The 55,755-nt window shown below is 29.9% G+C and overlaps 3 protein-coding genes across 4 annotated transcripts; 2 read left to right on the top strand and 1 right to left on the bottom strand.

Moving 5' to 3' along the window:
* Window positions 1-36,062: 36,062 nt before the first annotated feature.
* LOC135951359 (glyoxylate reductase/hydroxypyruvate reductase-like) lies at window positions 36,063-43,041 on the top strand. Of its 2 annotated transcripts, XM_065500999.1 has the most exons (5): window positions 36,063-36,202; window positions 38,543-38,993; window positions 39,057-39,394; window positions 39,461-39,586; window positions 42,780-43,041. In XM_065500999.1, the coding sequence occupies exons 2-5, from the start codon at window positions 38,548-38,550 to the stop codon at window positions 42,896-42,898; spliced, it is 1,029 nt and encodes a 342-aa protein (XP_065357071.1). In that variant the 5' UTR covers window positions 36,063-36,202; window positions 38,543-38,547; the 3' UTR covers window positions 42,899-43,041. The 2 variants fall into 2 exon arrangements, with proteins under 2 accessions (XP_065357071.1, XP_065357070.1); XM_065500998.1 differs by lacking the exon at window positions 36,063-36,202 and having other exon boundaries at window positions 38,427-38,993.
* Window positions 43,042-45,001: 1,960 nt separating this feature from the next.
* LOC135951996 (glyoxylate reductase/hydroxypyruvate reductase) lies at window positions 45,002-49,342 on the top strand. The gene is made up of 4 exons (XM_065501768.1): window positions 45,002-45,439; window positions 47,276-47,607; window positions 47,687-47,812; window positions 47,908-49,342. Exons 1-4 carry the CDS (start codon window positions 45,036-45,038, stop codon window positions 48,024-48,026), a joined length of 981 nt encoding a protein of 326 aa, XP_065357840.1. The 5' UTR covers window positions 45,002-45,035; the 3' UTR covers window positions 48,027-49,342.
* A 2,771-nt stretch (window positions 49,343-52,113) lies between these two features.
* On the bottom strand, window positions 52,114-55,131 carry Oseg5 (intraflagellar transport protein Oseg5). The gene is made up of 8 exons (XM_065502677.1): window positions 54,840-55,131; window positions 54,481-54,758; window positions 54,245-54,423; window positions 53,961-54,188; window positions 53,520-53,899; window positions 53,291-53,460; window positions 52,764-53,142; window positions 52,114-52,696 (listed from the first exon to the last, which is right to left on the bottom strand). The coding sequence occupies exons 1-8, from the start codon at window positions 55,025-55,027 to the stop codon at window positions 52,114-52,116; spliced, it is 2,385 nt and encodes a 794-aa protein (XP_065358749.1). The 5' UTR covers window positions 55,028-55,131.
* Between the last annotated feature and the right edge of the window lie 624 nt (window positions 55,132-55,755).

Genomic DNA, 55,755 nt, shown 5'->3' with positions numbered 1-55,755 from the left:
TCCGGAAGAAAAAAAGGTGTAACAGATTTTGGTAAGGCAAAAGATGAAAAGCAGCTCGTAAAGGTAAATGCTCTGATTCCTTTGTGTGCAGAGCCAAAGCTAATACTGGGTTGAAGTCGTTTAAAGATCCTGATCGCAATGCGTTAAAGAACATAGAGCAAACGAACGAGCGAAATAATTGAGGACAAATTTTATAAAAAAGTACACCTGTTGTTGTATGATGGATGATGACACTTATGTACTGGCAGACATATTACAACTCAAGGGTCAAGATATTAATGTAGCTGATGGACGAGGTAATGTTCAAGAATAATACCGGTCAAAAAAAAACAAACAAAATCCCCCATATAATTAAATGTTATAAAGTTTTTTTAAAAATTAATTAAATAAGCTGTTTAATTTTAGTTACTTACAATTATCTTTATATATATAATTCTTCTGTACGTGTGTTAGTAACTGAACTCCTCCTTAACTGCTGGGCCGATTTCGGTAAATTTGTTGTGTGTGTTTGAGTGGGTAACTCGATGGTTTAGATTCACAATTGACCTATATAGGAACAATGGGCATGGCACCTCCCATTTACTATTATATTAGGAGTCTTCAAACTTTGTATAAATAAATATATTTAGCAATAATATAATTAAAATATCTATTTCTATAAAAAAAATATGGTGACAAAGTGGGAATATTGTCGCGTATACTGTCGTCAATGACAATATGGAAGATACAGTCGATAACTGTCATCAACGATGACATGAGAGAAAAGTCGTGTATATAGTCGTCGATGACAACTTTAACCACATTGTCACTCATATGATCGTCATGATAATGTCGCTCACATTGTCGTGTACGATTTGTTCGAAAAAGTCGTCAACGATTTGTATGGGCTGTCGCCTACGTGTCGTCTAGGATTTAACATTGTCTCATCGTCGACGTTGTCTTGAAGACATGGCCAACTGGGTAGGTGCGTTGAACCACCACAAGGAGCGAAAATTTTCCAAAAAAAGGACGTCATTATTTTTATTTGCGCAAATACCTTCAGAAAAATTTCGAAAATCAAATGACGTGACCTGGTCACAAACGAACTCTAATGTACATATGTATGTAAATGTTTTAAAACTGTTACAAAATTTTAAATGTTTAAATTTGAAATTGCTGCTGGTTAAAATGCAGAAAATCTCCAATAAATCAGCTAGTCAAAAATCATTAAAATTTTTTGGTTTTATTGTTTGTGCAAAAATAAGTTAATTATTTTTTTTGTTTTTCGTTCGCTCTCTTTGCTTTTTGAAATATGAAACGTTTCTTTTGAAGTGAGATGTTACAACGACAACAAACAGCAGCACAGGTGTTGTTTTGTTTGAATTACGTATGAATACATTTGTAAGCACTCGAATGATTGATGTCCATCAGAGGTGAAAAATTAGCCACAGATGCACATTTTATTGTACCAATGAATCATTTATAGCAATAATTTAATTTTTTTATATTTTAGTACCTTCATATACAATTATTTTTGGGGGTTTTTGTTACTTGTTCTTAATATCATGTATCATAATATTCTGTTACAGTTGTTATCTGACCAGCTATTGACTGTGATTTTTTTTCTTATTTGATTATTTGTAAGAACTTAGTTATCATATGGCTATTTGTGCCGATCACAGATTTTTAAGGGTACTCATTTAAACGCTTATGTTTGCCATTTGTTCAATTGTGCAAATTTGCGCGACGTGTTTCATGAACCCGCCTTATCAATTTTGTGCAAGTTTATACATTAAATTTCTCTCTATTTGATATAAATGTCATATAAAAATAAATTCAACAAAAGCCTTAACAAATTTTTCAAATTGTATAAATTTTAATTTTAAAAATGTTGAATGAAAGTTAAATCTTTGAAACAAACGGTGATATACAGAGTTTGCAAGATTTTGTTTATATTCTAGCTGTTGGTTAATGTTTTCATACACAATGCCATTTAATACAATCATTCTGTTCCAAAGTTACACAATTTTCACATGCACAACATTTTTATATTTTATTTGATTTTTATTTCTTATTAATAAAAGTAAACAAAAGCAGCTGATTCATCAAATGCACAATAAATTCAAGTTTGCGAGTCTAAATTGTCGTGCAAACTTATCGGGGTTGTGCAAACGAATTTCCATACATTTTATGACAGTTCATTTGCGAGAGTGTAAAAATGCACAGATTGCACAGTTTGCGAGGCATTTAAGCGTTTACATGAGGACCCTTATTATTTATTTCTCCATTTTAATTTTTCAACAAACCTTAAATAAAATTGTAAGGTTCAATAAACTAAATTATGAGTATAACAGTAAATAAGAATTTACACAAAATAGTTGGTACAATTTTCAGCTAAAAGGTACCATTTGTATTGCGATGGTAGCATGTGTTTGAGTCCGTCCGCCTGTCTGTGTGGCTTAGTAATTTGCTAATTTAAACACACATTTATTTTCTATTTATTTTTGGTATTTATTTCATTAATACTCTCTCTACTACTATTCATTTAGTATGCAGTTTTGTTTTTGCTTTGCTGCTATTTAATTGTGTAATTTTGATGTTTTTTTTGTTTTTTTTTTTTGCCTCTTTATTGTACATATGTATGTATATTTTTATTTATAAATATTTATTTCGTTGTAGTAACTATTTTTGTTTATTATCATTTACATGGCATTCAATTCAGTTAATTTGCATTAAAAGAAAATTTTTATTTGTAGTAGTTTATGTATGGAATATACTATGTACATATGTATGTATGTATGTTTTAGCATATCAACAATTTAATATTATTTTTTGCTTATAATAAAGTAACTTAAGTGTGCTGTTGCTTTGTAAATGTTAGTAAAAAGCTCTTAAAACTACAGAATTTTATTTTAAATTATTATCAAAAATTTAGTTGGTATATGATGAAGGAACAAGTCTAAATGATATGGCATTAAAGGTAAGGTGTACTACACAATTTATAACATACTTTGTACCAGAGTATTAGCTAGCATGCGCCCTAAAATATGCTATGCTAGGTTTTCTTACATTTTTAAACAGTGTAAATAGAGCAAAATTTAAAGAACAAACTAGCCAAATTCAACTTGTAGTTGAATTTGGCATACATATCGCACGCACACCCAGTTCAAAAGTGAGACAACTCGAAATTTTAATTTTTCACAAATCGCTAAAAATAATATAGGTACCAATTGAAACATAATGAATGATAAAATTGTTATACACTGATATTTTTTTTTTTAAAGATAAACACGTGTACTGTCCGTAGCTTAAGCATATAAACTCGAAAAATGAATTTTGAGTTGTGTCACTTTTGAACTGGGTGTGCGAAATGTATTTATTGTCACCTAAAATGCAAATAAGCCTATCTTAAATTTAAATATTTTTACAGGAGAAGCAAAAATTTAACAATATTTTGGATTGGGCATTGTGAACGAGAAAAACTATAAGTGTTTCCAAACTATATGGACTCCAATAAAAAAGAATTGTTGTATGAGAATCCCTGTATATTTTTTGGTGTAGCATAGTGTTATCTATGGAAAACTCGTCGAACATTTTCCATTAAATAACTAATCTTATCAATTCTAAGCTCTAAATTTTGTATTTTTAAATACAGCAATTTGTTGAATTTATCGTCGTCTTGACGGCATAATAATCTATGTGTTTTTAAAAGGAGAGCCAAATTAACTTTTCATATGTATGTAAGCCACAGAATTTTGCAAATGATTCATGGACTCAGTAGATTGGAGAATATATTCTCAGATTACACATACGCCTTTTTGCAGGTTAGACAACGTTATGAGATTTATTTATAGCTTTATGTAAATAATGTAAATTAATTAAATATGAATAAATGTAATTTAATGATTTAAATAGTTTTCGGATTAATTAAATTTTAATTTAAACACATTTTCGTTAAATTTTCCATTTAAAAAAAGTTATAATCAATTTTAAGCTCACAACTTAAAACTAAAAACAAGTCGAAAAAAACGTTTAGTTCATATACATACATATGTACATACATCTTATACAAATAAGTATATCTTGCTACTTATGTGTGATTAAAGTATTGATGTAATAAAAATGTATGTACATAATTACATATTTTTTACAATTTCCTGTACTACCAATTATGGTAGCAACTGTTTTTTTTATATACATATTTTGCCTGATTAGTAGTAAGTAAAACGTATGAAAGCCTCTGTAATACTGTTAAAAACGTGGTAAATATTAATGTGTTTACATAAGCCACGAAATGATGTACAACAAACATGAATGAATAACAATATCTTATGGGTACTTCTACACGTTCAATATACATACATACATAAATACATATATTGTGATATTTGGTTCGAGATCAATAATGCATGCTACACGTTCAATAAATATCGCGATACTGGATCGCGGTCAATATATGTATATTGAACGTGTAACAGTGCCCTATGAGTTTATAATTTGCCTAGTTGGTAGAATTTATTAGAAGTCAATAAAAGTGCAGTTTTTACATTATTTTCTATTGTTTTGACAAATTTGTAATCGAAGCTAGTTTAAACAATTTATTGTGCTAACCAGCGTTGCCACTCATAAAATATTTTTCCTACCAAATTTCTAATTAAAAACTACCAAAGCCTACCAAAACCTACCAAATTTAAAATATTTGAGAAATGCTATATGAATTCGTTTCAAAATTAATTGTTAACTTAAAATTATATTATTGCTGCTATAAAATTATCCAGAGGAAGAATGATATTGAAGCAGAGTTTAACTCATATTATTAGAAAATAAAAGTTTTGAGAGCCCTTTGGCATTAAATATTTTAGAAAATGCTATCTTCATATTTTGCAAATATGTAGTTTTATTATTTTGGCTTAACATAAGTAGTTTTTTCGTTATTATTTTAATTATTTTGTTCTTAAAAATACTTCTGTATTCAGAAATATCGTAGCCTACCAAAATACGACAAATATCGGGACAAACCAACCAAACTACCAAAAGTCAATTTGTTAACTTCAAACTACCAATTTTGGTCCAATTGGACCAAAGCGACAACGCTGGTGCTAACAACGGACCTTACACAAGCACGCGCCTTGCAGAGAGCACAAATTAAATAAAAACAACAAAACCTAAGAGACAAAAAATATAGAAAAATAATGAGTGAAAGAAAACAAAACAGTATTTCTCATCTTTTTTAGTTGAAATAACAACAGTAAAACTGCAATGCAATATCAAGCAAAACAAACTCAAAAAATAATGAAACTCATACACAAATGCACTTTTATTTTCATAAATGATACTGCTCCACAAAAATTGGCTCTTTAAAGCTCTTAATGGCTAAATTAGGGCGTTCCAAAAATATTTCTCAAAATTTTATTTCTAGCATTATTTATATTTCTTGGTTTTTCTGATATTTGATCTAAAGGAATGTTTTCGTACGTGGATTCAGCCCAAACATTTAAGAAAAGTTTGGGTATGATTGGACATTCTCTCTTCCAAATTAACGGGACCGCCCTAATATACAATACAGACATACAGACATATACATATGTATCCACGTATGTTTGTTTATATTATCTCCATGTGATTTTATGCAAGTGAGTGCATGTTTTGTTATTGTTTGTTTTTCTTTCTTTCTTGTACTTCTTCTTTTGTATAGATTGTAGGGGACTTGTTGTCCCCAACCAACATTTCATTGAACAACTTTCAGTTGTTGGCTGAGCGCCTGTTTCTAAAAATCACGTAGAGGGACCTGCTCAAATAAGCTTTGTTGTTTTTGTCGTATTTTTTGCTCATTTTGTTTTTTTGATTATATAGGGGAACCTACGATTGCCGGGGCTAAGAAATATAAAAAGCAAGAAAATAAGAAACCTAAAAGTGGAGTATAATTATTTTCACTGTTGTTGTCGCTATTACATTCGTAGTTTTGTGTTGTAATTTTCAACTGCATATTTTTCTAGGGGAACGAATGATTTTTGTTTTCCTTTAACTTTCTAACAAAAAGAGAAAAATAATAATGCAATTTAAAAAAGCAAAATTATAACACAGATGCTGTAATATTTCATGAGTTTATTTTTTTTTTTTTTCAAAATTTATGTTTCAACATGATATTTGCTCTTAAATAGGAGAATTTTTTTGTTAATTTTTGTTAATTAATATTGTTAGGGGAAATACTTCATATATGCATGTATATACAGTCAAGGAAAAAAGTCTAAATACACCTTTTGATTTAGGGTTTTTAGAGAGTGTGTGAAGAAAATTAAAAAAATATTTATGTCATCATTTAAGGCATTAATAAATAAGTTTATTTATAAAATAAAACAGTAATTCATTTACATAACAAATACAATATTAACAAAAACATTAAAAATTCATAGGAAAAAAGTCTACATACAGCTACAAAAAAATAAATATTATTTCAAAATTTAATATAAAAATAAAAAAAATAAACTCTTAATATTTGGTTGGTCCATCTTGGGCATCAATAACTGCTTGAAGAAGACTGGACATTAATTTCACCAAATTCTATGTAATAGAGGGTGTTATTTTGGCCCATGCTCGAATAAAAACGATTTTTAATGTCTCACGGCTTCTAATATCATATTTTCGCACAAATGTTTCCAAAATGTCCCATATGAGCTCTATAGGGTTTAAGTCTGGTGACTGTGGTGGTGAATATTGCTGTCTTGGGGCATAAGAAAGAAGCAAGTCTCGAACAACGTGCACAGTATGCTTAGGATCGTTATCTTTCTGGAAAATTCATTGATTTCTTAGGCCCAACCTATCAACAGATGCCTTCCGATTTTGTTCCAATATGTTTTTATATCGATAGCGGTCCATATTAACCTCGACAAAAACCAAACGACCCACTCCAGATGACGCCATGGCACCCTAAACCATAACGTTGCCTCCAGCATGTTTGGCTGTAGGTATAATATTCTTTGGATCAAGTGAAGTGTTTGGTTTTCTCCAAACTTTGACTCGGTCATCACTTCCGAAAATATTATACTTGCTTTCGTCGATAAATATAACAGGATTCCAAAAATTCATATCCTTGTCTATATGAGTTTTAGCAAACTCAAGGCAAAGTTTACGATTCTTCGCTGAAATGAGTGGCTTTTTGCGTGCTGTTCTGATATTAAATCCATTGTCATGCAAAACGTTTATTATTGTTCGTAGAGTAACAATTTTATTGGAACATTTTTCGATGTGTTCCGCCACTTTTGGGGCGCTTATTTTCGGATCCGGTTTCACTAGTTTCAAAATACTGGCAACATCACGTCTCGAAAGCTTCTTCTAATATTCTATTTGATGTTAGAAGATACCACATTGTATGTAGTCTTTTTTCCCGCTAATTATTATGTTTTTGATCAATAATTTCTATGTTATATTTTTTTCCTATTCTTTTTTACTTCAAACAGTCATAATTATAAATACCTTAAACATAGCTATAACATGTTTTTCAATTTTCGCCACTAATTCTCTAAAACTTCAAAATCGTAGGGTGTACGTAGACTTTTTTTCTTGACTGTATATACATTAGAGTGCTCCAAGATTGTATGGCCGAAAGTAAAGGTACAGGACCTCCCCCCCCTAGAATTGTTCTATGTATTGTAGAACCACGTTCTGTAAAATATTAGGACAATAGGATAACGTTAACTGGTGGCGCAACGGCCCTAAAGTTTGGAAATGCATTTACAAGGGGAAAAACGGCAAATATGGACATATTTTAAATAAAAATAAGCTTATACTTTAATATTTCTAAAAATATGTTAATTTTGTTTCTACATTTCTTGTTCTATTGGCTTAAGACACATTAATGGCCTGGCGAATTTTTAATAACTTTAACATTTATAACCTATTTTTATATTTTATATCTCATTAGAACGAAAATTACGTTCACATTTCGATAGCAAAACTTTTGCAAAAACTGGATAAAATCCCCTTGTAAATGTATTTCCAAACTTACGTTGAAAATTCACATTTTCGTTTTTTTTGGAGCACTCTAATGTACATCTGTTTATACCGTTCATTGTTTAGATAGGAAAAGTTTATAACTAAATGCAGTCCATGGGACATAAAAAAGTTGGTCTTATTGTTTAACTTTATTTTGCTTTAAGGGGCAATAAATATAGAGACCCTCAAATGACATTTATAGTAATAATAACCAGCATTGTCAATTAAGTGCTATTAGCACTGTTTTTAGTGCTTTTTAAAATTTTGGGTCAGTGCTCGGTGCCTCTTTTAGTTTTACATATTTTAAAAGCTACGGTGACACAAAATTTAAAATTTGTTAAACATTCATGAATTATATTTTTACTAATCAAAAATTTGAAATCGAATTTGTAAGCTGTTTACACCAAAAACATCACTTAGCGATTTTTTCCCAAATGCACTTTTTTTTAAAAAAAATATAGGAAGAAAAATTAATTTCACTTTTTTTATAATAACTTCCAGGGACTCTTAATTTGTCAGTAACAATATTTAGCAAAGTTTTAGCTACTTGTGAATATATCAATGCAATCTGAACATGTCTAGGCACTCTAAATAGCTCACAAAAATCACTTTGTAGCTTATTTGACGCTAAAACAATGATTTTTTGTTAAAAAAAAGTATGTTCGGGCGTATACTTCTCTATTGTGCTGCAATAACGAAGAATGGGCAATGATCCGGGCTCATCACGTTATCCTATCTTGATCACGCAATACCGGATTGATGCAAGATATGAAAAAACGTTAAAATTGTTTAAAGTGGACAATGTTTGTGGAGCTTCTGAAGAGTAAATATAAGTTTTTTATATAAGTTTTTAATATCGGTGGTAACTTGAATGAAGATTGACATTTTAGTGAAATGAAATAAGTTTGTGTTTTTTTGGACGTCTTTTACCTTTAAAACTAAATAGATTTTAATATGGTGATTTTCCATCAAGAAAAATATAAACTTTGAATTACTGTAAAATTTTAACGGTTACAGACATCACAATAAAATTTGGAAGTAATATAGATCTAAATGTTCTTAAGTCAATGACATCTATATTGTCGCCATTCTTTGATTTTAAACACCGAAATTCCTAAAACGGGGAAAAATGTGTTCCAAAAACTGAGTTATTTTAAGAAAAGTGCCCACTTTGACGTTATTTACAGCGTGATAGTAAAAACGTTTTGTATGTTAATAAACAACATGAAAAGTTTTTGAGGGTCGGTGCTTTGCGTTTTTAGAATTTTTTACTCAAACCTAAATTTTTGTTTCAAAATTGGCCAAGTTTGGATAGGTCTGGGGGAGACAATGTCCGCTTAAGTGAGTCAAATTATTCTTTACACATTTTTGAATTAAGTTCACTTTCCAGATCATAAAAAAATGTATATAGTCCCGAAGAAGATTTGATTTCTATGAAAGAAAAAATATGGGGACTTTTTTGGGAAAAAACTTAAAAAACACACGCATTCAAATTTGAAATATATGTATAAAAAGATGCTTCAACTTTGGATGCGTGTAACTTTTTATAGGGACGAGATAATTGTTATTAGGTTTGTTTTATTTTCTTTGTAATTTTATCGCAAATATACGTCATATATAAAAAACATATTTCGACCTTCGAGCAAAATTTAAAAAAAAAATTAAACCTAAATATCTCTTGAACTAAAAGATATAACCTACAGATATTCGGATATTTTTTGTAGACCTTCTCAAGGACTATCTACATTTCAAATTTCAGCTCGTTCGGATCATAAATGGCTTTTTTGCGATTTTTTTTTTAAATGTGAGAGTTTGAGGATCCACCCAGTGCACAACAAAAAAATCTTCGTTTTAGCGTCAAAAAATAGTAAAATCGAAAATTGTTAATATACAAAGTGATCTTTATGAGCTATTTAGAGTGACTAGACACGTTCAGAATGCATTTACATGTTGCACACATATTATTATGTTCACAAGAGTTATTCAGCTTTACCGTAGCTACAACTTTGCTAAATATTGCTATTGAAAAATTAGGAGACCCTGGAAGTTATTCTAAAAAAAGTAAAAAAAAAAAAATTTTCTTCCTGTATTTTTTTCAAAAAAAAAAAATGCACGAAAAAGCTTTTTTTTTGAAAAAATTTTAACAAAATTTGTTTGGCGGACTCTTAGCTATTTTATTGCCATATAAAGTTAAGTGGTATCACCAAGTCTGAATTAGGTGTTGGCCAAAAACTGATGACAAAATATGATTGAGGGCCCACAGATTATCAAAAATTGGTCACCAAAATGGACAAACTGAGTATGTATAGGGTTTTACTACCCTTTGCTAGTAGAGTGGAACGTATACTGTCATGATCGTGATATTAACCGAATAATTCATATTTTGACGTTGTACATACTAGGGTATTCAATTAATCGGGTTTCTGGTTTAATTGGTTAACCGAGCAAATAATTAATCGGGGTTTAGATTTATTCGGTTAATTTAAAATTATTCGATTTACCGAATAATGTCTATTTTAATTTTATATTGAAAATACAACCACGAATTTTGTGTACAAAAATATAAAAAAAAACAAACAAAACAATTCAACCAATAAATAATAGAAAATATGGTATTTGAGATCCTTTTTGTCTTTTTAATTTTTTATTTTTTTAACGATTTTTTTCTTTAGATTTAATAAAACTTGACTTGGAAAAAACTCTCTCTCTGATTGTAGATGTTGGAGAAATCGAAGCATCATAAAGAATATCCAATATCTCAGTTTTATTAAGTTTTTTCTAAGCATATCAAATATTTCGTTATACCATTGGTGTCATTTTTGGATTGTTTTAGATATTGAATACTAATCGTTTAGTTGTGTACATGTAAATGCGAACAAAGTTTCAAATACATGTAAATTAAATATGTCAGTCGAAATAATTTTAATTTGAAATTTATATTTGAATTGAAATGGAAAAATAAATAAAAAAAAAATATGTTAAAGTGCAAAAAAAGAAATTTCGGTTAATCGCTTAATCGACACAAATTAATCGGTTTGTTTGTTATTTGAAAATCTGCAATTTTAAATTATTCGAACAAAATTTATGAAATTCAACTATTCAAATATCGAAAAAAGTGAAAAGTTGACATTTTGTATCATAGAGGTTATGATTTCAAATTGTTGAAATAAAAAATAGATGTGGATTTACTTTAAAATTACGATATGGATACAAAATATGGAGTGATTGTATATAAATTATGAATATTGGAATTACAATACATTTTTCTCATCGATGCCATCCATCGTCTCTAGCCAACAAAAAAAGTCCATTGCATTCACTATACATGTACAACATATACAGGCCGGCATAATTCAATAGAAGGTACAATATTAAAAAGTTATGCCTTAATAAGGCATTTTACATATTATTTTTTACTCTTATTCTCATACATTAATGTATAAACCATATGATACCCATAAAAAATGACTTCTAACCCTCAATGGTCAGTGAGAACAGTGAACCAACAATTTAACCTGTCAGGGGTCACCATTTTTTAAATCTGCAGAATTTAATGAAGATTTCAGAAATGCGAAAGCACAAATAGGTATCCCAGCGAATTACCTTCTCTGCTTTTACCGAAAATCTATGTATGTATGTATATTGAGGTAACTTACATATTGGAAAACGTTCAACATAAAATCTCATACTAAATACAAAACAAAAAATCTATTGTATACGACAGGTTAAAAATATTGAAATTTAGCTCTCGCATTGCTGGGGAACCGATGCGAGTGCGAACAAAAAAAAATATGCAGAAAATATACATTTTTATGAGAGTCTATGGTTTCCGTATTCAAAGCAGAATCGCATACTTGAGACAAGTGCATGTACCTACCTCATTTCATGAAATGAAAATGTACAAAAACATACAAAGTATCTATAGAAAATATTTATTACAAAACTTTCTCCTGCTGATGATTGTGAGTGATAAAAGTAAAGATAAAATATAAACAAATAGTGAATATTTGGGAAAAGGCAATAATGGCTTAGAGAATACTCTATATTGGTAGGTCAGATCAGCACAAATGCATTATACCCTTCCCACTATGGTGGTGTAGGGTATAAATATGTATCCTATTAATAAACCAGCTTTACAATTTTGGAAACTGTAAACAAATTTCGTGAGACAGGTACAGTAAAAACTCAACTACTCCACGACAAGATAATTGATAAGCAATAGGGTACTGCTACACGTTCAATATATATTGACCGCGATCCAGTATCGCGATATTTATTGAACGTGTAGCATGCAGTATTGATGGATCGCCATCCAAATTGCAGAATAACCTAATTTTGCGTGATCCATTAAAATGGATCGCGATCCAAATATCACAATATATATTGAACGTGTAACAGTGCCCATAGAGTTTAAGAAATTCCCAAAAATAACTCCCCGGGAGTACACCCAGCGATAAATGAATACATACGTGTACAATTTGACACCATTCGGTGTCAACCCCGTATGTGTACAAATTGTACACGAACGGTGTCAATTTGACAACGAAAAAATGTCACCATTCCGTTGCCGAATTGACACCATCCGTTGTCGATTTGACAACGTTCGTGTACGATTTTATAACAGACCGTTGACAATTTGTCACCGTTCGTGTACGATTTGACACCAGGCCGTTGTCAATTTGACACCATAAGTTGTTGACTTGATACCGTTCGTGTACGATTTGACACCTGACAATTTTTCCTTTCTATTGTTTTGGTAATTAATATAAATAACAATTTCTTTATTTTTTTAATACAATACTTAAATCTATATACTAGGGTATTCATTCGATTAATGATCGTTCGATTAATCGAATAATTTCTTACGAATAATTATTCGAACTATTTTAAAATGGCCATTTTCGAATAACGAATAATTCGAACAATTTTATGCCGAATAATCGAATAAAACGAATAAATGATCATATATATTTAAATTTATTAAATTGCTTAAAATTTTTCATAATTTAAAATTTAATTGTATCACAAAAATTGTATTGTTTCTGATATTCGACAAATAACTAAAGACAAAGGGACTTTCGATCACTGTAGATGAGTGTTCCGATAGCTACTTCTATAAATATATAAATATTACTGCAAGAAGATACAATTCTAAAAACAAATCTTTCAAAATTTTTAACTTAGGACTTAACTTAGGACTTAAAGGACTAAAAGGTACGGAATAAAATATTTGTTATTTAGCTGGCGAAATATTAGAGAATCAAAATTTTAACATAGATTAAAGTGGAGTTGAATGTGATGGAGAATGTGATTTTGAAACGGTCGTCAAAAGTGATATTGAGGATGACATTTATAATGATTACATTGAAATAGATGACGGCCATGATCTTCAAAAATATATGTATAGAAGTTAAGTTATTAACCGCGTACGTAAGTCTTGCATAATATTTAATAAATCGTATGATAAACACAAATATTGCAAACTAATGTTTTGTTGCAAGAAAAGCATGGAGTTCGTCTTATACATGATTTTGAACATCGTTGAACATCTTTGTCTAACATGGTAATAAACTTTTTGCGTATTTGTAAATGCGTCAATCATGCACTGCCTGACTTCAAATTAGCCACGTTCATTGACAACAGTGTTGCCAATTCATGGTGAACAAAAAGGGCTAAATACTTAGAAAAAAAGGGCTAAAAAGTGGCTAAAAAAGGGCTAACATTTTTAATTAAAAAAATACATACATTTGACACAAAGAACAACTTAGAATGTTACATTTGGCTATGCCGAATAGACAATCAAAAATGTGTGATATAACATACGTTCAAATGCAAGAAAATAAGATTATTTATTCCTGTATGTTGATCCTTAACTTTAAAATAACGTAATATGGGGCCACACGTACATATATCATATGGCGATGTTTTTAAAGCCCCGTATTTATCACCTGGCCTGCAAAATGCTCCTAGGCAAATTTTTTTATATGAAAGACAAATTATGTATAAAGTAATCCTTTGTGATAACTTCGATGGAGAATAATTTGATAAGTGAATATATGGCAAATATGCCTCTCATGTAATGCAGAAAAAAATATTCTAAAATATTAAATATTGATTTTCATTTGCAAAAACATAAAGTTTGTCATTAGTTAGTAAACATATTAAAACTAAGGTAGCCAAAATATGTAAACATAATTATTTAATTTATATTTGGAAAAAAGTTAATTTTCTATATTTGATCAGATAAAAATGATCATAGCTAAATTATTACACTATGAGACAAAAAAACTAAAGTAGACATACCTGGAAAGTAATACTATTTTTCTGATATTCTTTATCGAGTACAATAAGAATATGTTTTTGAAATTTGCAAAACACCTCCAAAATCTTGAGTTACGGGTAAAACACCGGTTCTTCATACCTTTAAGCACTTATAAGCCATTAACTAAGCTGATTCTCAATCGATTTTAATTTTTTAAACGGAATGGCCATAGTCTCTTCTTTTTAAATCCGTTTAAAAAATTAAAATCGATTGAGAATTAGCTTAGTTAATGGCTTATAAGTGCTTAAAGGTATGAAAAATCGGTTTTTACTCGTAACTCAAGATTTTGCTAATTTCAAAGACAGATTCTTGTTATACTCGACAGCACCTTCCAGAAAAATTGTATCGCATTCCAGGTATAATTTTTTGTCGCATAGTGTTATCGATAATGAACTGAATTTTTCTTTCTAAATTGGTTGGATTGTAGTCTTTGAAAACGGTATACTACATGGCATATGTTATAAAATATTTGTTAAAGTACTATATTTACGTTAATACATCGCCCAGATAAAGTTAAAAGTATTCTCTTTAACCCTATATATGATTGTAAGAACGCCCGTACCCGCGCGTAAAACATTAACATATTTATTAACATTTTTATTCAAATAACGTCCATGTTCTCTATATTAGTTATGGCATTTTTTTAATGTATGGAAGGTCCAACAATTTGTATGTGCTTAAATTGTTTACTGGTTCCCTACCAATTTTTTTAAACTGATTTTACTAATTTTCAACAGCAAAAATTTCAGATCATTAGAGTAAATATATAAGTTTTGATTTAGTCACAAAAATGGCTAAAAAAAATACTAAAGGCTAAATTAATTTTTTTGTGGCTAAACAAGATTGAAAAGGGCTAATAGGATTTGATTTTAGACCTATGGTTTCTGGGGAAAATTTCTTAGAATATTCCGTAGAAAGCGTTTCTGCTATACGATTATTCGTGAAAAAATCGACCCACCCTAATGTATATCCATACGCTGAGGAAAATATATGTACCTAGTTTGGAGTGTAAATAAGTAAATAAAAGTGGTTTGAAATACAGTACATACAACCTTTAAAGATGTTTCAAAAACTCAATTTTCAAAAACCACCTACTGCAGCGTACCTAACAGAGCAAACAAATTACACTCTAACAACCACATACACAGAACAAACTTCGATGAACGTCGCGGCGTATGTAAGCTCTATCCATGAAAACACACAAAAAAGAGGTGTTAAAAATGTCAAGTATTCAAGTGAAGCCCCAACACTGCTGACACTGCACTACAATTCTGAGCACTTGTTCATTTAAACGCTGCCATGACAGTGACGACATGTGGTTTCTATTTATTATTTATCCGTGCCGTGTATGTGCACATTCTTCATTCCCTCAATGGAAGGTGTCGCAAAGAGTCATTCATTGTTAAATCAACTCATTCATGATGCTCTTTAACATGTTTTCTGTCACTTTATGGATCAGACACGAGTACAAAAACGATACGGTACGTACATATGTATGTTTATGGTGCAGATAGAGTTGATAACCTCTGGAAAGGATGATTTACAAATTTTACAATAAATAAAAGCTCTGTCAAATGTCAAGTGTTGCCAACACTTTGCGAGCAAAAATGCTGACAACAAATAAACATAAACTTGTTGTTGTTGCTGCTACTGATGTCGAATAGCAATGTTGAGTGAAGAAAATGTTGAAAACAAAATGTTAATGACAGAGTGTGTTGTAGATTTCGGTTTAGAAATTAAATGAAAATGTCGTTAGTGTGTGCAGCAAGCAGCAGCACTTTACGACATTTGACAGCTGTCTAAATTACGTCAGTCAAAGTGACGCATCGTGTTTTAGTAACAGGAAATCAGAAATGCTTGATGAACTTTTTCTTTTTTTCTTCGAGCATTCGTAATGACACACTCATATTCCTCATACATAAATAGTTGAACGCAATTTGAACCCACCACCAACCACTAGCAATCAGGCGATTTATATTCTCTTTTATTTTCATTTGCTTTTGTTGTAATTGTTTGAAAAAATACAACAAAAAAGTGGAAAAAAATCAAGTACCAAAGTAATTCAGTTGCTGTTTGAAAAATATTGTCAACGTTGGCGCACTTATTATGACGGCAAATTAGGCAATGCAGCAAACACCAGATTTTTAAATAAATGTGCTTTTTCGACTTGTCCCTAAAATAATTTGTAAAAAATATTCAATTTGTAAAAAATATTCACTGATTCTTAAGATCTCCAGTAGTATATGACATTTTCAAAAGTTTCTTAATAAAACAGACTTAAAAATCATAAATTTCAATTGTGCTCCCAAATTTTTATAAAAAATTTATTTTTCGTTGATGCAAAACTGATTTATTTTAAAGAAGTTGTTAACGTCCATGAACTCTATAGCACTTTTTGCCAAGCTCATGTACATTATGATACATACATCATATTTTCTAACTTTTGTAAGATTTAACCGAAACAACTATCGGATTTGGAAACAATACTAATTATTCTAACTACTACCAAAAAAATAGAAAAAATTTTATAAAAAAATATTCACAAAAGAAAAAAAATTTCATGTCCATTGAAAAAAAATTTAAAATTGATGTCTTCCGATCGGGACGAAATACTAGTCCTATTGGATAGTAATTTAGACATAATTTTTCAACAAGATCGGTCAAGATCGGTCTCTGAGTTAGAGGGGTTCCAAATTTGACACTTTGACCAAACAGGTGATTTTTTTCATCCCCAGTTACCTCACTTTGAGGCCTTGAGGCTCCGGTGCGTATTTGTGATTTAATTCCAAATTCAAAACCTAAACTCACCTACACCTCCCCTATAGCCGTGGAAAATTTTATTAAAATAGGACAATACGTTTAGAAGTTACAGATTTATTTCTATTTTTTTTTTTTTTCATTTATTGTCATTTTTTTATTTCCGCCACAGTGCAGCTCTCGAGTCTTTTAATAAAATCTTAATTTAAAGAAAGGCGCGCAAACATGCGCAACATTTTTTTTTTTGTTAAAATAAAAGCTTTAATATTGTACTTTTTTATTATATAGTTTTAAAACAAACAACTGCAAACATATTTAGTTATTATCCATCAAAAATTAAAAATACTCTAAATTTGGAACATTAAAAAAATAAAACAAAAATACTTTTACAAAAGAAATCTAAATAAAATATTCTTATTCATATTCTCAAATACCTGGAGTTGATGTTAGTTAGCTTTTAAATGTTTTTAAAAAAAAAAATATATATTTTAATTGTGTTTAATTTAAATTTTTATTACTTTATCTAAAAATACGAAAAATTTATCCACTTTGACAGTATACTGCAGAAAAAGTATGCAACCTAGAATAACGATTTTAGCTATTAGTGATGTAGAATTTTGTCTACTTTTACCCGGTATCAAATTTCATAAATAAATATTAATTCAAAAATATCAATTAAGCGCCACTTTGAACTTTTGTTATTTTATACTTTTGAAATGCAGTTAAAACTAATACTTAAAACTATAGGCAAGTTCTGGTAATGAAGGATTCAATGTTCCGAAATTTGCTCTATACCAAATGTTTCTACATTAGTATACTTTTGTAGTTTAAATTGTACCAAATGTTGCCAACATTTATATTGGATATTGGAAATGAGTGGGGTTCTTTTAAACATAGTGTGTTTTTGTTCATTTAAACTGTTGACAACGACCGAAAATTCAATTTAATTCTGTTTTTGCTGTTTTTCATTTTCACCAATTTGCCGTCTTTATATCCGTACTTACATCCGTTCGTTTGTCAGTAAAGAATTCTGTCGAGTTGGCAGGTAGTTGGTTTAATAAGGATTTTAAATCTATACCGAAGGAATTTTCGGAACTTGTTTTAAGCTAAAGAACCTTGAAAATAATTTGAATTTATTAAAGTTAAAAATTAAAATATATATAATGAATTGTAGAATTGTAGAAAATTACATACTCAACAGATCACTTTCGGGAACGAAAGTATATATATGATTTTGATGCAGAATCCTGCTTAAATTACACCTATACTTAATTTAAGCAATTGTAAATTCACCCACATGCAACACATTCATTCTATACTCGTAGTACAGAGTTACAGTAATTGTTGTTGCAACATAGGGTATTTACATTTAAAATACTGGTTGGTTTTACTCGCATATGGTTTATTTGTGTGTTTTGTATCTTTCTCCTTTAATTCTCTTTAGTTTTCCTGTACTGACTGACTGTCTGTCTCTGTGTCTGTTGTATGGATTTGTTAGGAAATCACGCGACACAATCAAACCAACCATCCATCCACCTCTGTTCCTTCCATCTATGCAACTACCAACGCCTACTCTGCACACATTTACATTTGTAATTTACAATGCACAAAATTTAGTTGTGTTTGTGGCATGCAACACGAGACTTTTCTGACTTTCTGAAGCAACAAAATCTCCACCCTTTTTTTATTATCTTTTTTTGGTGCCTCTTCGTCTCCTGCTTCTTTTTTTGTGTTGAGGGAAATTAATGTCTCTGGAGTTTCTTGTCTTTTTTTGTGTTGGATGAATATATTGTGTTTGTTTTGGTGTATTTAATTTTATGTAAATTAAATTGCAATTTTTAACTAAATTTCAGTTTCAGGAAATGGATGCAGTCGCGGTAGGAAGTCATCATTTTTTCATTAGGTATTTTTTATTATTACTTTTATTTCTTGGTGTTTGTTTTGTTGTAAAATTCAATTATAGGGCGTGAATTTTTCGACATTATTGCATCAGCTTTATTGTTGCATGATGCTATAATTGATATAATAATCTTTAAAATATTATTTAATGCTAGTATGAAGAATTATGAAATATCCATATAAAAAAGGATTTTACAATAAAACAATGAAAAAGAAGTATTTATTGTTAAATAGTTATGACCAAGGGAAGGATTTTCATGCACTAAAAAATTAAAAATATGCGCATATAATATGCACTATAAAGAGAGAAAATATGCACTAAAAATTACAAAAATATGCAATAAAAACAAGTTTTTTTATTTGAAATATAATTATTAGTACAAGAAAAATATAAATTTCATAATAATAAAAAATATGGTTCCTCTAAAGAGCGTCAACTCAAAATTTTTCAATTTTCACTTTTTGTAAGAAAGCGATGTGCAGTGGTCATATCTACCCACTAGGGTTCCTCATTTCCCTGACTTTTTTCATTCCCGGGAGGAAATTAAAAAATCCTTTCATTCCAGGGAATTCCAGGGAGTTTTTTAACACTAAATTAAACCAAAAACCAAAAATTAAAACAATTTTACAAGTATAAACTAACTACATTTGGTTGTTGGTCCTGCCTTTATAAGCGTTTCTAATTTAATAGTGGCATTTGATCGGTGTTGTAACATTCTTAGTTTTAATCAGTATGAAATCAATAAATTCTTTGTTTAATTAAAAAAACTTAAGAATTTCTACCATGTTAAATCTATAAAATATGCCTAGTTAGAGAAATTTTTCAAATCTGATTGCAGATAAACAAATTTGAACCACTATGATTGTTATTATTTTCTCTAAATATGAATAATAATCATTGAATTTCCATAAAAGTTGTAACGTTAGGCATCTTAATTCGTTTAAGAGCATAAACATTAAATTAGATTCATTCTTAATAACCAAATTTGTCTGCTGTGGCTTGAGTTGAGTGAAAAAAATTCGGTTATTTTAAAAGTAATACTTCTTTGCCAACTGACTATCCGAAAAAATCTATGGATATAATATAATAATTTAATTAGCAACAAATTTAGTCATTGAAACATATCTGAATATTGTAACTTTTAAAAGAAATCATTTCCCGATTTCTGTAAAATGTAAAAATCTGCTTTCGTTTTCTCTACTCTTTCGCCAAAAAATACAGTTGTATCCGTACAGTTGTTTCATTGTATTTTTTTATAGTTTTTTTTTATACATTTAAAAATTTTGAGTTAACGCTCTTTAGAGGAATCAGTGCGATATGTGTATATAAAGGAACAAAAAAGGAGCAAGTTTTAAATATATTTCTTCAAAGTAAAAAATAAGAAAATTCATGTATGTATGTAGGTACATTAGGGAGGCTCTTAATAAACGAAAGTTGGGTTTTGGCCATTCTCACCCCCCAGTTTGGTGAACATTAGTAAAAAAAATCATCCTGAACCATCCTTGTAGGTAAATCGGTTGGGACGTGCCACAAGCCCTCTGAAGTTTTGAGATGCATTTACAAGCGGAAAAAATTAATTTTTTTCAGTTTTTGTTTAATTTATTTTGTTTTTAATTTAAAAGAATAGAAATGTTTACGTAATTATCGTGACGATTTTCAACGGTTTATCACTGCATGAAGTTTAATTAAAAATGGGACGGGTCGGAAAAAAATGGTGAGTCGCTTCCCATACAAAGTAAATAGTTATTTCTAAATATTTTGTGAAATATAATTGCAAGATTCTTCAAACTTAGTCTAAATGGCTCTTTTATAAATTTTCATAGTTTCGCTGAAATTGTTCGGGATTGGAATAGTAGGCGTGGCACACCCTATACAAAGTATATAATTAATTTCGAATATCTGTAGAACTAGAATTATAAAAGTGTTTAAACTTTTAGCGAATTAATTTCTTATTACTGTGCGGAGTTTAGCTGAATATAGACGGAATTAGATTATAGGGCATAGCTCCCAAAATGGGAGAGTTCGGAAAAGGATGTGAGTCACCTCCCATACAAAGTAATAATTGCAAGGTTCTTCAACCTTTGTCCGCATAGATCTCTTACTATTTTATACAGATTGGCTGAAAATGGTCGGGATTGCATTAGTGGTTTTGGCGCAAAGTAAATAATTAATTTTGAATATCTGGAGAACTATAATTCTAAAAGAATTTAAACTCTGTATCAATCAATTTATTACCATTCTAAGAAGGTTAGCTAAAAACAAATTTATTCCTGATCCCTGTTCGAAGTTTAGCTAAGCATGATCGGCTTAGTAGGACTGACCCCTCCCTTATAAAGGAAAGTTAAAGTAAAGCTTGATATTTACATAAAAAGTTTATAAATGGGTAGGATCAGAGCAATGGAGTGGTATCTCCCATACAAAATTAGTTAGTTATTTTCGAATATCAAGTGAACTGTAATTGAGAGAATCTCAAATTTTGTATGAGTTATTTTCGTATTTCCATTCATATTTTTTTAATTTTACTAGGGTAGGGGTAGCGAAGTGCACCGGGTTATGCTAGTTCAAAATATTGGAAAATTTTACCTTTGACCTTCACCATTTTAGGTTTAACGTTTTCCAATTGTAATAAAACTTTCAGAGAATATTTAAAATTATCTGGACTATAATATTGTGTACAGGTTTTACTTAAAATTGATAACCGTAAGGAAATAGAGCTCATTTGCCAAAAAATGGACATATAATTGGTTTTTCTCGAAAATTTCAAAATTTAAATCGCAGGTACGGAAAAACTATAAGAGATATTTTCATAATTTTTTCACATTTTTATTTCCTATTATATTCTCAATAAATCGTATTATTGAATGATAAATTTTATTCAAATAGGACATAGCATAAAATATACGTAGAAGCGCTACTGAGAGACAAAGAATCTAAGTTTGTTGTCAAAAACCTAAGTCTTGAAACAACAACATTAGAAATGAAAATATTTCGATTGCTCAAAGGCTAACAGATATTATTAATAAATGTAAAAAACCCAAATAACAATAACGAAACCAAGTTATAATGTAGATTTGCAACTTGCAAAAGAAATAGATCACTCTATTTCTGAAGGAACAAGAGGAAAATACTTGCAGATTTGTTATAAGTATTTGCAAACGGTTTTGCCAATGTGAAAGATGTTTTTCGGCAGCAGCATACGTCGGAAACAAAATTCGTTCCAGAATGGCAGACGAAACCATATATGCAATAGTATGCTTTTTAGTGTCTAATAAAAATTAATTGCTAAATAAAAAATTTACTTTCACTTGTAAAGACATAATTATGTACGTTTCTTTCGTATCCCCGGGGTTTCGGGATTTTCGGGAAATCTAAAATCCAAAATCCCGATCCCCGGGATTTTCAAAAATCAGTCCCTATTAGCATCTCTAAACAGAATCAATGTACATATTTTGAGTTTTTATATAAGTAATCGATTTTTGTTAAGAACTATGAGTGATCACAGATCGAGCTCCTTTTCTTGATTAAACGCTTACTGGCCAAGTTATTATCGATTTTAGATATTGTGAGTTTTTATATAATTTTTTTTTTCAGAAATATAAGTGATCACAGATCGAGCTCCTTCTTTTGATTAATCCCTTATTGGCCAAGTTATTGGCGATTTTAGATATTGTGAGTTTTTATAAAAAAATAGATTTTTTGTCAGAAATATAAGTGATCACAGATCGAGCTCCTTTTCTTTATTCAACGCTTATTGACCAAGTTATAGCGAATTTAGATATTTTGAGTTTTTATATAAAAAATCGAATTTTGGTCAGAAAAATTAGTGATCGCAGATCGAGCTCTTTTTCTTGATTAAAGTTATTAGCGAATTTAGATATTTTGAGTTTTTATATAAAAAATCGATTTTTGGTCAGAAATATGAGTGATCAAAGATCGAGCTCCTTTTCTTGATTAAACGCTTATTGGCCAAGTTATTACCGAATTCAGGTATTTTGAGTTTTTATATAAAAATAGGTTTTTGTTAAGATTTGTTATGAGTGATCACAAATCGAGCTCCTTTTCTTGATTAAACGCCTATTGGCCAAGTTATTAGCGAATTTAGATATTTTGAGTTTTTATATAAAAAATCGAATTTTGGTCAGAAAAATTAGTGATCGCAGATCGAGCTCTTTTTCTTGATTAAAGTTATTAGCGAATTTAGATATTTTGAGTTTTTATATAAAAATAGGTTTTTGTTAAGATTTGTTATGAGTGATCACAAATCGAGCTCCTTTTCTTGATTAAACGCCTATTGGCCAAGTTATTAGCAAATTTAGATATTTTGAGTTTTTATATAAAAAATCGATTTTTGGTCAGAAATATGAGTGATCACAGATCGAGCTACATTTCTTGATTAAACGCTTATTGGCCAAGTTATTATCGATTTAAGCTATTGTTAGTTTTTATATAAGTAATCGAATTTTGGTCTGAAATATGATTGATCACAGAACGATGTATTTTGCAGATGTATTTAATAAGAGGGCGTATTAGTGGACGTGGATAACTTTTATTTATATAAAAACTTTTGCGGTCTATGTATTGCAAAAATTAGTTAAATCGGTCCAGGAGTACTGCGATTTTAGATATATCGAAAAAAATTGGCTTGGTCAATTTTTCTTTCAGTAAAAACTTAAATTGGATTACTATGATCATTTAAACAAAAAATTATCCAAATCGATTTAGCCGTTTTCCGATTTTAGATAAATCGAAAAAAGTGGGCGGGGTCAATTTTTCATTCGTAAAAACTTAAGTTGGGCTATGAACAACATTGAAAAAAAAAAATTGTCCAAATCGATCCGGCCGTTCTCCACTGATGCAATTACCAACAAACTTCATTTGATTTTTATTTATATAGATAAATATATGTTAATTTTGTTCCAACATTTCTTGTTCTAGTTGCCTGAGACACGTTAATAGCCTGGTGAATTTTTAATAACTTTAACATTTTTTGACCAATTTCTGTTTTTTATGTATCATTAGAACGACAATTAAACTAAATTGCAAAAGTAATTTTTTAATGGCAAAATATTTACAAAAACTGAAAAAATGCATTTTTTCCCCGTGTAAATGCATATTAAAACTTCAGAGGGCTTGCGCAGGTCTTAACCCCAACCGATTTACCTAAAAATTTTTCAGGATGATTTTTTTACTAATGTTCACCAAACTGGGAGTGAGAATGGCCAAAATCCAACTTTCATTAATTAAGGGCCACCCTAAGGTACATACATATGGGGCATTTTCATGTCAAGTGAACCAACTTTTGAAATCGATGTCTTCCGATCGGAAACAGACACAATTTTTCAACAAGATCGGTCGAGACCTCTCTGAGTTAGAGGGTGTCAAAATTGACATTTTGGCCAAGAAGGGTTTATTTACTATTGTTCTTAGCTAAATGTGTCCCAAATAGTTTAAATAGCTCTTTCTTTAATCTTTCGAAAAAAAATATTTAAAAAAAAATTTTAATATTTTTTTTCCGTTGGATAGGACATGGATAGGAAAAAAAACCCTTCTCGACCGATCTTGTTGAAAAATTGTGTCTGAGTTACTATCCAATAGAACTAACCTTGGTGCAAATTTCATCCCGATAGGAAGACATCGATTTCAAAAGTTGGTTCACTTGACATGAAATGCCCCATATTTATAAGGGTATTTGTTAAATTATACAATAATTATTTTCATATTATAAAATTACTTAATTTAGATCTCTATTTCTATAAACAAATACATTTTTTTTTAAATTTTCAAAAATAAAACTTTGTCTGTTCGGACGAAAAAAGCTTTTATACATTGAAAATGTAAGGTCAACAGAAGTTAAAGGTGCATATTTAAATGAAGACAGTTCAATTGGAGAATATTCATTTTCGATTTGTTTATCTTCATTAAAATTGCTATCTAATATTTCAATTTTTTTTTATTATATGAAATCCATTATTTTTCTGTAATATATTATTTAGTTTTGTTTTAATTAGGTTACAAATTTCTCCGTTCACATTATGAATTTCATTGGCAGCATCATCAATTAATTTTACGTGTGCATTCAGCGAATTGAATCCCTGTAGTTTAGTAATAGTTTCAGAAAAAAATATGTAATTTGAGCACAGAAATGCTAATTGGCTTTTAATATTATTCTTTTTAAAAATATCTTTAATTTTTTTAATTGAGTGAGCGTCGTTGCTAATATCAAATTCTTCCATTATATTTTTAATTTCATCGAAATATTTTCCAAAATAGTCAGCCGCATTTAACCAGGTTCCCCATCTAGTAATTTCTGGTTGAGGTGAAAGAGGAATATCTGGATACTTTTCTTTTAATTTAGCAACACGAGATGGTACATTTAAAAACATATTTTTCCCATTCGAAATTAATAAATCTGTATCTTCAAATTGAGATCTAATTTCTTCGGCTACTCGATGTAAACCATGTTACATGAATAAGTTTTGAATAAAACACCTTAGACTATTTGCTGCTATAAAAATGTATCCAAAAGGAAATTAAATATGCAATAAAATAGAAAAATATGCTAAATATATGCATTTAAAAGAAAAATATGCAAAATATGCAAATGTGCAACAACAAATCGATGCCACTTTATTGAAAATTCTTCGATTAGGAAAGATAAATTGTCAAAAGTGATTTTGAATTACTGACTACAAACCAATAGCATTACTGTTTAGTTTGTTCTATGTAATGTAGCGTACTATATATTTTATTTAAGCGAACAGATCTATTAATGTTCACTCCTACAATCGGTCCAAAACTTAAAAAAATGCTTAAAGGAATTTAATATATTTTAATCCTTATTACAGCGATTTATATGTGTTCGAAAAAAATAGTCTTTTAAATTTAAAATTAACTCAAAACAAGTAAGAAAGTAAAGTCGGACAAGCCCGACCATATGATACCCTACACAGAGTATATGATTATATACAGTTTTTTATATGAAACTTATTTGTATTGTAATTTTTAAGATATTTATGCTCGATAAAGTGATTTTGGAAGTGGGCCTTTAATGAGAGCTATGACTAATTATGGACCGATCGTTACAAAATTTTGTGAAATGTTTTTCGTATATATGAACACACATTTGTGTTGAATTTTATTTGGATAATAACATATTTTAGAGATTTATGAACATTACTGAACTTTTAGAGAATGGTGCTTATATGGGAGCTATAGAATATTTTGTACCGATCGGTACTAAATATGGTAGTACGAGTTCAGCTAATATAAAACTTATTTGTGCTGAATTTGGTTTGATTATGATTATAGTTAATATATTTATGGGAGCTTCACTTTTTTCAGACTGGGCAGTTGTATGAGGGCTAGGAGAAATAAAGGACCGATTCTAACTAAATTCAATAGGCAATATTTTGTCGAAATAAAATTGCGACCTATAGTTTACATGGACGGACAGAAGGAAAGACATCTCTTAATCGACTCAGAAAGTGACCTTCCCCAATATGGTGGTGTGGGGTATAAAAACGGGTGAAATAGAAACTAATGCTTTATCTTATGCTCCGCTTGCAGTGAAACAAAAATAGGCTATATCTTAAATTTGAGAAGAATACGATTTTAAATCGTCATTGGAATATTTTTCTCGCCTTTATTTTTTGTCGCCAATATTAGAGCATTTCCCATTTTTCCATCATTATAGGCATTTTTTGTGGTAGTTCTAAGATAGAAAACTACATTGTTCTTTATTTTTATCTTTTAAACTCATTTATATGTTTTTAAGCATATTCTGTCACTAAAGTTGATCATAAAAAGCAATGGAGCAATGTGTTTGATATGAGATGAAAATAAATTACGATTTTTGGTTAAAATGAAATGAATAAAATATGCTTTGCGAAGACCCTAAATAACTTATAAACTTAATATATCAGGTATTGTTTTGGTTCGGTTGCCATTTAAAATCCGGAAATCGGCCCAAAAATGGTTAAAAATTATGGAAGGATATCATGAGAAAATCATTGCAAAGATCTTTCCAACCAGCATTACCGTTGTGCGACTAAAGTCGCAATTTGACAATTTTTCAACTACCGAGCCACTTTTTGTGTACCTTTCCTAAAATAAACTAAATCTGCCACCTTTTCAGATTATTGACCCTTTTTTCCCCTTTTTGGTTTGTCCACTATTACAAAAACGTCCCGGCAAACGTTGTTCTGCCATAGCTCACCCAAAGTTTGAAGACTCCCACTATAATAGTGCAGTAATAAATTTTAACTTTGTATGGGAGGTACCATGCCCATTGTCATTGTAAAATGCCCATATAGGTCATTTGTAAATCTAAACCATCCAGAGACCCACTCAAACACACACAACAGTCGTTAAGGAGGAGTTCAGTTACTAACACACGTACAGAAGAATTATATATATAAAGATACTTAAAACTATGAACAAATTAAATATAAATTTTCAAAGCGAATCGTCGCAGATAATATATCTCGTTTCTAGTAAATATATAGAGTAACTTCGGGTAATGTGGACTACTGTTTTGTTTTTTCTAAATTTTGGCCATAATAAATATGGATATTAAACAAGTAAGAGTGCTATATTCGGCTATGCCGAATCTTATATACCCTTCACCTTTGTTGTGGATGCATTATTATTTTTTATAATTAGTACATATATACATATGTATGTACATTGCCCACTTTCAGCGTACAGCATCCTAAATTTATCAAGAACACAAAAAACAACAACAACGCCAAACGAAACAAAACACCAAAAGAAAAAACAAAATACGCAAGGCAATGAAACCAACACACATCCAAACATACGTTTAATTGTATAAAAAACAACCACAACGCCAAAAGAAACAAAACACAAAAAAAACAAAAAAACGCAAAGCATGCACACCCAAACATACGATTTGTTGTTTTTTTGTCAAAAAAACCAACACACAACCAAACTAAACTTTAGTTGTATAAAAAACAACAACAACGCCAAAAGAAACAAAACACAAAAAAAAACCAAATACACAAAGCTTGCACATCCATGCATACGTTTTGTTGTTTTTTTGTCAAAGCATGCAATACATTGTGTTTTTTGATGAAATTTTCAGAGGTTGTCTCGGATTTTTGCTCATATCTCCGTTATTTATGGACGGATTTTGCTGATTTTAAATAGCAAAATTCTCGAAAGTATGTCTGACAGAATTGTTGAAGATTTGGATCCCGGAGATATCTGGGGCCTTCAGAAAATTGATTTCAACAGACAGACAGACGGACAGACAGACAGACAGACAGACGGACATGGCTTAATCGACTCCGCTATCTATAAGGATCCAGAATATATATACTTTATAGGGTCGGAAATGAAAAATGTAGAAATTACAAACGGAATGACAAACTTATATATACCCTTCTCACGAAGCTGAAGGGTATAAAAAGTTGTGAAGCAATAAATTAGCTAATGTATTCTCTAATTGTTTTTGCAGTTGAGAATTTTTTCCGTCTAAGCATAAAAAATTTATGTGAAAATATTGTAAGGAACCCAAAAACCAGCATTAAAAAAATTGGAGGGTAATGTGGACTAGTATTTAATAAATAAAATTCATGAACCAGCTAATCATGAATGATTAAAAAATTAAATTTCAATATATTTTTATTAATACAAACTAAAAAGTCGCGTTCTTGGCTTAGATAAGTGGCTTACAAAGTACATAGTTATTGTCGGGTAATGTGGACCAGTAGTACATAATCAAGTAATTTAAGTGGTCCACGTTACACGAATTTGGGTTACAGCGGTAAAAAATTATTTTTACTTAATAATCTAAATGTGCTTAAATTATTACCAAATATATGCAAAACTACGTGTCCACTTTAACTATATAAATCAACCAAACATTAAATTCTACCAAGTAAATGTACCAAATTTTGTTTCTTACTTGGGCCGAAAAAAATGTTGACCACGCTCATTAATTTCAATACAAGAATAAAAAGCCAACATATCAATTACTCATGAAAGCACATGTGCAATTGTTGTTTCAAACAACTTGTAAAATATACGATAAAACAGTTTTATCATACCTTCAGTAGTTTCTGAAAAAAGACACTGGTCCACATTAGACGCATAGTCCACAATACCCGAAGTTACTCTACTACGTTTATACGCACGGCTTATTCGCAAATAAAAATATTGCATTTAGAAAAATTTGCCGCATAAAAAGTGAATTAATTTTTTATTTGCGAATAGCTAACTCACGAAAACAATTCCTGATTAACGACACTATTTGCAAATAAGATTTTAAGCATTGCCATATATTTTAAATTTTTAGTTTATTAAGACTTTTTTTTAATATTTCATTGTGTTTTTGCATTAATTGGATTGCGAGACAAATATGAATTTTAGATTCTATCATTTTTGCATTTAAAAAATAAAAAATTGATCATATTTTGTTCAAAAACATTACTACCATTTTATTAAAGTTTACCATCCGGCATCACATAAAAACATAAATTTTCCGACTTATAAACAGTGAGTTAGTTAATTGCTAATAATTTTTATTTGCGAATAGGCTACATATAAACGTAGTAATAGAGTAATTGATTTTATGACCTTTTCCACGTTAAAGATATATATATATATATATATATATATATATATATAGTTTATTAAGACTTATATATATATATATATATATATATATATATATATATATATATATATATACATATGTATATATTGGACATAAGGCAGAAACGGAGATACAATGTTCTGAAATGCTTTCAAACACTTATATCATTGAAATAAAAAACAATTATTAAATTTTTATCAGAGACTCTGTAAAGAAATAATTTCAGTTTTAAAGTATATAGAGCCCTATTATATTAATTCCAATAAGGACATAAGATATTTTGAATTGGTTACGTAATACAATGATAGAAACAGATACGGTCCTAAATATTGTACATGACAATCCACAAAGGGGGGTTTCATAGTACTTTATACTCTCATGAACTTTTACCAAATACATATATACATATATGTATGTATGTATGTATGTATGTATATTTCTAAGGTAAATTAAAATTTACTAGATTTCATAGTAAAATATAGTAAATTTTAGCGATTTTAAGCATTTAATAATATAATTATGTAAGTAAAAGTATGTATTAATAAAATATTAAAAAAATAAAAATTTCATAAGAATTCTTTTGAATTTTCCATTGTATAAATTAGTCCCGGTCCACACTGTGAAACATTTGCTGCAAAACATTTTTAAATTCTCTTTTGAAACTGCATTCGTGTCCACACAGTGAAGTTTTTGCTTTTCAGAACTAATACGAACGAAGAAATGTGGATGACATACTCAACAAAAACTTCATGTACATGAAACAAAGTTTCCTTTTTCATTCCTCTTTCCCCGTTCATCAACAAACTCAAATATTTTGCAGCAAATGTTTCACAGTGTGGACCGGGACTTAATGGGGAAGGTTATGAAAACATAAATGAATGTTAGAAAAAGTGGTAGAATGTAACACCTGTTATAACAAACATTTATTCTAATTTACGCCAACTAATAAAACAATCCGGTCTCTAGAAGAACATGAGCTTAAATGTAAAAATACAAACTGTGACATGACAAGGAATTACAGCTATTGGTGTTTTTGCAAATTGTTCCGATTGCTGTCATCCCTCTCCTATATTTAGTCTTCAATAAGTATTAATTTTAGTACTGAATTTATGTGTTTTATTTACTCTTACTCTCTTCTCTCTACACTGCTAAAGTTCCCCATTTTAACCAACAGACCCAATAAAGTAACAAAAACACATAAAAACAGAAATCGCGTGACTGAAATGATTAATACAGAAAATATTCCTTTCCATTTCCTTTTGGAGGTCTTGCTTTCCATGAACAGCAAAATGCACTTTGGAATAAAGATAAACAAAACAAACAGAAAAAACAACACAATCATACAATTTGGGTTTCTGTTTCTGCTATATAACTACGGCCAAGCAGCATCTACTGGGGTTCCTGTGAATTTATTGCAAACAGTTCATTTGTTACAAAAAACCAAACAGATTTATTTTTCGTTTTAAATTTTATAACTGAAAAAACCAACAAGCAACAAACATGCAACATGAAAGTTTTAAGGGAGCAACCAACTAGAAAAACTGTTGGCCTGATAAAAATACCAGTTGGGGATTTCCCAAGAGACTCCTAATACGCCCACGCATTCATTGCACACAATGAGAATTAGCCATAGCAGCAGCAAAACGAGTCAGACATTTTGGTAAAAGGAGCAAGTAGGAATAAATCGTTGGTTGATTTTCGTACTCGTTGCTCCATACTGAATGTTATTTCTCCATGTTGTTGCATTCAAATGGAAATACCCCTTCAAAAGTGAATTGAGTAGTCAGTAGTGGTGTTGCTAAATATTCCTCCCCCAGTTGTAAACTGTTTTTTTTTTTTTAAAGTGAAGTATATTTGTATATAATTTTAATGTTTACAGAATTACAGTATTAATATACTCGAACTCCTTCCAATATTTAATGCAAGTGTGTACTTTTTGTGAATTTTTTTATTTCAAGGTACAACATTTTCTCAATTTTGTCCGCACATTATGGGGGCTTCAGGTTTTCCAGCAAGTTTCCTTGAACAAAATTTCCAAAAAAGTAAAAAATACAAATTAAAAGAGTACATAGAGTAAACCCCATCTATCCCTACATGACCATGGAAAGAAAGTGTTTATTGTTTCCTATAAGTGATTTTAAGCACATGTTACTTCCACAATGAGCCAATGGATACAAGACTTCTCCTCTTTTACCAAATTTGGTGTTGCAATCATACAAACATGGAGAAAGCATGATTATCACTACAGATTGTTGCACGATAATTCGGTTATGTGAAAAAATAAAACAAGTTTTTACTTTTGATTGTTACCTGGCTTTGGAGAAATTTCCTCAATTGCCGCAACTGCATCAACTGCAGGCAAAAGTACTTGCATTTTTTGTTACTAGATAATTTCCTTGTAGTTGAAGTTGTCAAAAGTCTGTAATCGCTTTCATCAGGACCACAAGCAGGAACATTAAGTTTAAATAATGTAAAAAATGACGCATTGTATTCGACGTTATTTTGATATTGGAAATTATGACCTGCCACTTTGTTAGAGGAATAAATCGTATGTATATAGTTATCTTCTATCTATCTATATATATAAAAATGAAATGGTCCATGTATGTTATGGCATCACTTGAGAACGGCTAGAGCGATTTGGCTGATTTTTATTCGATTTTTATTCGATTCGAAATTTTCAGGAGATGGTTTGTAAAGAAAAAAAAAGAAAAATTCCGGGTAAAACTCGGAACATTTTTTTGACTCCGGTCAACTGTAATAAAAAAAGAGCCCTAAAGTATGCAGTACAAATTTAGATATTTTATTTACAAATAAATGAGAACAGGCAGGTAGGTGTATGTGGGTTGGAGAAACTTGAAGAACTAACATTAGTAAATAGCTACCGGGCGAAGCCGGGGCGGTTAACTAGTTTAGAATAAACAAAAATGTCCATTTCGGAGTTATTACTACTTTTAAATATTTCGCCATTCACTTATAATCGCATTTGAGATTTGGCGAATTGGCTGACCACATTAAAACATACATATTTGGATTGCAACCATTCGATTAGAACCCTAGAGGTGTGTTTGGAATCATTGACATATTTTCCTTAGCGTGTGGATACATAACATCGTTTAAAATGGATCAATAACAATTCCAGTCATAGTATATATTTTATGATATGAAAAACCAGCCACACTAGATATAATATTGCCATCGCTAAACTTGAATGTTTATTTATTTGTATCCTTGTGGCCCAGTGACTTTCCCGTCTTACACGTGTTTTTCAATCATCCGAAAACATTACAATATTACATTTCTGACTCGACCAATTTAAATGTTCTTTGGCTGTTTATTAGAAATAGGTTTTTTTCACGTGACGATTGCAACCAAGACTAGCATAATTTTCCCAACGGCTAATAGTTCGAGAACTAATTTCCAAAACTTTCTTGCCAATAAAGTCTGTCCACTCGATCACTTCGATCACAATTTTAAAATCAATTTCAAAACTACATACTTATGATTTTTTGAAGTTGTAACTTTAAGAATAAATTTAGTAATACCAGTGGGAAGTGCGAATTGATCGAGAAAAACTATAAGTATTTCCGAACTCTATGGACTCCAAAAAAAACAGAATGCTATATGAGATCCACTGCATTTTTTGTTGTAGCATAGTGTAATTGACGGTTTTTGGCATGAAAAGCTGCGGTTTCGGTTAAAACCGAACACGAAACATTCTATAAATGTATTTTTCCAACTTTAATGCTGAAATTTACAATATTTTAATAGAACAGTAAGTAAATTTTAATTTATCTTAGAAATCATCAGATTTTTTATATATGTACATAGAAATTAAAATATCTAAAAACAAATTTTTGAATTAATCAAACTTGAAATTTTTTAATTGTAATATTAGAATAGATATGTATGTATGTATGTATATTATATTTTATATATAAACAAAGTGTATTTCGATGGTCATTCATACAACAGCTATATTTTTGAACATTCAATTTAAATACAAATTAATTTTGAGTTATTTCACTTTGAATGAAATTTTACAACTTCTCACGGAAAATGTGCAGTAGATTAATATAATTCTGATAATTTTCAAGCAACTGGAAAATTTATAATGAGCGTCCCGTAACGTGCGTCACAAAATGTTCTCTGCTTTTTATGAAAACGGCAATTTTTTGTTTTAAGCATATAAGTTGTATTAGAATTCTCTTTCATTCATCTTTCTTTTAGGAATAAGATTTTGTATGCTTTATTATGCTAAATTCGCTAGAATTACGAAAAAATACTTCAACTTTTAATGTTACTTACATTTTTTGTAACGTGCGCCACAAAACTTTGCGATCAATATCAATAATCAATTTCGCAATAATTGGCAATTAGAAGGTAATATTTTATGCCATTTGGAATTGCACTTAAATCTCACTATATCGTATAGTATACGTTGGAGGTATCTTATTTGAAAAACCAAAAAATTTTCATATTAAAATATGAAAATGGATCACGCAGGATTTGCCCATACATATGTATATCACAAAATACTGATATATTTCCCAAAACGTTGATATAGTATTGGACAAGTCTTTTAAACACTCATAAACCCTGCCAACAATTACTATCCAAAAAGTGTCCCAAACGTATCATCTTGAAGTTGAAACTCATCGAATATGATATCGCTTTCTTATCGTAATAGTGTCACAGTGCGGAAGAAAACGTGCCACGCATATGATACCTACCAATTCTATCCATTTAGTGTATTATTATTATTATATCTAAATTTATGTCTAAAAAGAGAGAAGATAATGTTTCCAATTCTGGTTCTTGCATTAAAATGGAAATATTTTATTGCATTCCAGTTATGAAAACACTATGCATATACTTATTTACATTAAAAATAAATAAAATAATGATATAACTTAACTTAATATGACTTTAATTAAAAATTAGAGTATAAACAATTATATAAAATATGTTTCACTAATTAATTGGAATACGTATTTACATTTAAAAAAAAATTCACTAGTTATCGCACTAACTCTATACCTTTAAAAAAAACTTTATTTATTGATACACTTTTAACAAACACTTCAATTACAAATATAATTTAAATTAATCACTAATTATTTAATAAAACTTTATTTATCAGTATTTAATTTGAACTGAAGTTAAAACACACACTTTTTATTTAACACAACCGATGATTTTAAACTTCATAAATATACTGAGTATTGTCATGTTCTTCTTCTTTCTTTTAAAATGTAAACAGTAAAAAGTCGGTATTAATGTAATTTGTTATTGTAAAATTTGTCACTGACCAAAAATAATATTCTTTTGTATACTAAAATGTATCGTTTTTTATCATAATGTACTTTTTAATATTATCTATTAAGTTAATTTTTAGGGATCTTTGTTTGTAACTAAAATGTACTTTAAGATGAGCATAATTCGATAGTAATGTAATTTGTTTTTGTAAAATCTTTTTTATATGCTGAGTAACATTTTTGCGACACAAAAGAGACACATTTTAGTATACATATCGAAAATATAACTTCCAATTGCTGTCAGGGAATTGGTACAAAATGTATCTGTAATAGTTATATTAAAATCGGCATACGATAATGATAATGGCAACATTGCGTCAACAGAAAATAGCGACTGTTATAAAAATAATTTTTAAAATTGTAGAAAAATAACAAACAGTTTTTTATAAAATATAAAACATTATTAATTTCAAGGTCATTAAATAGCACATTTTAAAATATTGTTTACTTCAATTTTAGAATTAATGAATAATAAAAGGAAGCACAGGCCACAATAAATTGTACTAATGTACTAAACATTAAAAAACAAAAACATATGTTTATTGTTGTTATTATTTAATTATTTATTTATTTTATTTTAATCAAAAAAACTACTTATAAGAAAGATAAGAGAAGAGAGTGAACACAATTCAAACCCGAATGAAATGTATATATAAATAAATAAATAAAAAACTTATCTTAGTGTAAAAGAGAGAAAGAGAGAGACTATGAAGACTAAAAGAGATACAACCACGGTTGCCAGATTTTAGGGGTCCAAAAGGGCCCACAGACGATTTGAGGAATTTTGTAATAAATTTGACGATTTCATTAAAGAGAAATTTTGTACTAATTTACAATTATTTTTTCTAATAATTGAAATAATTTCAGGATTGTAGATAATATAATAATTTTGTATACAATTTTCATAGTAGTATAATCTACTTTTTTAAATCTACTACTTTCCTAATTACTATTGTCAACAGAACTAAGTAAGTCATTTCACTATAACTAGTATCGTATATGGGTTTCTTACTTGTCTTATTTGATTTTATTTTTTTTTTTTCTTTTCATTTTGACGTTTTGTTAAAGATTTCAAAATTTCACTTTGACTATTTTGGACCCAAATCATCTGGCAACTATGGATACAACCATGATTACAAATCTCATACAAACAGTATTGATAAACTGCATTAAAATCCACTAGTAACTTTCCAGTAAAACAACCAAAGTTCTAATAATTCAGTAAACAATTGAATATAAAAGGGATCAGACGAAGGCTCCTAGTCAAGAACTGCTGTCAATATACATACATACATACATTTATAGGTAAAGAAGAAGTAAGTAAATTAATAAAAATAAAATAAATAATTAAATAAATAAGCCATATGCAATCATACACAAGAAAATAGTTAGTTAATATACATAAAAGAGAATTTGTATTGAATAATAATAGGAAACAATTAAGAGAAAATGAACAATGTAAATGTTTAAACAAAAAACATTCAAAGAATTTGTGATGCCATACCGTTTCATTTTCAAAGTTTCATTAAAATCGGCCCAAAAATATATAACATTTCGCTATCTTTTCTTTAGAAATTCCAAATAATGAAAAAATTGACATTTGACCTTCACGATATTTAATATTACAAGGACTATAATATTATGAATAGGTTTTACATAAAATTTATAACATTAAGGAAATTGGGCTGATTCGCCTAAATATGGACAAAAAATTATTTTTTCTTGAAAATCGCAAAATTTAAATCGCAGGTACGGAAAAACTGTAAGAGGTATTCACATTTTTTCATATTTTTATTGCCTATTTTGATCTCAATAAATCCCAATGTGATGACCAAAAAATTCTGAAATTTCTTTAACAAAATTTTTAAAAATTTGAAAATGGAGATTCGAAACGGCCGTTAAAAAAAATATTTTATTTTAATTTTTCTCGAAATATGTTAATTTTTTTCATAAATTTTATGTTCAAGTGGCCTGAAACACGTTAATGGTCTGGCGAATTTGTAATAACTTTAAAATTTTTAACCAAATTTTGTCATTTATATCTCATTATAACGATAATTACGTACATATTTCGATTCTTTTGCATTCAATTGCAAAAGTATTTATTTAGTAGTTAAATTTTTTCAAAAACTGAAAAATTTGCATTTTTCTTTAATTTTGGCGATAATACAGTTTTTGGGTCATTTTGACCCAAAGGAGATACAGGGTTAATTTCCAAAAATTTTTTTTAATGTAATATTCATTAATATAAATAAATCTACATATTTATAGAAAACAATGCAGAAAGTTAAGGAGTTTCACCTATTTATTCCATATAAATAGTAAAATTTTGCATATATCTGAATTTTGACCTCGATGCGCGTCCAGAAATCGTTGCCCGATTTGGATCAAATTTTCAGCACTTTCTCATTCTCACATTCTCTTAAGCTCAGTGACGTCAACAGTGAGCTAAACTGATTGTAATATATGAAAATTGTATGTGATTTAGAATGGAAAAGTCAATAATTATGTTTAAAAGTTATTTATGTTTAATAAAATAAAATGTAGTTTAGGTTTTATGTTATTAGACATATTTTACTTTATTAATTTTTTGCTATATTTTTTATTATTATCTTATATATAAATAGGCCACACGTTTTTTTGTGGTACACTTTTAAGTATGTTATTATTGTCCACCACTATTGATGAAACATATACGGTTTAAAAGGTTATTTTCTCTAGATTTGCAGAACATCATTTTTTTTTTAAATTCTTTCCATAAAAGTGGTAAAAAGCGTTTAAAAGTGGTCGAATTTCGGCCACCGGGCGATCCTAGTTATTATTATTATTGCAATTTTTGACTGCACACCACATTTTAATATTTAATTAATTTTTTTTATTTATTTGTCACTATTTGTTTTGAAATTTCATATAAAAAGTAAGTATTTTGCATTCAAAACATAAGGAAAGGGTCACTGTTGATGTCACGAAAAAAGAGTACACTAAAATAACGGAATCGTCGATGGCGCAATCTTGTTTATTTCATTCATGCTTTCAAATATCATAAAGTTGGAACATTTAAGATACATATTAGATAAGATAGACAAAAATTAAATATGTATAGAGTTATAATCAGAAGAATTTAGCTTGAACGTATCAAGAACTGATAATTTATTTGACAAGTAATGCGATGAAATTAAAAAATTAGTCACGTTAGTCATTATGTTGACTCTTAACTAGATCGTAAAGAGACTCTGCTCTTAAACAGACTCTGCTCTTAACTTAAATCAAAAACTATTTTAATTTCAGTTTATGTAAACATTAGAAAATCCACTGTCAAAAAGACAAGAGCAAACAAACAGGTTCAAAAGTTTATCTTTTGTTTATTAGTGTTGACTGACGATTAAAGTGTTGTGTGACAGGTTCTAAAAGTTTTGCAGCTGGCTGGCTTACACAGACCGACATAAAAAGAGATTTAAAGAAACTTCTTTATCGAGAATACAATCAGTTGTTATTTAAACATTAAGCCATTAACAACATACTGACTAATTGAAAAAACTTGTTAAGATTGTCTTCACAATTTTTTAACAAAATGACTAAAACAAATGTACTTATATTTCTAATACTCCTGTGTTCCTGTTTTGCTTTACACGATGCGTCACGTTTAACACGTAAAGGTAAAATGAATCCAGAACCGAAGCCGGAAAGTAAAGAATCTTCAGAATCGGTAGAGTCTGACGAGGAGCCCACCTATAAAATCCTCGTTACACACCCCGAAGTGCCCAAAGATGCTTTGGAACTAATGAGTGTTTGTGAATTGATTATGTGCCAGAGTTTGCCGCCAAACCGCACGGAAATCTTAGAAAAGGTTAAAGGTGTTCATGGCATATTTTGGGGTGGCCATGATGCTCTGAATGCTGAAGTTTTGGTTGCTGCTGGTCCCCAGTTGAAATCGATTTCAACCATGTCGGCTGGTATTGATTATGTGGATGTGGATGAGCTAAAGAAGCGTAAAATTCCTTTGGGCCATACACCCATCGTTTTGAATAATGCTGTGGCAGATATAGCCGTTGGTCTAATGTTGGCCGCTGCCAGACGTTTCCATGAGGGTAGAAATAAGATTGATAGGTAAGTTCTTGAATGCAAACTCCAAGTATTAGTTTAATATATAATTATCTACGTTATTTTAAGCTCAACTTGGGAAAACTATCATTTGGAATGGATGTGGGGTCAAGATATTCGCGACTCTACTGTGGGTTTCTTTGGTTTTGGCGGCATTGGTCAGGCCATAGCCAAACGTTTGCATGGTTTTGACATCGAACGTGTACTCTACACCACCCGCAAACCCATTTCTAAGGCTTTGGAAAAGCAGTTTAAGGCTTCCAAGGTTCCATTCCATGAACTGTTGGCTGAAAGTGACATTCTTTTCATTGCTTCCCCCTTAACGGCTGAAACTCAGGGAATTTTCAATTCCACTGCTTTTGCTAAAATGAAGAAAAATGCTGTGTTGGTCAACATAGCCAGAGGACGTAAGTAGAGTATGCCAAGGATATGATAAAGATTTGTTTTTTTTATGTCTTTTATATTTATTTTAGAACTAATCAATCAAGATGATTTGTATACGGCATTGAAATCTGGACAAATCTTTTCTGCCGGCATTGATGTTATGACTCCTGAACCTATGCCCGCCGATCACAAGTTGTTGACTTTGCCTAATCTGGGTAAGTTTAACGATAACTATTCCATTAAGATTTGGTTAAAGGTAGTATGAAGGGAAATATGTATGTTATATAATATTAGTTTTACCATCATAGTTGCCTGATTCATACAAATATAAATCAGCATTTTTAACAAATTTATGAGCGCAATTACGGAAGTGAAATTATATATAGATTCCGACCTGCTGTTTGATTACATCGACTGATGGATGGACTTCGTTAAGTCCAAAAAACCTCGATTAGATTTTTCACTGCAGCAAAGAATATTCATATAAGATTTTAGAATTCACAGAAAGTGGTATTCTTTACTCTATTTTATAACTTACGTCTGTTCGTGTTAGATAATGAAGAACAAAATTAGGCCCATCCAAAGCAAATCTATTTACTAAAGCGGAGATCATGTAAACATACTCGTATTTAATGAAAGTTGAGATTTTAATACAAAACGGTAGAATAAGTAAAACTACACTGCTTAAAAATCTTATATTCATATATCATTTGTTTCTTTATTATACTGCACAGTGGGACAGAATCAAAATTTTTTGGAAATAAATCTGGCATTTCTAAATGGCAATTTTATATTTTTGTGTAAGGTATCTTTACGAAGAACATATAAAATACGTCCTACTTTTCTAGTATGTCGCCCTTACGCCCTTCGGAATGTGACCTATTTTTTTATCAAAATTTCACCTTTAGGCCACATGTTCTAAAATCCCAAAGCTGGGATCAAACAACGCGATGCAGTTTTAGAAACCTTGGTGTGTTCCCCATTTATACCCAAAGTATTTTCCCAGCCTCGATGGAAATGTGGACCCTATTGGCAAAATTGTAAAAAATATCTTTTTTGATATTTTTGCTCAAATTTTTATGAATTGCGGGATTCCCTTTGACCTTTTGACATGTTTTTTATATTCTGTTATTTAGAATGACAAATTTAAAAAACGTTGAAAATTTAATTTAGTTTTGTTGATAAATAAAGATTTTATTACATATTACATATTTATTGAGTTTCTAAAACTTAAATTTGTATCAAAATTTGAATAGGATAGCAAATATTATGAACAATTTCATCCACATTTATTCCGAGTTAGATTTTTTTGTTTAGATAAGTTAATTTTTGTATTCAACAGCATTGATTTTGCTCAAAAAGATATCCAATTGTCGACATCTGCTGTTTTTATATTCTTATTGATCATTGGGAATATAACATTTTGTCCATTTTTATTTTTACGTTTACAGTGGTAAAATTGTGCGAGCAAAAAAAATGCAACTCTAAGAAAATTGACTTGATTTTTAAAATTAAAAAAAAAAATAATTATACCAAAATCGCTAAAAAAAAAACTATAATACTGTTACAATACAGTAATTTACTGTTAATACTAATAAATTCAAGGATATGAAATCTACAAAGGATAACAGAATTAACGAATGATGCATTTTCTGTTCAATGTAGTGAATTTTAAGAAAACCAAGAAAATTTTAAGAATTTTTATTTATTTCTTTACCAATTTAAAATCTTGCGGATATTCTTTATGAAAAGCAAATCTAATAATTGTGGTGGTATGAAAAAAACTGAGTGTATAAGACCTCAAGTTCAAAAGGATATGCCTAGTTAATGTTAGAAGGGTGCTGAAATTTAATGCTAAAATAATATTTTCACAACCATGTGGTCTTTAAAAATTACAAATAATGAAATCATATTCAAATATCCATTTATTTTGGTAAGTAAACGAATTCCAAAACAGCGGAAGACAATATCATACCATTTTAAGCATAAAGCCCCTGCTTCGAAAAGCATAGGCGCTTAATTTATTTTCGTAAATAATATATGGTTTATTGCATTGGTTTCTCCTTATATTTGCATCATAAAATTATCTTTTGGATGTTGCAATAGTCATAAATGTCCACATGTGTTCGTTTGTCACCTTCCATGGATCAGGTAACACAGCCTTGATTGCTTCAATGTCTAACATTTTAGTTTTATTTCAATAAAATCCAATTCAAAACTAGCCATCAAAATTATTTCGGCACTCCAATCATAATTATATCTAATTTTTTACAACGGAATAGGAGTATGGCGTTTTTTGGATAAAATGTTTATCCTTTTGAATTTGAATGTCCTTAAATTTGTTTGTATTAATAGTAAATGATGGTAATGCAACACTGTTTTTTAAAAAATTTTAGAAATTAGAGTCAATTTTCTCAGAGTTGCATTGAGAACAAGGTATGGCAAAATTTTAAAATTTCAATTTTGAAATGCCTATAACTCGGAAATTATAAGAGATAAATAGCACACGCAAGCATGTTTTTTCAGGAACTAGCCGAGCGCTTTCCAAACATATAAAAAAATCTTTGAAATCGGATAAAAAACAAAAAAAATTGCACGTGTTTAAAAATTTTATATTTCGAAGGTACCCATCTTTGAGCCCCAGTAGCGCCGCCCCTGGATCATTTGTATGGCTCATTTCAATAAGTTAAACTCGAATACACTCTTGGCTACTCCCATGTAAAATTTTATCCCGATCGGATAACCCATTTAGAAATGCCAGATTTATTTCGAAAAAATTTTGATTCTGCCCCCATTCTGTTGTCAAAATTGCAGAATTATTATCGTAGTCAAATGGAATTGGGTATAACTACGTTACTAAATATGTAAATACTAAATATGCAGAACTTGCTTTAATTATTAGTTTATCATCTTAGTTTTAACAAATAACATTTTAAATTGAATATCTCGACTACTGATATCAAAAACGTTGCTCCATTGCCTTTTGAGCGCAACTTTAGTGACAATAGAGACTTTAAATCAAATAACAGAGTTAAACCGGCAAAAATAAAGAAGAAATAATAGTATAACAAAATGTGATAAGTACCAAAAAACAAAGACTTATAAGTCGCCATTGAATTTCTTCTAAACTGGGATTATATCATAAATCATACGAAAGAAGCAATAAAACAGTATTAACAGAATTCAAAAATATTTAAAACAATAGATTTTGGACGTTTTTATGTCTCCTGTAAAATTGGTAAAAAGGGACTTATCACGTTTCCACACTAAGCTAACGATTATTTAATACATACTATCAACATGTTTTATCACCCTTAATTAATACAAACTATGTAGTTTTCCTTACAATTATTATTCTTATAACTACTGAATAATTCATGCAAATGGCTTAATTATTTCAAATTGCAGTTGTTACCCCACACATTGGCTCGGCCACCAAGAGGACGCGCACTGACATGGCCGTTATTGCGGCACATAATGTATTGAGAGGCATTGCTGGAGAGCCCATGTTGTCGCCAGCTTATTAAACAACAACAATTTCTTTACAACAAACTATTTTAAGAATGGCATGTAAATATGAAAAATAGAAAAAAAAACTGGACCAGTTTATTTCTTGAAATAAAAGTATTGAACAATAAAAAAATTAAAGTAATCTGATCATTTATAAAAACTTTGTTTAAATTGATTTATTACCGTTTAAAAAATAGTAAATTATAAAAAAAACTGGAATTTATTATAAAATTACAATATAGTGTAGGAAATAGAAATATAAAATAAAGTTGCCAGTTTCTAGAAAAATTTATAAAATGGGGTTTTTCCAAATTGATCCAACGAAAAAATTTATTGAAATTGGTTATACATATCAAAACTCAAAACTCTCTATCTTAAAAAACACAACTTTTCAGGGGAGCTGTTTTTTCGCGTATTACTTGAGTTATTAAAATTCGGTATTCTACAATGTTTTTTTTTTGTCATTTGTATCTCATTACAACGATAATTACGTACATATTTCGATTCTTTTGCATTCAATTGCAAAAGTATTTATTTAGTAGCAACATTTTTTCAAAAACTGAAAAATTTGCATTTTTCTCTAATTTTGGCGATAATACAGTTTTTGGGTCATTTTGAACCAAAAGAGATACAGGGTTAATTTCCAAAATTTTTTTTTTTATGTAATATTCATTAATATAAATAAATCTACATATTTCTAATGCAGAAAGTTAACGAGTTTCACCTATTTATTCCATATTAACAGTAAAATTTTGCATATATCTGAACTTTGACCTCGATGCGCGTCCAGAAATCGTTGCCCGATTTGGCTCAAATTTTCAGCACTTAATATTTAGGCCTAGTGTCACAATATTCCACCCGGCACTCTTTGAAATCTAAAAAAAAAATCGGCTGTCACTCTAATATGTATGTATATCGTTCATTTGTTGCAACAACGTCATAACTCAAAATCCGGGTGTTTTGAACTGAGTAATACAAAATATACGCCATTCTTTAGTCTGTCATATAGTTTTATCAGTTTTAAAAAAGTCAATTATTTTTTGTATGAGTGTTTTTTTGTTGTAAACGTCAAAATGAAAATTCATGTTTTCTCTTATATTTGACAAGTAAAACTTTGGGTTAAATACAGATTAGAAAGATATAAGTAGCTAATATTTAAATTGGGGTTTTATTTCAGAAATCGCATGATTTGTTGAAAATTTATTTAAGAAATAGTAAAATGTCATAAAACATTCATTTTTCTCGAAACGACTTTTTTTGAATTATGACGTTGTTGCCGCAAATGAGCGATAGAGAGAGTTTTTACATTTGTTTAAAGAAATAAACATAACATTTCTGTTTTCAAATATAAATATTCATAACAATTGGAATTAAAAATCATAGGGTAGAACTAGAGACGCAACTGACAATGAAATATCTACATATGTATATTAAGAATATTTAATCTCTCCCAAATTTCAGGTGTATTAATAAGGTAAAATTATGAACACAGCTGATTATAATTTGTTCGTATAAAAAAATAAAATCGGGTAAGTAGCAGTGAGAATGAAAGCTCAAAAATTGTTCATGTGGTCTTATCGTCGTCATTTTATTTCGATACGAACTTATTTAAGAGATTTGTAAGCGTTAAAGAAAATAAGGCTTCATTACAACATAGATTTTGGTATTTTCCTTTAATTTCCATTCCCTTTTTCGTTATTAATTTTATTATCTGATAAAAACGGATGAAACGATTAAATCGAATTTTGTCTCTGAACAAAAGCAAACATTTTGTTCCTTTTGAATTAATATTATTTTTGGAACACAAAAGTTAGTTTTTTGATTACAATAAAAAAAAAGTTGGTACATACATACATATGTATGTACCTATTAATAGTAATTAAAATTTTATTTCTGAAATTTATTTTGTTTTCTTTATTCTAAATTAGAATTTCTAATATTTTAGCGTATCTATTATTATAATCATTAGTGTGTGAATTTGTTCTTTGTATCTCTTTAATGAATACAAATTTAATTAACCTGAAGAGAGTACGAAACTTTTAATAAAGCTTTCTCCACAACTTTTTATTTAGCCTCACATTTAACGCCACCTAATTTGTATGCAATAAAAAAAAACTTTAGTTTGCCCACTACAAAATAACAACTCGTATCAAAATGTCCGCCGCTCGTCGCAGTTACAAAGTTCTCGTTTCCCATCCAGACGTTCCCACTCCCGTTCTCGAGTATTTACGTCAACGCAGCTGTGAGACAATCGTTTGTCAAAATGTCCCTCCCGTGCGTTCGGATATTTTGAAACGACTACCCGGTGTCGATGCCATCTTTTGGGCTCATTATCAACCTCTTAATTCGGAAATATTAGATGCTGCCGGCACTCAGCTGAAAGCGGTTTCAACAATGTCTTCAGGCATTGATTATGTTGATGTGCCCGAGTTTAAGCGCCGCCAAATGCCCTTGGGACATACGCCGGGTATAGTGAAAAATTCGGTGGCGGATTTAGCCATTGGTCTAATGATATCCGCTGGAAGATTTTTCCATGCAGGTAGACAAGAAATTGACAAGTAAGTACGGAGCAAAAACAATAAATAATAACAGCTGTTTTTTTAGTTGAAAAGCTTACATTACTGAAAAGCTTTTTTTTAACCCCATAGTAATATATTAGGGTCGTTTTATGAATTTATTTAAAAAATCCATATCCAGAATACATTTTTTTTTTGGAAAAAAACAACGCGAATTTTTTCAAAAATATAATAGTTTTTCTTAAAATTAATTAGATACGGATATTTTAAAATGTGGATATTTTAAAAAAGATCCAGAGAGCTGGAGTTAAGGACATAAAGGTTCTTTTACACAAGTTCAAATATTCATGTCGACAAAAATAAAATTTTCTAATATTTTTTTTTTTTTTTTAATTTTGAGTAATGGAAAATAAAATTTTTATAATAAAAATTTATCTTTAATATTTTTTTTAATAAAGTTTAATCAGCAATCTAAATTGTATTTTAATTAATCGAAATTTAAAAAAAAAATATTTAATTATGAAATAATTTTAATCAACTGTTTATTCAATATTATTTTATTCTGTGTATGTATTTGTATTTTTACATGTATGGAAATATTTTATACAATTAACGGCCATTTTCACAATGTACGATTATTTCATTTTAACCGGAAAATTAACTAACTGTCGGTTTGTTTAACGGGGGGCATTTAACCAACGGTTACCGATTTACGTTTCACCATCATTTGATTACTTAACCAAAGCATTCAGTAGAAAGTATGGCAATAATGCATACATTTGTTTACGAAAAATAGTGTAATGAAAGATTGAAATATAAAAAATTGTCTAAAAGACGGCATAAAAAATAATAGTTTGTGTTTTCTTACGGCCATTTTCACAATGTACGATTATTTCATTTTAACCGGGAAATTAACTAACTGTCGGTTTGATTAACGGGGAGCATTTAACCAACGGTTACCGATTTACGTTTCACCATCATTTGATTACTTAACCAAAGCATTCAGTAGAAAGTATGGCAATAATGCATACATTTGTTTACGAAAAATAGTGTAATGAAAGATTGAAATATAAAAAATTGTCTAAAAGACGGTATAAAAGATAATAATTTGTGTTTTCTTAGTGGTATAATAAAAAAACGTATAAAACTCAAAAATATTAAGGTACCTAACTGTAAAATTTACAGAACAAACTGAACAACAATTACTGAAAACCAACAAGGAAAAGTGCACATTTGTTGTTTGGTTTGTAAGTGCAATATCCGGGTGGTATATGGATCACCCCGTGCAAAATTTACTTTTCTTCGCTTTACACTTTTAAAAATTATAAATATTACAAAAATATAAATGTTTTTCCATGTTCTTTTATTATATTTCTTACAATTAAGATGCTAACCGGCGAAATTTGTTCGGTTATATTTAACAGCAACTTTGTTGTTAAATAGTGTCAATTAAGAATTAATCGTACATTGTGAAATTCAAATTAGCCTAACTTGCGGTTAAAGTTCACGTTAACTTTTAATCGTACATTGTGAGAATGGCCGTAAAACATGAAATCATTTATCATGAGAAATAGAGTTTAAAAACATACATACATATGTATAAAAAATCAATGGAATCAAACGTACCTTACTCTGAAAACGTTATTACCTATAAATAAAAGAAAAATAATATTTTTAAAATGTTTGTATTGTCCATTTAAGGTTTAATGTATAATAAAGCTTTTACAATAACTGAAAGAAACTTCTTAACATAAAGCTTTCACTAGTAAAAGCTTTTTCTATTAAATAACATACTGTTAGCTTTTAAATTTAAGCATTGCCAGTTAGAAAACAATAAACATTTAAAAAATACTTGCATTATTGTCTCATCTACTACAGTTCTTTATGGAAAACTGAACGCATCAATTGGTTAATGGGTCAAGAAATACGTGACTCTACTATTGGATTCTTAGGTTTCGGTGGTATTGGTCAGGCCATAGCAAAACGTTTGCAGTGTTGGGACACTAAGAAAATCATCTACCACACGCGGACACGCAAAGCCAACGATAAGGAATTTCATGCAGATCATGTGTCATTTGCGCAGCTATTAAATGAAAGTGATTTTCTAGTGGTGGCATGTCCTTTGACATCAGAAACCAAGGGAATGTTTAATGCGGAAGCATTTGGGAAAATGAAGGCAAATAGTGTATTTGTTAATGTGGGAAGGGGAGGTAAAAGTATTTTGTTGAAATATACATAAAAAAAAATAACTTAAAAAATAAAATTAATTTAAATAATTTCATATTTAAGGCATTGTGAACCAAGAGGCTTTGTATAATGCTTTGAAATCTGGCCAAATATTTGCTGCTGGTTTAGATGTTATGACACCGGAACCTTTGCCGGCCAGTGATCCTCTACTGGCACTTCCTAATTGCGGTAAGTTTTTAAATTTTCACAATATAAGTAGTATGTATTGTTAAATTATTTATAATATTTTTTATATTAATTTATTTATTTATTTATGTATGCAGTCATTATTCCACATTTGGGAACGCAGACTTTAAAAACTACCACCGAAATGGGCATGGTTGCTGCTAATAATATTTTGAATGCCTTGGACGGTAAACCCATGATTTCGCCAGCCTATTAAATAAAATCAAAATACAACATTTGTAAATACTAGGGTATTCATTCGACTAATGATCGTTCGATTAATCGAATAATTTCTTACGAATAATTATTCGAACAATTTAAAAATGGCCATTTTCGAATAACGAATAATTCGAACAATTCTATGTAGAATAATCGAATAAAACGAATAAATGTACATACAGTGACGGACAATACAATAGAATCACTACATATGAATTCGATTAAAGCGGTAAAACTACAAAATTTGATTTCAAAATTTAAAATTTGTTCATTATATATTATTGCTCATAACGTAAACAATAAATAGAAAAAAATAAAATAAAAAAATAACACATTCTTATGTTAAAAATGATGTCAAATCTAAAAGACTAAATAAAATATGCGACATTCAAATAGAATCAATCAGTCTTAAAATGATTAAAAATAAAAAATTATCATAAGAATTCGTTGTTTTCTTAATATTTTGTTGCATATCAATTATTAATAATAACAGCATCAAATCTTTTGGGGATTGAATTTAACAAACTTTCGCATGTAGATCGGGAATTTGCATACCATATTTCCTGAATTTTCTGCCAAAGTTTTTCCTTGTTTTTCAATTATTCAGGTCCGAGTTTGTCTTTTACTATTTTCCATAGCATTTAAGTCTGGTTATTGAGACGGCCATTCCATAACATGAATTTTGTTATATAAAAACCATTTTTTGGCAAGACCTGACGTGTGCTTTGGGTCATTATCTAGCTGGAAGAGTCATTTTACATACAAGTGCTTATCCATATTTTCTTTAATCCAATAAATTGGACCAACGCAATACCAAGAAAAGCTTCCCCATATAATAATATTTCCCCAAACATGTTTAAACGTTTCTGGTTTTTGCCATTTTTTGGACGTCTAACCCATGTCTTATCATCACTACCAATTAAATTAATGGTCGTTTCGTCCATCCACAACACATTTTGCCACTTTTTTATATTTTCTGGCCCACACCAATCCTTATGATTGCTCCTGGTTTTAAATGAAATATTGGTAGTGATTCTATTATAATGTCCGTCACTGTATATATTTAAATATATTAAATTGCTTAAAATTTTTCATAATTCCAAATTTAAATAAGTAATAATGACTCACAAAATTTGTATTGTTTCTAAAATTCGACAAATAACTAAAGACAAAGGGACTTTCGATTACTGTAGATGGGTGTTCCTATAGCTCTTTCTATAAATATTACTGCAAAAAGTTACAATTCTAAAAATAAATCTTTCAAAATTTTTAACTTAGGACTTGAACCAATAAAAAAAAGGTACGGAAATAAAATATTTGTTATATATATTCAAAATTTTAACTTAGATTACAATGGAGTTGAATGTGATGGAGTATGTGATTTTGAAACGATCGTCGAAATGATTACATTGAAATAGATGAAGGCCATGATCTTAAAATATATACAATTTGTTATAAATAATTTAGAAGTAGTCAATAATTAATTTACTAAAGAATTAGTTACTCAATTTAAAACCCGAATTAATGACGACATAAAAAAGTTCTTAATACGTTTATATTGTATTTGAATTCAGGATCATGTCCAACTAGCTCCAATTGTTTAAAACATAGCTCCAAAACGGAAACTAAAGGGGTTGCTAGTCAATTGTTTTGTAGATTGTTCGGGAGTTAATCTGTTCAGAATATTTCTGATGAAAATTTAATGATAGACTTTGTTTTCGAATGTTTTTTAACATTATCAATACTTGAATTGTTAACTTTAACGTTATTTTTTGTTTTTCTTTAACAACAAAATATTAAACAATTAAGAGTGCTTCACCAAATTATACTTCAAAATTTTAAATATTTTAAGGTAAACAAAATTTAATTTTTTTCCAATTGTTTTTTTAATATTTTAGAAATTTTTTTTTTCGATTTTTATTTAAAATTTTTTTTTTTTAAATTGAAAATTTTTTTTAAATATTAAAATTTTTTTTTGGTTTTTTAATTTTTTTTTTGTGAAAAAAAATTCGGGTTAAAAATTTTTTTTCCGATTTTGACCCATTGTAGGTCCAACTTACTATGGTCTTATATACGTCGTTGCAAATGTCTTTGAAATATCTATCATTAGATATCCATATTGTCTATATTAATGTCTTAGTAATCCAGATATAGGTCAAAAATAGGTCAAAAATCGAGGTTGTCTTGGTTTTTTCCTCATATCTCAGCGATTTGTGGACCGATTTTGCTGATTCTGCAAAGCATGTCTGACAGAATTATTGAAGATTTGGATCCAGAAGATATCTGGGGTCTTCAGAAAATTGATTTCAACAGACAGACAGACAGACAGACAGACAGACAGACAGACAGACAGACAGACAGACAGACAGACAGACAGACAGACAGACAGACAGACAGACAGACAGACAGACAGACAGACAGACAGACAGACAGACAGACAGACAGACAGACAGACAGACAGACAGACAGACAGACAGACAGACAGACAGACAGACAGACAGACAGACAGACAGACAGACAGACAGACAGACAGACAGACAGACAGACAGACAGACAGACAGACAGACAGACAGACAGACAGACAGACAGACAGACAGACAGACAGACAGACAGACAGACAGACAGACAGACAGACAGACAGACAGACAGACAGACAGACAGACAGACAGACAGACAGACAGACAGACAGACAGACAGACAGACAGACAGACAGACAGACAGACAGACAGACAGACAGACAGACAGACAGACATGGCTTAATCGACTCCGCTATCTATAAGGATCCAGAATATATATACTTTATAGGGTCGGAAATGAAAAATGTAGAAATTATAAACGGAATGACCAACTTATATATACCCTCCTCACGAAGGTGAAGGGTATAAAAACCGACAACAAAACTTCATTTTTTACTTTTTTAAAAAAAATTTAAATTATTCGAATAATTCGATTAATTTTAAACGTGTGATCGAATTATTCGAACAAGTTAAAATCTCTTATTCGAATTATTCGTTTTATTCGAACAAGAGAAAAATCGATTAATTCGAATACCCTAGTAAATACATACATACATATACATTAGATTTCGTTTCTGAGCAGGTCACTTCATTTGATTTTCGGGTATCATCATTTTTATGAAGGTTTTTGCTCAAATAAAAATAATGGCGTCCTTTTTTTTGAAAAATTGTCACTCCTTGTGGTGGTTCAACGCACCTAAAGACGCGCATTTTGAGCACATTTTTCTGTAGAGCAAAAACGGTTGAATATATTGCAAATTCTATTTCACCAGTCGATTGTGCATCAAAAACTAATACAATTGTTGTCTATTGAATCCTTAAAAATATTTCCAAAAACCCACAACAGGGGGCGCAAATTTCATAAACAAAATAAAAAAAAAGTATTTTAGATTTTTTAAATATACACGATGAAAGGCCATTTTAAGCTTATCAAAATGGTACCAATATTTCCTTTCTATCACAATCCGTTAAAAAGTTATGTAGCTTTAAAACTGTTTTGTTAAGGCAAGCTAATAAAAAAATTTCTAAACTTTTTTTACAAATTATTATTTTCTTGTTAAATAAATAACTTTGAAGCCACATAACTTTTTAATGGTTAGTGATAGAAAGGAAATATTGGTGCCGTTTTGCTAAGCTTAAAATGGCTTTTCATCGAGCATATTTAAAAAAACTAAAAGGCCTTTTTTATTTTTTTTATGAGATTTGCGCCCCTGCTGTGGGTTTTTGGAACTATTTTTAAGGATTCAAAAAACATTATTTGTATTAATTTTTGATTCAGAATCGACTGGTGAAATCAGATTTGCAATATATTCAACCGTTTTTGCTCTACAGAAAAATGTGCTCAAAGGAGTGAAAATTTTCCAAAAAAAAGGACGCCATTATTTTTATTTCCGCAAAAACCTTTAGAAAAATTATGATACCCGCAAATCAATTTTTTTAAATTAACTCTATAATATACATACATATGTATGTAATAACACTTTTTTATTATTTCTGTAATAAACTGTCTTTATTATTTAAAAGAATTGACGAATTCATTTGATTTAAATCATTTAATTTTAAACAGATTTATTCACTCATATTATTGTCTTTAACATCTAAACTTAAGAATACGGTATCCCATTCTTCCCTTCCCAAGGCCGTTAAATATTTCATACGTTGTTGTAGCACTAATTGTAGAAGTTCGGTATCATGTTTTTGAGCAATTTCCAAAGCCTTACGCCAATTATGCATACGCATACAGAGACATACAGCTTCCCGATATTTACGATTATGTATAAGAATAGTTTCTGCTTCGACAAGTCTGCCCAGCATTAACGAATTTTCAGCCATGTAGTCGGCACTGGAGGGTTCCAACGTTTTGATGTACTGCAAGTAGCTAACTTTATCGATTTGCAAAGCTGCCGAATAAGCTTCTTCGCTGATTTGCAATTGATTTTTGCGGGTGGCAACGGCCGCTAGAGTGGCCCACAAATAAGCATTTTGAGCCATGCGACATATTTTCAAAGCCTGTTGCCAGTGGGACTCCATTAAAGTGCGATGTAAAATCTCACAATACATATTAATACTGATGGGCAAAAGAGCCCCCGAACAACGAAAAGTGACAATGGCGTCTTCGAAAGTTTCGATAACAATATTTTTGCCAAATTCCCTTTAAAGGTTAAAAAAGAATTAAAACAATATCAAACAAAATACATATATGTATGTAGGTAACATACGTTGCATCTATTGTTATTGTGGTCAATGCAATTATTGTAGGATCCGTGGCACCCTCTCCAGGACAATACCATATACTATAGCAGGCATCATGTACCCCAACCAAAATATTTGATTCACTTGCCCACTTTACCGCTGTAACCTGGGTACCGATTTTATAAACTTCTCCTGTGGTAGCTCCCGTGATTCCAGCTATATTGCCATTTAAATTACGAGTTTCCGTTATATAAAGTTCTCTGTTGCTGTCAATCATGACCACAAACTGATCATCTGCGGTGCCAGCACGACAGGCTGCAATTTCTGCTATTTGAGTTTTAGCTTTCAGCGAAAATGGTTCATACTGTCTGGTAGCACCGGGAATTAGGTCAAAGATATGAAGAGCTTATAGGGAAGTTAAAACAAATAATTATTGAATGAAAAATAAATAAACGATGAAATTGTACTAGTAAAAATCAATGACTTTATCTTAATTATACTGAATGATCAACGATTTTAGATAAAGTTGGACTATATTATTTTATTTGTTTACCGGTATTATCGGAATTATCACGAATTACCAAAGTATCTAAACCCAAAGAAATACTACGCCAATTTAGCAAAGGTATCTGCGCCTGGGAACCCGGATATCGGGGATTAAGATGCAAACGACCGGTGAAAGTATAAACCCAAATTGAAGTAGAGTCCAGAACCATAAAGAATCTTAAATGAAAATACGAAATATTAAATTTAAGACTCTAAAAAATAAATTCATTAAATACTTCTTTCCCACTTCAATGACTCTGACATCGGTACGACCATCTATAATGATCGGTGTATTTATATATTTCTCATTGTAAATGTGTATTTGATTTGAGGTGGCCACAATTAAGTGACCGTAATCCAACCCGAAATTAATGACACGGTCAGTAAACTCTAAGGCATCGCTGCTGCCGTTAGCAATATCCTCCATACGTATGGATTTACGACCCGTCGTAGTGGCCTTTAGATTTTTTGATATCAGTTGTTTTTGCACAATATAACCTATAATGAGTTGGCCAGTGGAAGTACCACAAGCCACTTGTGTGCCGTCCGAAGACCAAGATAGTGTATGAAATGAACCCACTGAAGGTTCATTAAAACGGGCGGTACTATAAGTCCACTTTAAAGAGAAGTAATATTTAAAAATCTAAATAAACTAAAGGAATCTCATAACAACTCACGCCTGCACTTGAACATAATTTAAGCATATTGAAAGTGCTAACAAGTAAGACATCTTTTTCTGGATTAAAAGCCACTGAGGTAATAGCATAATCTTCAGGTGAACTTATAAAAAGATTGGCTCCTTGATAGTCCCATATTTTGAAACGAAAATCCTCACCACCAGAAGCTATGATATTGGACTGGGCAGACCAACTCAGAGACAATACCAAACCATCATGTGCACGCCACTAAGAATAAAAAAGCTATTAGATTATGTATTATAATGTAGATTATAATGTATTACCCTTATTAATTTGCTATTGGCCGCCAAAGGTTTAACCGATATATGGCCTCCTTGGCAGAACACTATAGATGATGAATTTGGAGACCAACGAGCACAACGTATGGCTTCGTCACTTTGCAAGATTGTAGAGCGTAGCATGCCGGACCTAGACCAGATTTTAATGACACCATCTTCCCCAGCTTTAAAAACTGTATGTTAACTATTTCACAATTTTGCAATTTAGTTTAAAATGTTACCCGTTAATAAACCAGCTCCATCCGGACTCCACCTACCCGAACTTATGGCCGCCGTATGAGCTGATATACTACGTTCTACCCGAGAACTTTTATTTAAAATAATAAATCTGCCATCATTACTACTTATCAACAATGTATCGCTACCCTTGCCACCACCGCTGCCACGACCACCCAATAACAGCCAGTGCATATCAGTAGATATAAAATCGTCCGGTAATTTTGCCACCTCTAAAGAATCTCTTGTGCGAGAACTCCATTTGTAAATCTGATGATCGTCACTAAATCGATAAGAAGCAATTTAAATATTATTATTCCAGTTTTTCTGATTTTTATTATTAAAATGTCGTAGTCTTTTATACCTCACAAAATATATATCATCATTACTGCTCCAATCTACACAGCTTAAGGGTAAAATATCCAATGATTTTTCATTATTACTATTTTCTTTTGCAGCGTTTGTCTTCGTTATATTTGAGTTTTGTGTCAGATAATCGCCATTCCCATTGGACCCAGGAGTCTTTTTACAAATATGTGTTTTTAATTTCATTATTACTAAGCAATAATTATTTTTATGCTGCTTCACTTTTTAGAATAGTTTTTAAGAAAAAAACATTTGTTGGCATTTTATGGTGGTCTAGGCAACACAAAACCGTTGTTATGGGAAACGAGTTATACTTGTTCCTTATTTTCGGTTGCAACAGGGTTGTTTTATAAAAACTTTATAATAGTTTAATGTTTTAATTTTCTTAGTGAACACAATATGGCTCTCGTAACTTTTAGATTACTTTTTAAATTTGTTGAAACATTTTAAAATACAACTATAGGGATTTATTATTTATAGTGTGGATTATACTATTACAAACGATATCGTACAAAGTCAAATTCTCATATACTATTAACTACGGATATACTTATTATTTCTTACGAATAATTATTCGAACAATTTAAAAATGGCCATTTTCGAACAATTTTATGTAGAATAATCGAATAAAACGAATAAATGTTCATATATAATTAAATTTATTAAATTGCTTAAAATTTGTCATAATTTCAAATTTAAATAAGTAATGACTCACAAAAATTGTATTGTTTCTGAAATTCGACAAATAACGAAAGACAAAGGCACTTTCGATAACTGTAGATGAGTGCTCCGATAGCTTCTTCTATAAATATGTATATAAATATTACTGCAAGAAGTTACAATTCTAAAAACAAATCTTTCAAAGTTTTTAACCAATGAAAATAAAAGGTACGGAATTAAATATTTGTTATTTA

Source organism: Calliphora vicina, chromosome 2, assembly GCF_958450345.1.
Source record: "Calliphora vicina chromosome 2, idCalVici1.1, whole genome shotgun sequence".
In the NCBI taxonomy this organism is placed as follows: domain Eukaryota; kingdom Metazoa; phylum Arthropoda; class Insecta; order Diptera; family Calliphoridae; genus Calliphora; species Calliphora vicina.
Note: the sequence above shows the minus strand (reverse complement) of the source record. Positions and strands in the feature narration are given on the sequence as shown.

What these genes read in the sequence shown, in the direction of transcription:
- LOC135951359 (XM_065500998.1), top strand. Translation starts at nt 38,458, where the DNA reads ATGACTAAAACAAATGTACTTATATTTCTAATACTCCTGTGTTCCTGT. An exon ending in GGTCAACATAGCCAGAGGAC is followed by an intron (nt 39,395 to 39,460) that starts GTAAGTAGAGTA and finishes TATTTATTTTAG; the next exon opens with AACTAATCAATCAAGATGAT. An exon ending in GTTGACTTTGCCTAATCTGG is followed by an intron (nt 39,587 to 42,779) that starts GTAAGTTTAACG and finishes TTCAAATTGCAG; the next exon opens with TTGTTACCCCACACATTGGC.
- Oseg5 (XM_065502677.1), bottom strand. Translation starts at nt 55,027, where the DNA reads ATGAAATTAAAAACACATATTTGTAAAAAGACTCCTGGGTCCAATGGG. An exon ending in CCAATAGCAAATTAATAAGG is followed by an intron (nt 54,189 to 54,244) that starts GTAATACATTAT and finishes TTTTATTCTTAG; the next exon opens with TGGCGTGCACATGATGGTTT. An exon ending in GTCATTGAAGTGGGAAAGAA is followed by an intron (nt 53,461 to 53,519) that starts GTATTTAATGAA and finishes TTTTCATTTAAG; the next exon opens with ATTCTTTATGGTTCTGGACT.
- LOC135951996 (XM_065501768.1), top strand. Translation starts at nt 45,036, where the DNA reads ATGTCCGCCGCTCGTCGCAGTTACAAAGTTCTCGTTTCCCATCCAGAC. An exon ending in GGTAGACAAGAAATTGACAA is followed by an intron (nt 45,440 to 47,275) that starts GTAAGTACGGAG and finishes CATCTACTACAG; the next exon opens with TTCTTTATGGAAAACTGAAC. An exon ending in ACTGGCACTTCCTAATTGCG is followed by an intron (nt 47,813 to 47,907) that starts GTAAGTTTTTAA and finishes TTATGTATGCAG; the next exon opens with TCATTATTCCACATTTGGGA.